This window comes from Rhea americana, unplaced genomic scaffold (assembly GCF_003343005.1).
Source record: "Rhea americana isolate MKP2758 unplaced genomic scaffold, rheAme1 scaffold_131, whole genome shotgun sequence".
Lineage (NCBI taxonomy): Eukaryota > Metazoa > Chordata > Aves > Rheiformes > Rheidae > Rhea > Rhea americana.
Window position 1 is genome coordinate 216,461 of NW_028185384.1, and position 72,089 is coordinate 288,549.

The window sequence follows — 72,089 nt, forward strand, 5'->3', positions numbered from 1 at the left end:
TTGCGTKGTGTTAGAAAGTAATAGTTTTTGGATAGGTAAGTCCTTGTAATCAAGTTATGAGGAAAAATCCTTTCCTGTGTTCCCTTTCTCACTGGGGGCTCAGAGGAACTGGAGCAGTTCCTACCTGGGCTGTGCCACCAACTGGTTCCCTTGTAACACTTCARAAGTCTCCACGATTCGCTGCGAAGCTAAGTGGCATTGGCAGCATTGCCATGCGTCCCTCCGGCTGAACCAGGAGGGCTCGTCCTTACTCAGCAGCCCACGGTCCAGCCTCAGCCCTGAACACTGTTGCCATCTCCTGTCTGGGCTRCTCCAACAATGTCAGATCTGGCCAAGATTTTAAACCATCTGACCAAGGGTTTAAACYTCTCCAGAATGCAGCACGTGTTCTTGGCCTCCAGGTCTACTTCTGAGTGCCTCAGGCCCCCACATTCTTCACAGCTGAGCAGAGACTGTCAGCGAGAGCCAAAGCTCTCCAAAGCTTGCGATCAACACAGAGAGCCTTTTTACTGGAAAAGAAAAAAAAAAGAAAAAGAAAAAGAAAAAGAAGGATCTAGATCTGGTAACTCTGTTCTTAAAATAGCATCAAATGTTTCTCCTTTAGGATAAGCATATCCATGTCAGAGACAGGACTAAGTGTGTAGAATAAACACATCCAGCAAATAAGGACTACTTTGTACTGTCAGCCTTTGCTCAGGTATGTGATTAACATTTTTGACATTCTTTTTCTAAGAATAGGATAGAGCTTATTTTAAAGAAAAGAGCTGTTAAAGTGAAACAAAACATTCTTCTGTAAAATAATTCTTTTGCTAGCGAGAGATGGAAAGATAAACCCTTATGGTATGTTAGCTGTAGTATTTAGCAAACTACTGGAAGATGCTCAGATGCCTGTAAGGAGAACAAAACAGCTCTTCGTGAAGCCCTCTGCTAGACCGTTCATACCACCATACTCAGGATGTTTCAACCGTGACCTGTGTATGTCTACAGCATGGTTCCCACAGGGGTGTATGGAGTTTGCTTGGCTGGCTGGCACAGGYTTGTCTTGGACCGTGATAAGTGAGAATTTTACATGTCCACTGTCATTCACTGAAGTAACAACACTTGCAAGTTAGTCTAAAATTGAATTTACTTTTGAGCATGCAGGCTTTTCCAAAAACTATCATGYCCAATTTTCACTTGATTAAGTGATATCGCTCTTTGCAATTTGTAATGAAGCTGACTGCGAACACTATATAAACGTGCTAGTTGTTCAGAAAAGCCACTTTATCTTTTCAGTACGGAGGCTGGATTGTGACCTAGCATGAACTAGTGTAAATGTATATTAATTTACTTCAAAAGACCTAATCTAATCAATTATAGCATTTACTCTAAYCACTACAGAGTGCAACCCAGAGTATAATCTGAACAAAGTGACTAGGAATGACCTTTCTTGGCAAAAATTCCTTTTTCAAAAAGGGTATTCTTAAATGTGAAAAAATCTTATTGCAGAACTACTCACAACTAAAAATCTAAGTATAAAAATAGCAACTTCAACTGGGAGAGCAGCAATTCTTTTTTTTTAGGCAGTTAAATGTACTGTCTAAGTGAAGTTCTTGTAGCTAATTAAAAAAAAAAAGAAGCAAGTATTTTTGTATAAAGCAGCTTCAGTACTGTGTGACACAAGCAGTCAACAGGGGTTGAGAGTTTCTCCCCTCCCMGCTAAAAAGATCCGTTCAACACTATTTTAATGAAAAAGTGGTTGCCACTCATCCTGCCAGCGAGACAGCTGCCGCTGCCCTTGGGGCACTCCTCGGGGCAGACTTCCACCCCTCGAGCTGAGCACCTGCCAGAAGAGACAAGTCGCACTGGTTTAGAGACATACTTTGATTCCTCCCACCAGACCTTCCTTAAACCAGGGCTTCTTTTCTATTATCAGGCTCCTTTTCTTCATTTGTCCCCTTGTTCCCACCTTAATCTTTAGTACCCTAAATTTGAAGAGGGAGGAAGCCGACAGTATTATGTTTGTCTTGGATATCTGTGAGGCCTGTAGTAATTTTATTCAGTGCAGAGGAGCTCCAAAGCCTAGGACTCTGTGGAAGAAATMCGCCCTTTGCCTTATTCTTGCTGCTTCACAGTCCTGCTGCTGCACTGCCCCAGGGTGCTCGCAAAGGCAGAAGGGACCTTCGAGATCTTACATGCTGCCTACATGGAGCGCTTCCAATTTCAGTCTTGTGGATGTGACCCAAACAAACCTGGTTGCATGAAAGCTCCCTGCTCTGTTCCACCCTGGTCCCACCAAGGACATTGGCCAAGGGTTCTCAACACAGTGTGCTGCAGCAGGGGCAGCCAAGCTGAGCTGCCAGCACAGGGAAGGCCTGGCGTTGAGAGTGGTGCCCCCCAGGTAACACGCCCCAGTGCTGTGAGCCCATAGCTAGGTTGAGGATGCCAGATCTCCCCCAGTTGTGCCTGCTGCGCTGTTACCAGCGATCCACAGACAAAAGCTGGGCCCTGTCCTAGAGGACAGTCTGGTGAGTGGCTGGGAAAGAGCCATTAGGAAGGCATCAAGGTCAAGAGAGACCTGGTGTRCAAGGTCAGAGAGATCTGGTGTGCAAGGTCAGGAGGGACCTGGAGTTCAGAGTCAGAGGGACCGGGTGTGCAAGGACATGGAAATCTTGCCTGAACGAGAGAGCAAGCAGGCACCACCAAAGCAGACCAGTGGGTTGAAGCTGTTGCTGCCGAGGCTCCTGCATCCACAGCATGTGATAYGGGGCGGTTTGGGGATTTACCCTAGACCAGTCTGCTCCTCTGCTGTCTCCACCATGCACGAGGTTTCCAGCTGTCTGACAGGTGAATCATTGCACTGGAGCCCTTCGTCCCTGTTAGGAGCTGCACTAGAAGTGTCACACGCCTGGAARAGAGGTTCTGGTTCAGTTTCCTTTGCAAGGAAGGTAGCTCACGTGCCCCCAGATCCCTCTACGCATCGAACAGCCAGTAAGTGGGGACGCCCCGGCCCAGACACGTGACACGTATTTTACTCAGAAGTCAACAGTTCAGAAGTATCTTCATTCAAAGATAAGAAATACCTTCAGGAGGGTGTTTCTAGCARCTCAGGGTCGTCCCTCCAGGCAGAACAAGCCCAGGCGGTGGGAGGCTGCAGGGAGATGCATTCAGGGCAGGCCACATTTCAAAGTCAGCCTAACTCAGCTTGGAACATCTCAGGCTGTGGCTTACTCTTTCTCACCTCTAATACTGAAATAAAATTAGGTGATTTTCTGAAATGTGTGATTTATCGACAGAAGTCTTTGTTGTTTTCTAATCTGCCTCAGTACCCTCTTCTGACTATACACCACAGAGTTATTACACTAATAAGAGTACCAATAATTATTTACATTTGTTCTGCAAAAAAAAAATTTGGACGATTTGGTTTTCAAATAAAATTTAATTATTTCATTCTTCCTATTTTGACCAATTGACTGATTTTTTTCACTTTATTTAATTATTTTTTCCTTTTAACACTAAAAATGTTGCCTATGAAGGATAAGAAGGAAAAAGGTAAATATATACATAAATAAGTATAAAAATTACAGGAAATACATCTGTGAAAAACTCGTCAGCTGAAATCACTGGCTCTTCATGTGAAAATAAATACTTTCCAGGAAGAGAAAAAAGGATTTATTTACATGTATGTGGTATGTTTACTCAGCAACACTGCTACTTTTTGATTTTTAACATTTCACTCAGACCAGACGCATCTTTCTGTTTGTCAATACAGTTGGCCAGTTCAATTAATATTTAACAAGGCTACCTGCGTGACAAGTGACTTTGGATACAGCAGAGATTTGATTATCTTTGACAATTTAGAGTAACAATTACTACTATTAAAAAGTAWTAATTGCCATAGGTGACAACTGAGCACACAGTCAGGCTGCATACAATTGCACGCTGCAGGTCACATTATGTCAAAAAAGAAATGTGAATCATAAACTTAAAGGCAAGGTCACTTTTCTGTGCTCTGCCTCAGGAATAAAGCATGCCTGCTAAACCCGACAGATTGGAAATAATTGGGTATAGGGAAAATAATTCAATTTCAGTGCCACCAGCAGCGCGTTCGCCCCCGGTCCTCTCGCGCGGTGCGACTGCCACCTCCGCTCCCGGCCCACCGCTGCCCCGCGCCGGCCCCGCTCCAGGCCCCCGCCCGCCAGCCTGCCCCGGGCTCTGCTCGCGCTCGCGCCCCACGTCCAAAGCCTACGCCACGCAGCTGGGGCTGTTCGTTCACGGGGCAGCCTTTACAAGTTATTTCTGAATGACTAAAAGGCTGATATTCTTCCCCAGAGCTAGCGAAACGATCCTCGTACCCGAATCCAGCGCCACACGACTGAGTGAGGGCTCCTGAAGTTCCCTGTCTGAGATGCTCCTTGTGCTCTAAGACCTCGTGAAAACTCATCTCTAGCAGTGGGTGCAATTTTTCAGCTAATGAGAGACGTGTCCTCAAACCATCTACAGAAAACGGAGGCCTGCTGTAATCTGTGTGTGAACTTTTCTTAAGAAAATACCACTTTCATTTTTTTAAAGACAGTCCTATAAGTTATAGATTTTAAAACTTCAATCATTAATCTGTAAATAAAATCTCTAAATAAATCTCTGGAAAACAACTGCATTCTGTACTGAGCCTACAGTCCATCTAGGCTAGTAACTCTGAGAGTGGCCAAAAGTATCTGTTTAGGGAAGAAAATGTAAGAACAGAGGAAACGCAAAGAAATAGTTGCCTGGAATATGCTCCTAGTTATTTATTCCTTAGAGATTTCTTGTGCTAGAGGCAATATTGAGTCTCTAGTAGTTAATACCCTCCAAYGGATTTCTCTTCTGTGAACTCATGCAGGCATTTCTTTCAAACTCTTGTAGACATCTAACATCTACATCTGCATGAAGAAACTCCTCTGCTTGCTTGTTTTGATCCTTCCGCCTTTCAGTTTTTAATTCTGACATGACGTATTTCTGAGGTCACTATTGAACCTTGAGCTGCCTTTTTCATAGACCTGTCAGGTATAACTCTGTCAGGTATAACAGGGGATTTATTATCCCCTGTTCCAGTGAGATAATAAATAGTTTATGGACTTTCATTCAGTTTTTATAATGAGRGTTTCCTCCCCTGCACCAATGCACATCCAAGTAACTTTTACCTGCTTGGATTCTACTCTCTTTTTTATTACCCAGCCCTCCATATCCTCTGGCCCTCTGCAACTCTTACAGCAAGCAGCCCTTGTCTCTGCCACCTTGAGTTACCTACCTTTGCCAACAGATTACGTCAGCTCGCTTTCACTGTCTTATCCTTATCGCTCATGAATGTATCCATCCCTGCAGGTCCCAGCTCCGATCCGCGTGGGGACTCCACTGAGAAACAGGACCTCTCTTGCTGTCTCGCCACTAATGTTCATCTGTGGGAGGACTTGAACTTCGACTCCATGTCAGTTCCTGAAACTGAAAGAAAAAAAAGTTACCATCATTACCCCAAATACTTGTATTCATTTTCTTAGGACTTTCAATTGCCTAAGTCCATTGTGCTAAAAATAACTACGATAAGCTCATTTAATTTTAGCCTATGAGTCTCTGTATGAATATTTATAATATTGCATATTATGAATGCTGAAAAGTTCCAGACTCTCAAAACACTATGGCAAACCCCTGGGGAATAGGAATTGCTTTTTTTTTGTCCTATTTCAAGACAGTTTCACACATCCCAAGTTCTCAATGTGAAGTCTAACACTGAATGTTTAAACAGCTTAAAAGACTTCATAATGTTATGTGCTTGATGAACATAGACTAAATTCACATGCAAAAAAAGAGGAATGTTTCAAGAGGAATGCCCTATGAATTTATGCAAGAAAAACACACTTATTAAAGTTCTTTTCTGTTCACACATGCCTTGCATGCCCTTTTCATTTCCCAATACATTAGAAAATGCATTATCAGAACYAATAGAGCCACCCGCTAAAACCCATTAACTCTTCTTTTGCTGTCAAAATATCTTTGCCCACCAGAGACCCCAGCCAGCTATCTCCATGAGGTCTGTACAGACCTCTCCACGCATGCGAAAATGAGGCTCCCAGCCTTGTGCAAGGCCTTAAACGTGGGCAAGCGCAGACAATGTCTCCAAAATGGAGCTGAAACGTGGGTTGGAGAGGGCTGGACATGACTGCTCTGGTCCAGCAGGGCCCTTCAGCAGGAAGGTCCTTGCAGATGCCTCCTCCCTTGTGGCTGCTCTGCCATGGCCATGCCAGAACACCCTGCTGGCAAGAATTTCTGCTGTCTGCAAGTCTGCTCTGGGGTTCACGCCCTGCATTGGGTCACAGGCCTCCCCTCGTGCTCCTCTAAACCCCATTGTGGCCAGGGCCTCGGCGAGCACAGAGGAGGGTCTGGTGGCATGGACTAGGAGGCGTGTTTTAAGGGTTTATCCCCACAAATGATTGAGCACAGGATGATAGGGAGCAGCTACCCACTATGTTTCTACCTGGAAAAGAGGTTTAATTGTAGCAGAAATGCCCAAGTAAATCCTGTTAAAGACATAGGAATAGATAGATAAGTCTGTAGAGGGAGATGTTTTGCTCTCTATCTTTCCTGTACCAGAGGACTGGACAAATACAGCAAAGGAAGATGCATAAAATGTTTAGGACTCAGCTGCRAAAATCCTTGTCTCCAGGGGAAATCTCTCATTACTCCTTCTAGTGGTAGGTTAGCACGAAGCAGTGCCCAAAGAACGAAGTTTCCTCAGGGATCACTGTCTTAAGAGAACATGCCTGGGTTGCATAATTAACACCAGCTCAGCCCATCTCAGCATTTCATAGCTCCTTTGTTTTCCTCTCAAAAATGATCTCAACAGAGAGAAAAGACATGTACACTCTTCTCTTTGGCTCAATAACATTTTATTCAGTTTACTGCACAGTGCATTTATGGTGGATCAGCCAATCGGAGAGCTGCTTTTAGTACTTGAGTATAACAGCCGGGATATGAAAAACTCTTGAATTAAAGCGTTTTTCTTTATAGGTCACTTGGAAGGAATAAGCTTTAAAAAAATAAAAAAGGAAGAGAGGGGCTGCCTGGCTCTGCCACTCTGGTACGAGAAATGCAAAGAAACACGTGACCAATTTTCAAAGCAGTATATGCAAGTAGTTATGTTCACAAATCCTGTTATCAAATAACAGGATTTGTGCACAGAACGCTATGTATTTCTCACAGAAAAAATTACAAAGCACAGCATGCTCTGACACAACTCATTTCATAATCTAAGTTTGTGTGGTAGGCTCTACTTTTTTGTAATACTTTACACTATTGTAATGTTGGCAATTTTGCTAAAAATGCTCTAGAAAAAAAAAGTATATTGCTTTAGGAAATATGTTAGCTTTTATGATATTTAAAACTCTTATATTAAGAGAACTTTATTAATGGGAATCAAGTTCCAAAAGTGCTAATATTAGGGTTCTCCATTAGGGTGGAATGATTTCTGCATATGTTCCTGTACCTTGCTTGTTTTCCCAGGTGACTCATCCTGTCTTCTATTAGACTAAGTGCTCAGAAGGGCCCACCTGACTCCCTACAGTGTGACCTCTTGATATCCCTTGAGAAGCCAAGGAGAAAGTTTTCTTTTTTACTGTTACGCTAGAGATCCTCTCCATAGTAGAGATGGCACCATGTAAAGCCGTTGTGGATTGTGCTCACACATAACACTACAGAAAATCCATGACATATGTTTGCCAATTAATAACATGAATCCAACATCTCAGATTCATTGGCTCCCTAGTAGTGAGGCAGAGAAAGCGAAGCCCTTGTAATGTGTCCTGCAGAAGGATCCAGAACCGACCCTTGCATTCTGCAGAGGACACGCAGGGGGTTTCAGGAACAGACCTGGTGTTACCTTCTGCGCCCTGACAGGCTATGTGAGAAGAATAGTGGGAGGAAGATGCTGAGATGTGATGTTGTTCTTCCCTGTCTCCTCTCTTCTGCCCCAGATCTAAAGCAGTCCAGGACAGTGGCTGTGAAGTGGAAACAGAAAAGAACTGAAATGGGTTAACCTCAGATGTTCAGAAGGAAGGCAGAGAGTAAGACAGCTCTGAACAACGYACTGGCTGTTTCCCTTCATGCCTCCTTCTGCTCTGCTGGAAAGGGCAGAAGAGATCTGGAAAGTAACAGCTTCCCTTCTCCTCGAGCTTCTTCCTCCTTCACCACCTATGCCTGCCTGAACTTTCCACTGCCTTTCATCAGAGAGCCAGCCCTGCATGACCCTTTTAAACTACTGCTTTAGACCCTGGGTGCACTTGTAGTGCCATTATTGTTGCTCTCAAGAATTCAAGGCTTCAGTACAATAAAGCTAATCAMTATAAGCGTTGCAACAGATGACGAACTCTCTTTAGCTATAGTCACTTTATTTCCTTCTCTCTTCTCTGCTTTTCATTATGTCTAATTGCTTGATCTATAGTTCCAAATAAGTATCAATAGGACTATATTACAACAAATTATTTTTAATTCTCTTTTAAAAAAGGATCAGAAAGTGTTATTGAATATGACACTTCTAATTATATAACGCAAATTAGCTTTCTATTGGAGCTCGAGCTGGTAGCCAATCCTTTACTGCTGTTTCAGACTCATTTTCTGCTAAGGATATAATCTTATTATTCTCTGAAAATGTTAGGAAGGTATTTTTCCTACCTTCACAGTTGGGCTGTTTATCCTCAATGCTATCCCTTGACACCATTTTTGGTAACGTTTTGCTCTGGTTCGATAGTATGTTAGATATATATGGGGAGATGTACTCCATGAGAGTTGTTCTACCCAGTGTGTTGTTGCTTTGGTTTGYAGTATGTTCTATCATATTAGCAGTATATTAATATATTAAATATATTTTTTCCAGTAGCACTTAGGATTTTTGTAATCTAATGAAGAGGTTTGTGTTTCCCTGAGGCACGCTGAGGCCTGTAGTTTGCTTGCTATCAGTCTCTCTGCTGGGGGACGTTTCTTTCCAAACTCAGCATAGGGCCATCACAACCAACACGCCTTCTCCCCTCTGAAAAATCCCTGGCTTGTCCAGTGCTTCTCCTTCCCCGTCTCCATGCACCACACTGTCCTCTCTTGAGTTCTGGAGTTTCGTTTCAGTTGCCTAAACTCAGGTGTTCAGTGCCTGTGGTATACAGCGCACACCAGGAGGACAACACCAAAGGGACATCTGTGTGCTTCTGAAGGGACAGCAGGGMGCCAGGAAAGGTTTCCTAGGTCATCCCAAAAGGCACTACATGCCTTACATGTTGGCAGCTGAAACTACCTTAGTCTTTCTTCTCTGTTCACCTAGTCCAGGATYTTCCATTTTATGTTTCAACAATCGTGTCATCTTTCCCAGCAGGTGGAATAAGACTGCAATCACCACTGTTTGTCTATGGAGAATGCTGCTGGCGAGCTCCTCCTCTTCCTAGTCCTGGACTCTGGATTTGTAGTGACTGCCTGATCTCTACCACTGCCACTATATAAGCAAAACATGCAAGTCTCCAGTTTTAAAATCTCCCCGTCGTGTTGCCCAAAACCCTGGCTGGTGTAGTTTGCTAGTATTCCAAGATCACCTTCCCGACACTGAGAGATATATTATTCTTTCTCCTACACACCTTTCCTGTCAGCCTCACCCTGACGAAAAAGTAAAGACTATGAAAAGTAAGAATAAGTTATGAATTATGAAACATCAAAAATAAGTTAGTTTTAGATATTAKGTACTGTGGTCATTTTGTATTCTGTGCTACATGAACTAAAATGAACTATAAAAAACTATAAAAATATGGCATAAGTGCCAACAGCCACAATCTATGGAATTCCAGAATTAAATCCRCTTTGCACAGATTATTCAAGTATACTAGAGTCATTCCCTCTGACCCTCATCACTTTCTAGTAACAGAGTAAAATCTACTGTGCAGTTGGGTATCTGACTCATTGTACAGTTATTCAGACAAGAAGGGAAAATCTCAGAGTTAAAACAAAGTCACTTGTGAATAATAAAACTCATGCTTCTGGCTGAAGAACTTCTGTCACTGGAGGTAACTTTTGGCAGAAGTGAGAGAGGATGGCCTAGACCACAGAGAGACTTATGGAAACTGGGTACATCAGTAGCAAGGAGGAGCTTGTGGGGCCCGGGTCACTCCAAATAGTTTCACCGATGGCTTCTATTTCTAAGCTAAGGTTTGTGTATGYCTCCTTCCTGCCAGTGAAAGGTGTGCCTCTGCCTGTGGGAACAGGTTCTGCGCTAGCCTGCATACCTCCCGAGCTGCCAGAAGGACATAAAGGACAACACCTCTGTCCTTCCATGTTTATGAGTCCCCCTGGAAAGGCAGAGGAACCCTCTATTCCTCCTTCTCCAAGCACATGAGAAAGAAGACCCTAAACAAAGGATGATGGAGACATCGACTGCAAAACAGCAACCTATCTTAGGAAAGATGGAAAAGACAGACTGATGTGACCTGTACCTCATTATCTAGATGACACAAGGTCATGTCCTTTCTTGGTCCAGTCTATAAATGGGGAAAACTTGCCCACTATTGCTAAGAGTAGGTGCTAAAGGGAAGCACTGTGCAGGACCTCTATATTGCAGACTCCTTCTTAGTCCTTTAGAGGACTTATTCAGATGAGCAACATGTGTGTATTTGCGGTATTTGGACTAAAAGCACAATGTGTCTTCAGCAGCATGCAGGTGCCTAAAGTTGTGGGGAGACATTAATGGGTTTTTAAAAGCTGTGGGCTGCTGAAGTGAATAGATTCCACTTCCCTCCATCTGCACAAGGCTCACCTAACACAAGTAGGCACATTTGAAAGTGCCATTAGTCACTCCGTAAGCCCTTACACCATTCTGCAGTTTTGAAAATCTGGCCTGAATATCTAATTACTATGGTGGTCCTGGATTTCATCTCAAGTGTATTATTTTAACTAAGACAATTTCRTAAATATTACTGTTTCTATTAGATTGTCCTTGCCTCATTTTGTCTTGTTTTGTCAGTTGTGCTTGCAGAGCTGACATTGCTGGAACTCAGCTAAAGGAGAAATTCTGGTATATGAGCATCCTCTAATCACCAGCAAACTGTAGCAAGAGGGGACAGGACAATAACAGAGAAAAGGAATCTCAAAAATAACTGTGCTTTTAATGTTTCTATGGAGAGGAGGTACAACACACAGACATACTGCTTCATTTAGTATGTATAAGGCACAGCATGCTGAGCTAATGAGCTAGCAATTTGGATGTTTTGGAAGTGCTGGCTATGCTTCATGCCTGCAAGAATCAATGAAAACTGATGAGTRAAGTTTTCCAAAATTTCAGTGTAAGAATTATAGAAGCTGTTGTGCCCAGATTAAATGGTTAGATCCTGTAGCTGAGGCTCATTTTGAAATGCACATACAACATCTACGCAGTACTGAAAAATGAATAGTTTACAACAGATATTTGGGGCAATTCACGTATTCTATATTTACTTGACTTGATATGTGTAGCACCAGGAAAGAATGAGAAATTGTGATTGATGGGGAAAAAACAGAAGCAGAAAAATATAAGGGGATACAAGCAAAAAATATTTTATACAGTCCTTGAGTAACTTCCTTGTGAAAGAAGACTGAATGCATTTTGATACAGAGGCAATGAGAAATAGTTTCTCTGGCTGCTCATACCCAACTCAAGTTTTTCTTACAGGTATGGCAAAAAGGCAGACCCATTTTTCCTATCTAAGTTTGAACTTCATAAATATTTTAATTTGCCATGTTCTTACTGTTTAATATTTGCATTCTAAGATCATTTGAGTGGACATCTCTCGTGAAATTCTCTGAAAACAAATGTTGGCATGTTTGATTGCTTGCTCCCCTGTGGAATAAAGTTATTGTTATCTGACTTGTCCTGTCTCTCACAAGTAAGCAATGCTTTCAATTTATTTGTTTGAAAAAACTGAAATGAGTACTTCTGAAGAATGGAAGTTTTGCTTTTGGCTATTGAGGAAGCAGAATAAAATAAATCACATATGCTGAATAAATCATTGATTATGAGTTACACATGAGTGCTCCTTAGTATTGGCTCCCAGGTGAGAGAAATAGGAGCRCTTTACGTGACTCCACTGTTTAATTTGCAACCTGAATCTGTCCAAGACCTTCCAAAAAATAAGGGTAAATTACTGGGCTAATGCTGGAAAAAGAAGGTGGGTAGGGACCAAATCCACAATATACAGCATTACAGCCTGTGCCAGTTAAGTCTTCGTGATGAAGTGAAGCGGAAGTGCCACAGGCACAGTGATCGCAAAACGTGGGTGGACCTTTCTTCCGCTCTTCAAGGTGCAAGAGTCAGACGAATGCCTCCGGGAGGAGTGCTGCCCTGCTGCCTTTGCCTTCCAGCATTGGACTGTGTGGCTTTGTGGCAAAAGGAAAAGCACAGAAAAGAAGGTCAAGGCGGCTTAAAGTGACCTTCGCACCCTCAGCGTGCTCGTATTAGTCAACTACTGCCGCAAGACAGTTCAGTATGTGAAACAGATAATATGCATTGACTTTGGCCTCGGATCAAGTAAGCGCATACATAAAACTGAGGTCCTTATAGCTTCTGGATTGATGATGCAATCTCAAAGATGGAGTCTGTTTCTGGCAAGGGAGAGCAAAAAACTGCTGGCAAAAATGTATTAACTTGACTATGTTGCATTTTATGAGGTAACAAAGAGTGTCTTGGTTCTGTGCCTTGAAAGTAAATAGAACAATATTTCAGTCCTCCTTATTCAGTTGTCCAAATGCACATAACCAATTTTTGCAGATAGGGATTTATGTTCACTTGTCAGCATCTAATAAACTAGAGCAATTGAGTCTGCCATTTATTTCAGTGCTTTGCCTTTATTTCAGTATCCTTGTGTATCCTGCATGGTGTCTGCCTTCACGTTTTACTTACCAATATGCTCCCATTGGTGGTTCTGGCAGCACACAGGACTGCCCTGGAGCACAAGCCTGAACTGCCAGAATTTGGCGGTGTTTGAAGARGGTATTTGGCTCCCAGCAGAGCCGCCCACGGGTGTCCTCCAGGCAAGGTGCAACCTCAGAACGAGCCAGTCTGCAGCAGTTCTTCACACATATGGCAAGAAATGTGTTTCCACCTCCCTAAACTGACCTATACCCATCTGTGAGACTATCTGAGCAGAGACATCATGATGTACCTGACTATTTGTTAGTCTTTTCCCCTAAGCATCTGTTGCCACACATTATTATAGGCTACAAAGACTCCTGATCTGAAACAACTTTAAGTTCATTCCTGTAACTCTTTTTGCATCTTTTTCAGTCTAAAAGCTTGTTCTGCTCAGGGCATTTGCTATTGCTCTGCAGCTGGATCTCAGTTTAAAACCTCAGAGACAGAGAGCCCCGTTTCTGAAAGGGTCATCAATAATCTCAGCCCAAACCTGAATTCCTGTGCATTTCCTTTTTTTTTTTTTTGTTTGATTTTTTTTTTGTTTTCTAATTGCATTTTGTTTTTAATTGATGCACATTCTCAGACGTTGGTCACTGAGACCCCCCTTTTCGCTTTAAGGTTCTCGTGTTCATAACCCTATTGTGGACTCCGTTTAGCACACTCCTGGGTCCATATGCTAGAGGATAAGAAATACTGAATGMACCATGCTCTTACAGATATCAATCCCTACCGCGTTAGTTCTGTCAACCCTCTATGAAGAGAAACACAATTATCACGCTGCCAAAGGGATGCCTGCATTAGCTAGCGCTCTCTGCACGTGCTCCCTGCCGGCTGTACGGCCGTTGGATGACCTGAGTCTCCCTGACTTGCWGTGATTCAGGGGCAGTGGTTATTCATGTAAAAAAAGGCATTTAGCAAATAGATCCAAGCTGCTGRCCCACGTCCCCTGCAGCAGTGCTCTTCTGCCCGCACGGCCGCCGGCGAGCGATGGGCTTTGCTCTGCAGCAGCTCGCGCAGTGCTGGTCGGGGCACACGTGTCCCTGSCAGGGCGGCGCGAGCAGGGCTTGCCCGTGCAATAAGCCCGTGCTGGCAAGCTGGGAGCCAGTACRTAATTCTCGACTGGCCAGCATCATTCGGGAAGAAGACAGGTTTCTATCCTTCAGTGGCACAGTTTTTAAGATTATTTTTTCAYGTTTTATTCAGCTAAAAATTGTATTTTGGCTAGTAGGTTCTTGAGAGGAGGTATAAATCGATCCAGACTAGCACTGGCCGCTTCATTCTCACGACTGTCTTTATAAAGAATGGCTCTGCTGAGACAGTGCACAGCCAAGTTAGCAGAAGAGCTGCTGAAAAACCCCAGGGTCTTCGTAGCCTTTAGCTCTCCATCTGGTTATGGCCACTTTGCTCCCATCTAATGCTAATGGAACTGCACTAATTTCTGCAGATCAACCTCAAAAGGCAAGAAAGAGCAATGCCACTGGGACCCTGCTCCTTTGTCACTGGTCACAGAGGATGAGCTGGCCAGAAAAGGCACAGTCATGCCTACTCAGTTCGGGAAAGAAGGATTTTAACAATGGTTTTATTTCTGCCTTTTTTTTTTTTCATGAAAATTTTCAAAGGAAATAAAGAATGTTAATTTACCTGATGGCTTTCTTGAAATATTTCAATTTTATCTATTAAACTCTTTTTTTAGAAAATCCTTATTTTTTACCCTTCCTATTGTTCCTGGGGTCTCATCTCACTTTCCTGATAGAAAAATTTTGGACTTTCACTTTTATACTTGCAAAATGAAAACAGTGTTGAAATACTAAAACACTTCTTCATGAATATATTTATTTACTTTCTTGTCTTTTTTTTTTAAATTGTAGCTAACTCCAATAGAAGCATAAAACTTAAGTGTTTTAGAGTTGGATTAATATCTCTCAGAGGAACAAGATGAAACAAGGTATCTTTTGCATATCCCTGCATAGGGAAGGAGTCTGAAACACATATCATAAGTAAAAGAACAAAACACTGCTTTTGAATAACAAGTGATAAAGAAAGTAAAACTGAAGTCTAAAAGAAACCTTAGTAATTCCTATGTTTTAGTTGTTCCGATAAAATGAAATCCTGATTTTTTTTCCATTTTATTGACTTTTTGGGGATGTGCTATAAATAAAATTGCATGCTGGAGGAGAACCCAGGGGGTTCAGTGTTTATACAAACTCAGGAAGATTCTTTTGTGTGTGGAATCGACTGAATTTAAATGAAATGCTGAAGGTCTGTGTCATTCACAGCTAAAGGATTACTCACATGATGCCGCCAACATTTTGAGCCAAAGCGTGTTCTTGCATTCAGGACTGTGGTCACACAACTTCTGTGCAGGAAAACACCTGGCACAAAAAAAAAAAAAAAAAAAAAAAAAAAAAAAAAAAAAAAAAAAAAAAAAAAAAAAAAAAAAGGACAATGAAGCATATTTATTGTGATAATTTGACACTGTTGAATGTATCACTGTATTTTTTGGTTTGTAGTTCATCTATTTGTTTTTATTCTTCATTTTACAAATCACAGTTTAATTTTTGCAAGTATAACATGCAGAATTATAAATCTTGTTTTTATGGGTCTAAATATCAAAGAGAACACACATTGACAAGAACGTGGCAAAGTTAGGATTTTTCTGTGGAAGGCCATAAGCAGCGTGTAAACGGATTTTAGCCCAGATTCCACATAAAAGAACCAATTCAGGCAGAGAATCTTTAAGCACACTCTTCTGTTAAGCATATGCCTAGATTCAGTGTAAGACAATAGAACTTAATCTGCAGCTGTTTTCAAAGTTATGCAAGACTAAGCAGTCTTGCATAACTTCAGTCAGTCTTCAGTCAGGCCTTCTGAAGTGGGTAAATAGTGCCTGCCAGATGGGTATTGCTAGACTACTCCCTTTCCACCATGAGTAACTGTGAGATTTCTGACCTACATGAGAGCRCTTGCAGCTATAAACAGGACTGCAAGGAGCACTCGGTCCATCCCCTAACGTTGCGAAGAGCTGTATTAAAAGCTACCTTTCCTGAGCGTGCTTAGGTCTATCTGAAAGCAGTCAGCTTTTCTTCATGTCACTCCTGGACCTCCTGGATGGATGTCCATTAGCAAGTGGTGCAGACTGGTAGTCGTTGATCTAGACTGGAGCAGCTGGTGCCCCACACCCGGCTTCACGTGAGATGTGTTTCAAGGCGTTTTAAATCGTATTGGTTCTAGCTTGGTCTCGTGGGCTGACTACTCATCGGCAGACAGAGCTCATTATCTTCTGGCTTTGTTTCTTCCAAGAGGAGCCTAGTTCATGTGATCTAGGAGCAGAAAACGATGTGAAACAAAACACATAGGAGAAACTGCCAGAAGGATTATGCCTGATACTAACTGCAGCACTGGACCCACTGACAGTTAAAAAATTCAAACTTCTATGGAATTACGATAGTAATGCTTGCCTTTAACCCTTCATTTTTTCTCCTAGTTGTCCTTTTAGTTTTTTTTCCTTCCGCTCATGATTATTCCTGATGCATTCACAGGTATCCTTTTTCAACCTTTTTTGCTGTGCTAAACAAATCAAAAACTATTTGTTGCCCCTTCTAAGACACATAGTCCATTTCCCTTGTCAGCTTGTACCCTCAACATCCATTTCTTTGAGTTTCTTCCTTGCACAGGTTTATACATTATTTCAAGATCAATTTTCTACAATGTTTTGTGCAGCAGAATTACAGTAGAATATTTCCTGGCTGCCAGTTATTACCTTTCTAGAAAATGCCTTTTCTATTTGCAAATGGCTCAGGTTAATCTTCTCTCAAACTACTAAGGAACCCTACAGTGCTACCTGGTGAATAGTAGTTGATATAAATATATCTTAAATCAACAGATTTTGAAATACTCACAATGTAAAATCAGTATTTCTGCAGAAGCAGCCCTCTGTGAAACGTGTGTTACATTTTAGTGCCCTTCCACCCCCTCCCCAATTTTTGGCATCCTACGACACAYTCGGTATGCCGAGTAGCACCCGCATGCAGGCAGTTGCTGTGTGCAGCCAGGCAGTGACTCTGCGGGATCTGCCTTCGCCTGTTGGCCATGCTCTGCGTCTTTCATGCTAGGCAGCTGTGATGTATTTAACAACGGCACAAGATTGTTTTGGAGCTCAGGGGATGTGACAGCGCTGCAGGCTTCCTACTTAATTAATTTCTACTGAGATCCACTGAGTATTTCTTGTCCTGAGGTCTGTTCAGCAGGGGACACTGAGGTAGGTCGAGGAGGAGCTCTGACGGTGCTCGGCAGCTGCTTCCTTCAGGTGGCACTTGGGACAACCTGCCTAAACGGGGAGACGCTGCGGACAGCCTTCTTACCACATAACTTTAGACATTGCAGAGTTAGATGTCTAAGGCTAAGCAAATTGTCCAGGCTCCTTCTCTAGTCACCAAGACAGATCCATCCCAGTTGTCTTAAATGCTTATTTTCCACTGTGATAAACTGCCTGCAGGGAACTGCTGTCTCCCTCCATTGACTGCAACTGGAGTGCAGATGAGAAATTTAGACTTCTACAACTAACTTTGAAATGCTTAAAATGGAATGAGATTAATGTTCCTTCTTCTCCTCACACCCCCCAAAAACCCTGGGAAATCTGCAAAGTGGCAAAATTGGCTAGTGGTTGGGCTTCAGCATGGAATCGGTCGATATATCACAGTAAGAGACTCATAAATCTGGGTTAAAACAATTGATTATTCTGAAAGTCAATTTTTCATTTCCTTAATTCTTTCTTAATTTCTGGCTCATCTATGTAGCTCTTCAGAGCACAACTCTTCAGATATATGTCCATTTCTTTACTTCTTCTTAAAATAAATTTCTTTTTTTTAGGTCTAGAGAACCTAAGAGCTCATTGGAATCTCTCTTCCTAGACAAAYAGAGGTCTACTCACTAACAAAGGTTTGTTTCTGTTTTTATAGCAACTAAGAAAAAAAAATACAGCCCCAGTTTTGGGACTTAAAAGCTCATTAATAACATATAATATTTTGCAAATAATATTTTTTTTCCYCACACTGTGGGAAACTTGTTGGCTACACGGTAGACTGAAGATGAACTTCTATTCAACTGGTATCTCCTTTAGGATGAAGGAAATAAAACTTCTAAGATAGAATTATTTGAAAATGAGTTGGTAATATGCATATCATGAAACGGCTGAGGTTGCGAGGAACTTCTGGAGATTGTCTCATCCAGCCTTCCTGCTCAATGCAGCTCCAACTTCAAAGTTAAATCTGGTTGCTCAGGACCATATCTGATGAGGTTTTGAGTGTCCCTAAGGATGGAGACTCCACAACCCTCCTGGGCATCTTTTTCCAGTGTTCAACCATCTCCACAGTAGGAAAAAACAAACAAACAAAAAMCTTCTGTTCGGATGGAACTCCCTGTGTTTCAGTYTGTGCCTGTTGCCTCTTGTCCTGTCACTGGGCACCACTGAAAAGAGTCTGGCTCCATCCTCTCTACAACCTCCCTTCAGATACTTACACACATTGATAAGACCCCCTCAGTCTGCCCTTCTCCGGGCTGAACAGGCCCAGCGCTCTCAGCCTTTCCTCATGAGAGATGCTCTGGTCTCTTCAACATCTTTGTAGCCCTTCACTGAACTCACTCCAGGAGCTCCATATCTCTTGGACTGGGGAGTTCAGAACAGGACACAGTACTCCAGATGAGGCCTCACCAGGGCTGAGTAGAGGGGCAGGGTCACCTCCCTCGACCTGCTGGCAATGCTCTTCCTAATGYAGCTGAGGATGCCATTGGCCATCTTGACCACAAGAGCACATTGCTGGCTCATGGTCAACTTAGTGTTCACACTGAATGGTATGAAGTTTGAGTTTTTCTCAGGAAAAATCTAGTATCGCCAAAGAAATATAGAATTAAAAWAAAGATTTATCTAGGTGGCAAACCAGTACTGGTTTCAGTCAGAATTTCCTTACAATGCTATTTGTATCTTGAAAATAATTAATTTGGACAGAAGCTAAAAGGAAAATAAAATTGAGAGTTTTGAAGGCTGGTTTCCAGTTCTCATTCTCCTGTCTTTATCTCACAAGTAAAGACTGCACACAGGTGTCAAATGAGAAGGCTGCTCATAATTACACTCCTTAAACACTTAATAACATTTTCTTAAATTAATATATTCCCCATCTGTGTAGCATTTAAGATATTCAGCTCATAATATTGCCTAGTTTATCAGTGTCAAATGACACATACTYAATCCATTGGAGAATATTATCAACAGATAGAGGTTTAACATGCGTTATTGCTCATTCAGCTAATGAGCATGATTTGAGCTAGTACTTATAATTAATAACAGAACTAAAATACCAGTATAATGGTGATGCTAATTTAGCTTTGCATAGAAAAGCTCTGTGGATATAAAAAGAAACCAAAAAACCAAAAAGTCCAAAGCAGGGAAGCTTCATTGCAGTAGGGCCCAGCACTGTGCACCACTTGGTAGCTTTGCAGTCAGGTGGGACTGGGCAGGCTGGAAGGGCAGAAAGATGTGGCACAGCTTTGAGGGAGGACAAGAGACTGAAGAATTCAGCAGYTGAAGAATTTTTATTACCAGTGTTGAAAGAACATGGGAAAATGAGTGCTGAGAAGCTGGGGTGCACTTACTGGCTCCATTCCTGGTTGGTCTTGTGGAGAGACCTGCCACTCCTTCCTCCATCTTTGAGGTCAAAGAGACACCAGGACTCTTCTGACCATGTGTTGTAAGCAATGGCAGTAACACACAGACTTGGACAATGCAGTGGCATGCTGAGAYGGACTTCATGGAGGAGAGCCAGCTGGCCAGGGCCTGGCATGGGGAGAGCAGGGAATAGGCAGGCCCCAGCAGAAGAGCATCATTAGTGCTGTGGCAGTCCCAGACACCTGAATACTGTGTAGATTGGTGCTCTACATAAATACAAAGTCATGCTACTGCTGTTAACCACCTGATCTCAAGCAGCGTGGTGAGGACTCAGCCAGCATTGGAGAAGGGACTGTGATGTCCTTAAGAATGAAAGAACCCGAACGTGGACTTTCACTCAGAGACTGCCAAAGGCTTGGAGCTGTCTAGTTGTGTTATGATAAGTGAGCATAGCTGGGTACAGAATAATCAGAGTTTGTTTTAACATCTCTCTCTGTTGATTTACTTTGGATCCTCAGTATAATGGTATCTAAAAGCATTTGTATCTTAATTATTTACATCATTCTTTGTAATTAAAATGCATGCTCATTCTGTTGCAGAATTTCTACTCTAAGTAGCTCAGAGCCTTGCAAAATAAAAGCACATCACTAAAATACTGCCTTTTCTTTTCTGCATGTTCTGGCCTCATTGGCATTGGTACAGTATTACAGGAGATAAAAATGTCAAGAGCTCATTTGGTCGTGACCCTTTGCTAGGATGTTGGACCATGCTTCAAGTCTCCAGTCCTTCAGCTAAGATTAATTTGTTTCTGAGAAGATGCTGTGCTTGCATGTTCAAGCCAGCTGGGAATCAACTTTTTCTTTTTTTTTTTTTTTCAAATCAGATGTGAAGTTCTTGCAGCTAAAAGAGATCAAGCGGAAGTGCCCTGCACAGCAGCAGCCCTGGATTAGCTTGCTTGCTCCCCTTGGACAGAAAGGCAATATGGCTCCCTAGTTCCTAGCTTTGCTCTTGTAAAATATCCTCTTGTTCTTCCCCCAAAATGTTAACATTTCATGGGATCTATATCTCAGTGTATGAGACATAAATAATCAATTTAACCAAACTTTTAAAATTAAGAAGTAGAGGCTAGAAGCCTGTGTGACATTGACCAACCAGTTTCATGGTTTCTGTGTAATGCCTAAAACACTGGAGAAAGAGAGGTTGATGGGAGATTAAAAAAGAAATAAGCAGCCCAGAATATTTCGAGCTTAAAAAAGACCTTTAGTTATTGGTGAGGCAAAGGGACAGCTCTGGTCAGCTAATGTTCTCGGCAGAGAAATCAATTAGGTCCTGCTTTCCTGAATGATTGAGCAACCAGATCTTCCATGTCAGGGTATGGGCTGTGGTTGCTTTTCTGTGAAAATACAGAGAAAGGGGATTTGCCCCGATAGAAAGGAATGCATGGATATTCAGCCAAGATACACACGTGAGACAAGCTTTTGAGGAGGACCTATGGCATGGACCTCTCGGCCATGGTGGTGTTGGTCATGTCACTCTCTGAGGGATGCTGAGAAATTCATAGTCTTCCACAAAAAACAACTTATGGTCAAAAGTACCTGAAAGGGCTGTTTTAGAAACCTCTCAGAGAACTGGCAGAGGAACAGGGATTTTCTGAGGGATGCTCTTGTACAACATGCTGTTGAAGACAAGCAAAATGCATCATGTTCAGAACATGGCAGCCCTCATTCTTCATGGGTTAAATATCTGCCTCAGAAATTTTGCAGACTTTGCACATAAAACTTATGAMTTTCTTTCAAGAGGCTTGTGGAAGCAGAAGCAATTAAGTGGGAATACCTGAGGTACTGCTGATCCTGCTGTGAAATCAGGGTATATTCTAAATTATATTAAGGTCCCTCCTACATTAGTTCCCGTGATTCCATAAACACACTGCAACCACCCTGAGTCACATGAAAACTGTGGCCTGTTTACTACTTACGCATTTGTATCTGACGAAAACACATTCCCTACAGTTTCTCTGGCACCGTATTAGCTTACAGTCCTTCTAGGGCGGGCAATTATTTCTCAGTGGCGGTAAGAAACGAGGAATGCAGCAAGCTGCCTTTCCCAAGACAATTCACAACATCTATTCAAAAATCCTGGAGCTATTGATGAGAGAGACCCAAAGCAGGAGAAACAAAACATACACTTCACAGTACAAGCGGGGAACCAGTGCTGCCATTTTTGGTTGTTTAGCAGAGTGCACTATCCTGTAGGCGAATATTACGCCACTCCACTTCCTGCAGCAGCAGCTGCCTTTGCTTTATTTTCAGAAGTGATGTTCCAGGAAACGCACATGGATATTTCTGTTTAGGAGACTGGTTGTGCTTAATGGTCCATGCTGACGAAGCACGTTGTGTTAACCTCAACACAGGTTGCAAAATGTAATGCCACAAAGTGAGTTGTTATTGCAGTGTTGAAACAAAAGTACGTGTTTCCCAGGCAGCCTCTGCAGATGATTTAGTCACAGACATCGTTAGGAGGTTCAGAGCTTGCCAAGCACAGGATATTGTTAGAATCCAACTATTTCAAACAGTTCTTCTAATCACCTGGGAAAGCCCAGGTTGCTTTTCATTTACGATTTCACGTTGAACTAGCCTGACAGCTTCAAGCTGGAGAACAACAGACAACTTCAGGACTCAATTCCAAATTAGAGCTAGTCTCCCTCAAAGCACTTTTGTGCGCAACGGACACTGCTGCCTCTCTGCARTCATGCTGTAACAGTAGATGTTCTGGCACGCAAAATACAATTCAGAATGTTTTATTTTGTTTATTTATGTTTTTTAATCACTCTCTATTCTGAGGTCTGTCTTTCCAWGTTAAATTGCTTACCCCTGTGCGAAAAAAAAGTAACTACAAGGCAGAATTTAACAGACATAGAAGCAGTTTTTTTGTTTTGTTTTTTGTTCACGGTGATTTGGGGAGGGGGCACTGTAACTGCAGACTCTTCTACCGCCGAGCACAGGCTGTGCGCCAGGCACTGTTCCTTTCTTCAAGCTGATAGAAATTTTTTGTAACAGTATTCTGCTCCAAGGGGAAAAGTTAAACACAGGCAGGATCAGGGAAATTATCATGTGGCATGATGGATAAAGTGCTGACTTGAGTCTGTGCCTAAGTGAGAAAAGAAATAATTTCATGAGGCACGAGTGCTCACCAACTCAGGAACAAATCCACCGAGGCAGGGGTTTGCTGCTGTGGCTTTAAGCACATCTGGGAGGGTAGTTTTAGACTGTTTTCTCTCCTCCACCCCATGGAGGCTTGGTGCTGTTAACAATTATTAGATGATCTGCAGGTCACTGTAGGTGCTCAAGAAGCAGGTGCGAGAGTGAGATGGTTCCTCCTTTTCTTGGAGCTTGCTGGAAACGCTTCCCTCGCCAAAACCAAGCGCTGCTCTAAGGTGGCCATGCACATCTCCATCACACAGCCATCTTTCAACTCAGGGTGACTCTGGAAACTTATCCCCAATTTGCCACATGCAGGTGTTGAATTCCATGAGGCGAATGGAGTCTGTATATGCTTTAATCCCGTATCAGTGAYTGCTGTAGGGGAGCCAGCTTCCTGACTGCACTGATCCTTGCCTGCATATTGCCCTTGAAAATAACATTGATTATTAAAGGTATATTTTTTGTAACTTTTTTAATTCAGAAAAAATTAACTGAGTAAAAACATCTAAGCAACGATATATCAAATAACATTTTCCCCCTCAGCAGCATCTCTGTCCTCTTTTCCCACTGGGAGCTTGCATGGAGGGTGTTGAGGAACAGAGCAACGGGATGATGCAGATGGAAGCAAGGGGGAGGCACAAGGGCTAGTTCGGAAGGACAGTTCAGGTGTCCCTTTGAGAATTCTTGTTGTAGACTACAAGCAAACTCAGAACATGGCTACATGTTTGTATGAGCCATGGTTATAYCAACCTCTCCGGCTGTGGCAGGTGCTGCTCCCAGCTTATGCCACTGCTTCTTCTTCTCCTCTTACTCTCTTCCATTGACTGCTTGTAAAAATTAATTTCTTGAATATGGCAATTTGTACCCTACTGAGGATGTCATGGCCCTGAGGAGTCACTGTCCTTTGATTTCTTCTTCTCTTCCTCCTCTTCCATTGACTGCTTGTAAAAATGGCCTGACAAGACCCTCAGGGGCTCCAGAGAAGGTAAATGAGGAGTCTTATATCTGAGATGGAATAACCCTATGCAACAGGACAGGCTGGGGCTGACTGTCAAGAAATTAGCTTTGCAGAAAAGAGGCTTGGGGTCTTGGTGGAGAAGTTAAACAGTAGTCATCAGTATACCTCGTGGCAAAGCAACACTTAAGCTGAGCAACCCGTAAGGTGACAACAGTTTGGGCAGGAGGTTGGACCAGAGACCTCCAAAGGTCCCTTCTCATCTGCATTATTCTGTGATCCTGTGATTCTATGGCAACAACAGCTACAAGCAGTGGCCACCCAAATACTAGAACCCTGCTGTGAGACTCCACTTCATAAGTCCACACTAAGCACAATGATAAATTCAAGATAATCCTTTCCTCCCTCTCTGAGGAAACAATTATCATGAAGCAACTGAATAAAACTGCTTTCCATTAAGAGCTGTTTCAATACAATACTTAGAAATTCCCAGCTCTTTGACATGTCTATTTGTTTGAACTGTCACGAGATTTAAGAAACTTGCCGACCTAGCTGTAGGGAAAAAGCAAAGGAAAAACAGAAAAAACAGCAAAGAAAAAGATTAAGTAGACAGACAGCCTTAAGTCCCTTAAGTCATATGGCAAACTAAATTGGATAAAAGAGGCAGCATAGGAAGCAGGGGTCTTGTGAGATCTTGGTTTCAGCCTTTCCCCTCCTGTTGCATATGACCTGAGGCAACTTCACTTCCTCGCTTTGTGGTAGGATATTTAGAGTGGTGTGGTATTGGCTGAGATTGTAAAATTACAAAATTCAGGTAATTCAGGTACWGTTTTTAGAAAAAAGTACACAACTATCAATTTGTTAAGCAATTTTCAATAGTCTGAAACACAACAGAAATACTTTCAAAGGAAGAAATAAAAAATAGAGGTGACTGGAAGAAAATACAGCAATATTTTAGAAAAGATAGACTATGGCAGTATAACCCAGTAGATTTCTTTACAAAACAACTGATTTTCTAGACAAAAGCCCACGAACTTCAGTAAAGCATATTATTAATGTTGGATAAAAATGGGATCTAGGTGAGTTTGCCTCGGCTGGAGCAGACAGAACCAGAACTGGAGCAGGTGCTAACCAGGACGACCCAGGAAGGACAGCTCTCACAAGGAGGCCAAACAGCTTGGCTGGCTTCGCCTGTTAGGGCAGAGTCTGGCAGGGGACGTATTTGCTTTCAGGGTATTAGTGGGGAGGAAAAAGAGCCACTTAAAATGAACAAATGTCCAAAGAATAAAGTTTTCTTTAAAAAGGAACAACAACAACAAAAAAAGATAGGTGTCAATTTAGACTGGAATGACAAAGGTCAGGTTCTTAAACAGTTTTCCTGTAGGAACAATGGGAGMAAACCTGTCTTTTTTGAAGATAGAATTTTAAGCATTTATAAATGAGGACTATAAATGTGGCTAGGGAGGTTACAAGCCAAGAAATAACGCTCACTTCCAATCTTGCTCTGTTTGGTTATGTGGATTTGCGTAAATCTGCTGCAGAATGCCTCCACTATCTTTTTCTTTATTTGAAATTCAAAGAGTACTTGCAATATCTTTCTTCCTTAGTACGGCATTTAGGGCATAATAAATAGCATAGTCTGTGATTACCGTTTGAACTCAGTGAACTGCTAGTGTAACATGGCTTACAAATTTAATTAAAATGAAGGCTTCATGCGGGAATTAATAGAGACTTGTCAAGAATATGCACAGTGTCAGTTACTTTAAGCTAATGTTTTGCATGCAAGATACAGTAGATGGTTCACTGTATTGTTTACTGACAGTGCAAGATAGTAAGAAGTGCTTCTGTTTTATGCATTAACAGGACTAAGACAGTAAATTCTCAGAGGGGCAATGATCTAGATGTATGACTCCCATTTATTGAAACTGATTATACTGTCTTTTCTTCCCATGTTTTGAAAGCATACGTACAGAATACCTTCTGCACCAAACAAGTAGCCAAACGGCCTAATTTTCTTCTCTCCTCAAAATCTGACTCTTCTACCAGGATGTTCCTGACAACAGGAGCATAGAGATGCCTCCCTCAACTTGCTGACTGCACTTTCCTGCCCCACCAAAACATCCAACCTTTCTCTTTCCATGCAAAAGGCCTTCCATCCTTCTGCCAGATAAACATAAATACAGTCTGTTTGCTGTTCATGACTGCTTGTACAGCGCGTGACTGCAGGTCTTGAAAGACACATGGGAACTTGGCAGAACATGGACATAGCTCATGATAGTAAGGTAGAACTTCAAAAACAGTAGTAAAATTAAAACAAAGAGCAACAACAAAAAATTTTTCCTACGAGAAGAGACTGAAAAAGACATATAGTTTTAAGGGAGAAGACAAGGAGAATATGATAAAAGCTGATTAAAACATGAAGCATTTGAGAGATGTATCAGAGACAAAAAAAAAATCTTGAAATTCAAATCATATTTTGCACAATCTACAGTTAGCTGGTCGGACTTGCTGATACATTAAACTGTTTGGGCCAAGAGCTCAGTACAATATTAGGGCAAACAACAGTTTCTGTAGTTGCTGTTACACATTTCTGAAGAACGACATTTCATTTATCAGGAATTAAGACAGCCAACAGCAAAAAGCATYTTGAGTGAAACCAGAAGTCAGGTGACAGACCAACACTGACCTTACTTCTGAGTACATTGCACTTTTCTCTGGAGCAGCTCTTTGCTTTTTTTCCCTGCCTTTTTTTCACCTTCAAAGATACATTCTCTCTTCTCTGGATGTCTTCCCAGACTAGGCAGTGGAGCTTGTGAGAAAAGATCTAAAAAGAGAGAAAAATGGCAAGATCAGTATCTTCACCCTGGTTGCGCAGCCCCTAGAATGAAACTTCACATAACTTGATTTATCCAGTGGCACTTGATGTGTATGATTTCCGTGGAGACTAGTAAAAAAATAGGCCACTAGAATGACCTTATTGGATGTTTGCAGCATTTTTATCTTGTTGACAAGGAGCTGGCAGATAAACTTACAGCATGGATATGGCAATCTCTGGCTGCACTGTGCCTGAGAAGGCTGAGATACAAGTTGTCTGAGGTCACCAACAGGAGACTTCAAAGGGAACCATCTCAGCGATGAGAGAGGCAAAGAGACACGAGAGACCACTGTCCTCTTGCCTCAGAGATGCAGTTGCAACACAGCAAGCTGTTACTGCTGGGATCTGACACTGTCTTCAGGTTAAGCTGTGACTGCTGTGGATCAGACCTCCCCTTGTCACCTGAGTTCCTATGGCAAAGTGAGGGTCTGCAACTAAAGCGGGTTTGGACTGAGCCTCCCCTCAAACATCTGAAGGATCACTGTGGCAGTCAGGACTCAGTACTGGAGGAGAAGCTTGCGTCCAGCAGAACAGTGGTGCTTTGCTACCTACAAACTGAATGAAATTGCTGAGTGCTAGCTGGCAAAGTTTGCTCCTACCTATGCAAAAACATGGTATTAATACAGTTCAGGTGAGCTAGATACAAGGTTTCCCCAATCAAGATATTTACAGATAGGTGTAYCTGCTCTTAACCCTCCCTTTATAAATCTGAACTTCATCCTCATACACACCAGATGCTTTATATCGCTACACATTATTGATGTGCATTGTATTTTATTTTAGTAATACATGCACCTACAAATGCTAAATACATCTTGTACCTCTCCCTCCATATTCCTAAATGAGATATAGGGTAGATATTCCACAAAGAAAAAATGAGGTTAATAAATAACTCATACAGCTTTGCAACAGCAGATAAATAGCTTTTCAGGCCAGGGAGTTCGGGAGACTTGTAAGCCTACTAACGCCTGTGCCCTCTTTTTCATTTTACCTTTTTATGGCTTACTTGAAAAGAACAAACATGTGAGGGGTACAGCTCTGTGTAATACTAAACAAAGGGTTTTTTTCCATTAGTATTTAGAGGAGGTTAAAACACTTGACATGTTTAAGAGGAACCATCTAGGGACTTCCATTAATTCATTTGACATGAGGTTGTTTGATGAATGTTGCAGCTGTACTTCTGAACTGTGTTGTTTTAAGAAGGCATGTAAGAAAACAAATCAATAGATTTTCCCATTTTTCTACTCTGTGCTGTAAACTGCCTTTGCTGTGAGAAATTCTTGAGCCTCTGAAAACCACACTGACAGCACCCCATCTGTCTCTTTTCTGTCCAGTCTTCTGCAGCCTCCTTATGTATAGGACCTGCCAGCTGGTATTTCAGTCCTGCATTGATTTTTCTCTTCAAACTTGAGTAACTGTGATGGAATATACAGTGTACTTTGTTTTAGCCAATCCTACCTAATTAGCTATAGCTAACACACACCTATGGCACAGGAATCACTTGGGTCAAAGCCCTCGGTTTACTATGCACTAAACTGCAATGCTCTTATTCAGGCAGAATAGTTCTTATAGACTTCAGTTGCTCTCTTTGCAGAGATACAGAGACTATATTTATATTCTTAAAATTGGAGACCACTAATGTGGCTGGYGAGGTTACTAGCTCAGTAACAAAGTAAGTATTTATCTATTTATATATAGAGACTATATACTCTATATGGAGTAGATTATTTCAGAATGAGGAAAAATATCAGTCACCAATCATCATCACACCCCAAAGTATTCTAACCGGAGTATGTCCAGTGCCTGGCTCTTTTTAACTGATGCAGCTCCTTGAATTTGCAGCTTTCACTGCAGAGAGCCAAGTCTGTAGGCAGCTGTCATGAAGTCACCTTCTATTCCAGSTTTGGGGCTCTCACCAGGCCCTGCCCTTGAGTCTGCATGGGAACACGGTTCTCTTAAAGCCATAGACAGCATATGGATTCACCTAGGAAACCTTTAAATCTTAAAGCACRCCCTCCATTTTTTGTTTCCAGTGTCCCATCTCTTTCCTAGGGATTGGAGGCTTCTCAGTCTTGCCCATTGTTTTGTCTTTGCTCAGTATTCCAGCTGCACGATGTTTTCATTTACACCTCAAGTCTTCAACAGCAGGAGCTAGCAGTAAATAGATACATCACTGTTTTTTAAATGATTATTTTTGACCCTGAACTGCCCTAGTGGAAATATACAGCTTGGTAAAGTTAATAATAATAATAATAATAATAATAATAATAATAATAAAAAGCCACTATGTTATTTCACACCTTAATTGCTTGCTCGAAAGCAAAACTGCTCTTCAGTGTTCCTCAGAACTGGATTTCAATTGTGTCCACTAGGATCCTCTATCTTCAAATCATTCCCTCCCTCCCTCCTTCTCCTCGTTTAAAAACTGTTACCTAAAAAAAMCAGAAAGACAGGTTAGCAGAACTTTCAGGCCCCTTTGCCAGGTAAACACTCACACTGTCCATAGCAAGTGATGGGTAATTCACCTTGGAGGTAGGTAAGTCTTTGCCCAAAGGGGGCTTTGAATTCAGATTCAACAAGGAAAATGATTGTGCACTGTATTTTGCTATTGTCAGTTCAAAGTGAAGATAAAATGCTAGCTAGAAAGGCTGGAAACCCAAGAAATCACATAGAGGAACTCAGAGCTCAAAGTAGAGAATATATATATATACACACACATATATATATATACACATATATATACACACACATATAAAACTATGCAGTGCATACAGTTACACTTCCGTACTATTCAAAGCCTAGACAACACCATCTCCATTAACATATTGAGTGTTGGTCTGTGTTATGGCATATATATTTATACACACACACACACACACATATATATCATCAATTTTTAAGAGCATCCTTTCAATAAAGCTAACTCTGTGCCTGAACCTTCATCACATGGGTTACAAAAAGTTGGCTGGCTCTGGATGCACATAATCTTGATTGAGAGCCCCGTTTTTCATGTTCAGAAGTACACCCCTCTTCTGTAATCAGTGATCAGAATRGGAATGGTCTCAGCTTACGTGGCCAACAGCTTACAGGAGGGTCTAACGAAAGTACCAACACGTGACTGGCTGTGAGTTCTTGCAGCCCAGCACCTAGGAACAAGTCTACAGAACTGCTGGTTGGAGAAGCATCTGGCAGCACTGCAGACAAAGAACTGAAGCTGTATTTCTCATTTCCCAGCACTCTCCAATTAACAGCTCTGCTGCTGTGACAATTCAATGCCCTTTGCCTATGGGTTACATGTCTCTAATCTGTGCATAGTCTCAGCCACACTGTCGGAAGCCACTTAATCATAAGAGAGGAGCGTTATGAATTTGTTGAGCCCACAGAGCAATCTCTGTCTGTGTGCTCTTCAAAGCTGAAAGGAGTTTTGTGGCCCCTCTCTGTCATGAGTCCAATATCCTAGCAAAGAGCACTGATGGGAATGTCCCCTGAGTGGCTAGGAGTATTTAATTTCATACACTATTTACCATGTACTGTCAGCAGGATAAAGAAAGTTAATGAGACAGAAGACTGCATGGGGTTAAAAACAGAGTGGTGCACAGTCAGGCACACAAGTGTGATTAACATTTTGTGATTCAGTATAATGTGCACTGTCATGGTCCTCCCTCTTCCTGCCTGCATCATATGGCTGACAATCACCTCGAAAGAAGGGAAAAAAGAGATGTGCCAAAACACCTGTGATCTGAGCACTGGTAATTTTTAAGGTTCTCTCCACTGCATTATTCTAACATCACCCTTCCCCCTATGTCTCAAAATAGCAAGTTAAAGAGACAAACAATATGAATTTGCAGTGTTATTTCTCTCAATTTTTTGCTTGTTTCTCTCCTATCCTAACAAATAGAAGATGGGATACTCCCAGACATAATGCAGTATTAAATTTTGGAGTATATGGTTGCCTTTGGCCAGAAAGAAAGAAATGACATTACTCATACCAGTCCCACTGGAAACTCTGGGGGGGCACGGGGTTCTATTTTTCTCAGCAGAATAGTGCCCTTTTCAGTAGACTTTCAAATAATAAATTAAAAAAGCCTAAAAAAGTCACTATTCCATGCAGCCATTTCAAAAACAAGCTCTATACATCACTAATAAATAAAAAAGTTGGAATTCCAGTACCCAATGCAGTCTCAAATGCAAGCATTTTATGTGCACAAAGACAATTTTTATAGATGAAAATTCATACCTTAGAGTTTTAAAATTAAAACATAATATTCACCAGCAAGTAAAAAGGGACTGAATGCTGAATGAAATGTGTCTGATGTGGGTTTTCCAGTTATAACAAGATGTTAGTATTCCAGGCACTTCTACAAATGTTTCATCAGTAATTTTCAAACTTGCTTCCTTGTCTCGTATTCCTATATCTTAGGTGTAATCAGCATTTGTTAGTGGGACACATTGAGTTCAGTAATAGAGCTGGACTCCTGCAGCGCGGACTGTTGGGGTGTAGGATGCTCATCTCAGACCCAGGTCAGCATGGAGGCTCCCTCAAGCAACGATGCTCCAAAGAAACGTCACCAAATAGGAAGATACAAGGGATGTACTTGGTAAGTTGCCTTGTGCCGTGAAGTAAGCAGAGAAGTTCTTCAACTGTCCTAAGACATTCCAGGCTTAGAAGAATGGATAAATTATCCAATAGGAAAATACATACAGGCATAACAGAGAAGCATACTATGTAGCTGAGAACTAGGYGAACTTACGAAATCATCATTTGGACTTCATGTGGTCAGGATACCCCATTAGTGAGCAGGACAGCATTGCACAGAACTAAAAAAAAATTACAGAAGCCTGAAAATTTAATGAAAAGGAGACAGAGAGAAATAGGGGAAAGAGTCACTGTTAGCCTAGAATTAATCTGAAAGTTTAGTTCATGGACAATCGGATAATACCCTATCAGAAGGCTGAATTTTACAGGTAAAGCATAGAATACTTCATAGACTGAGATGGCCAGGTGCATACTAGCTGGAATAGTCAGGAAAGCATTAATAGCAAAGCTGTTCTATAGTCACCTGTGTTTTTTTTTTTTTTTTTTTCTTTGAGGGGTGGGCAGGGAGTATGACATAAAACCTAAGAGTTCAAATCAGCAAAAATACCAAGAACTAAGAAGTTTTTAAACTTACAGGAAAAGATACTTTAARAACTAGTGGCAGGAGTGTTTATTCAACAACTACAGATTACTTGGAGTTAGGAGAGTGGGCCACAAAAAGAACTCTTTGTCTGGGAAGAAAATGCAAAGACATACGGGAGAAAAGTTGGCTTATCCCAGTGCATACTGAAAACCTTCCATCGTGCTCAGCTTTGTCTGTTTTACTCACATTTCACTACACCTGCACTATTATGGCCTTGGCAACAGGAGTCATTCATTAGCTCTGACTCTCAGCGCTCGTTCTTGTTGTGCAGGCAGATCTCACATGTAAGAACAGGTGAAACACTACTGCTTGCAAGTTTTCACTTTGTGTGTTTATATCCTTAACTCATTAAAATGTAATCATATTTCAAAAACATTTTCTTGTTGTGAAATCAAATGAGCATGATTGTAATAGTAAAATTCTCTCTTTTGGATTACACACAGCAGCTAATTAGCCTGCTAATGGGATTCTTGGGTTCAGAATCAGTGCCACAATATGTTACACTTCCTGAGCACCTACACAAGCATTTTTAAATTCTCAAAGGCAGCCCAAGTTCTGCTTGCATGTAAGAGGGCTCTCTCCAGCACTCCCCGCAGCAGAGCGTTGGGCGGCGGCTGCCGAGACACGTGCGGGTGTACGGGGCAGAGCTGCAGCCCCACGTTGCCCGCGGGGCAGCCAGCCTCACCCCGGCAGAACCACGAGCAAGCAGATGCCGGTGGCATGCTGTCCTGCAGAGCACGGGCAGCAAGCCAGGCGTCTCACCGCACAGGAGCGGAGCTGCAGCACCGGCCCTACCACCGCTAATTGAGAACTGGCGTTAAATAAAGTTAATTGGCATGTGCCCCTCCTTGCTTTATTATTTTGGTATAATTAGGCAATCTAAGCTGTTGCTTTCTGAAAACATACGTGTGCATAGCAACAATCAAAAAAGGTTGTATTTTCTTTCTCACACGAAAATAACTCATTAATGCAAATTTGTTTGGCATCTGTGGTTTAGCTTGCCACAGGCAAAAGAAAGGAGTCAGGTTCAACCCAAGTTTAATTGCTACAAACACTATTCTGGGACCCCAGGAAAACAAGGTGATTCTTGCATGCTTTGAGCTTTCCAAGTGATCACAAGCCTAAATATATGAAATAGACATAAAAAAGAGAAAGTTTTAAAGAAAATATTTATAAGCCTTACTTATAACTCAACAAATCCAAAGTAATTCCATTTATTTTATAAGGCAAACGAGACTAGAATTTAGCCCTACGTCATTGACAGCAGAGACCCCTCAGAGTCGCGAGCGCTCTGCGTTCCCCTCGTCCAGGTTTGGGATTTCTGCCGCTGGTGCCCACCTCAGCCCCAAGACGAGCGCGCTGCTAGGGCTGCCACCAGCCTGCCCAGGGAAGCAGCGCTCGCTTCCCAAGGGCAAAGGGTATGACTCCGCTTGGAAAGGTCTGAAGGCAGGGGGGAGAGAAGCAGCAGGAAGGGAGAATAAAAAGAATGGATGAGAGAGAGAAAGACAGAGACACGGAGGGAGGAAGAAAGGAAAAGAGAGGAAAAAGAAAGAAAGAGAAAGGTAAGAAAAAAATAAGAGAAAGGAAGGAAGGAGGCAGGAGGAGGAAAGCAAGGAAGAAATGAAAGGAGGAAGAAAAGGGAGGAAGGAATAAGGGAAAGCAAGCAAAAAAGTAAAGCATCCAATCATGTTAGAACGAGATGTAAAACACACAAAACCCATATAATGATTATCAATTTTTAAGCAAAACTCATCGTTGACTTCAAATAACAAGAAATAATTCAACCCAAATAATGGAAAATCAATGGGGGTGAAAATAATCCAGGAGCTAGTCCACATTAAGTGTTCCTTGACATAAAAAATGGACTTAAGTGCTGAAGTCACCTTTACTTAGAAAGGCATGTAAAAAATTGAAAGAAATGATACTTTTTCTTGACATGTAATTTGAGATAAATGTGAAATTTTTTCCCTGTAGCAGTAAAAAGAGAAATTTTTCCTTTCTTAGACGTGAGAGTTGCTATAAAACTTCTACTCTCCATTATTTATGTAATGTGTACATACTGGTTCAAAAGAATATTAAAAAAAGGTTAAAAGTTGATTGAACAAATAAAGATAGTAAAGGATATAGTTCGGACTAGCAAGAGGTGTTCTTAAAAATAGAAGTCTTAAAAATGAAAGTTTTATTGCACAAGTGATTCACACATCTCAAATTTGGCCTTTTTTCAATTGATAATAAAACTTGGAGAATAAAATTAAATTCTCCACAGAAAAAAAAGAACTTGCTATTAAAAATAGCTTTCTTACTCAAAAATATAAAGTTATTTTGAGTTATTGAGTTTTTACTGCATTGTATATTCTACAGTATTTTTAAATGAAACAAAAAGTAATGTGAAAACAAAGATTGAAACTCTTGTATCCAAAATCCCAGCAGAGAATGTTTCAACACTATGTTTGCATTGTTCTTTGGTTTTTTAGAAACCAAAACTTGGTCAATGGACATTATTTCACTAAGACTTTGTATTTCATTTGTGTTTTTATTTCAATTGTATTTTTCAAAGGGTTTATGTGGATGCTGGGAAAAACGGCATAAAAGAATATTTCTCCAACAGAAGGCTCAGAAATGACTTTTTACAGCCTTTATCGTCAAAAAAGTTGATTATTCTCTCTATAAACAGAATGTTTGGTCATTGGGGATTTTTTTTTCAGAATAAAAAAGTTAAGCTTTTGCTTCAGTTCTTGAATACTGTATCTTAAATTGTAAGAGACAGCAAGGACAAGAACTATCTCAGTTGTTTTTCTCTTTTTTATGTTGTTATAGAGGCTCTCTCTAAAGCACAGGGTAGCACAGAAATACAACCGAAAACAGATCCCAAGGAGACGATGAAAAAGCACCCCAAGGAATTATCTTGCCTACCATGGTAATAGTGCCAGGATCTGTGTCAGGACTTTTTTTAACTGAGAATTATATATTGGAAAACAAAAACTTGATCATAAAAAATACAGGGAACACAATGGTACAGAACCCTGGACTTTGCAAACAACACACTGCAAAGGGCACAGGCTTTGCAATGCAAGTGGAAACCACTCTAAGCATATGAGGATTATACAGGACTGATCTATGCAGTATTTGATCCCTTACCTGCAGAGTAAGAACGTCTGTTTTCACTGGGTACATCTGCAACATCGAGGAGAAAAAACACYTTGTATATATAAAGTCCTACCATCCAGAAGAGAGAAATATATTGGAAAACATGACATACATTATCAAAGGGATGGCTGCTTTCTACGGATACTGCATAATTTCACCTTGCCAAGTGCTGAAGAATTACTCAAGACACCATGGTGTAGAGAAGGATGAAATTGGGATCAAAAGCCACCTAAGTGATTACAGTCCATTACAATGGTAAAGCTGGAGCAAGAGGTACTTGAAAAGGATGCTGGCTTTCCATTAGRCAAGCACATTAGCTAGCAATGGAAGGAGCTGCACCCAGAAGCACTTGCAGGAACGTGAGATTTCAGGGAATTTTTGGGCTGGGAAGGTGGCCAAGTGCTAACACCAGACACCACAAGGTCCAACACCAGGAGGAACGTGGGAATGGAAAGCTGAGCACATCTGGGGTTTCAGAGCAGTACAAGAAAGCACAAGCAAAAGGGCAGTGAGAAGGTGCGGAGAAGCTGCTGTGCCGTGACATGCTGACAGATGCTTGATAGAGTAGTCCAGGCCCATGTTTTCCACGTGGGCCAGCTCCCCAAGAGCCCCGCTCCACCCTGACAGCAGTGCTGCTGTCACCTGCCACACTGCTGACTTGGGCTCAGTGGAGATTGTCCCCCACCTCTTGGGACCGCTCCAGTGGGCCTTACCTGTGCCTGGAAGTTCTTCACCTCTCTCTGTCCTGTGTTACATAGGCAGTGTTGTGGGCCTCACACACTCCATCCTGAAAGACTGGGAAGTGCTTAGATCCCCTTCCTGCCCTTTTCCTTACCATGTCAGGAGCTTCCATTCCCACCACCACCACCACCCATGGTACTGTGGACAATCACAGCCTGAGAAAGTGTAGGCTGCAAGGAAAAGTGCCTGGTTGTGATCAGCTTGCATCATAAAATGCATGCTAGCAGCATCCTGATGAGTCCTGACAACAGCTGATTTGAGTCTCCAACACCTGGATCCTTTTAAACTCACAAGCTACTGAACTGCCATGAATTAAGCAAGCAAGCAAACAAAACAGAAGAAACTCCACAATGGGAGTAAGCGATTCTGTTTTCAAATGAGAATTAAAACAAGTTGGGCTACCAGAAGAGTGAGTTTGCTCAGGTTCATGAAGAGCTCAGTAGAAAGCAGATTTCCATTTCAGAGGAGCTTTTCAGTTTTCTGCAGGACTCTGCCTACTTCAGCAGGCAGTGTGGTACCAAAGGACAAGCTCTCCTCTTGCAAAATATTTGGTGTTGAGGAGCAGACATTGACATTTGTGGGGTTTTCAGATTTAGCATATGAAAGGGAAGGAATGAGTTCTGGGTGCAGGCTGCTTTACCTGTAGAGAGTGACGTAAGGCAAGAGGTACACTGCGAGACAGACAAAAAACCTGCTGCTCGCCTGTCTGGCATCAGAGCAGCCTGGCTGCACGGGAGGTCATGCTGAGCCACATACCTCCTGCCTCCTGCACAGTGGGTGCTCGAGATATGCTAGGGCAGTGTTTCTGCCTGCAGAGCTGGAAGAGGGAATTCTCCACAGGTGTGCTGCAAAAAATATTCAAGGTACCAATTGAGCAAAGGTAGGAGAAAAATAAACACCTGGAAGAATACACACACACACACAGAGAAAAAGTGAGCAGAATTATCCAGTAAATCACGCACGTTATGATGTGTATATTCATTGTTTTGGTATGTCTAGTCTTAAAAATGCACAAATGTTATCTCTGTTATAGAAGGAAGGAAACTTGGATGCAATGTTACTGGGCATATTTGATGGCACTAGGGACACAGAGCAAAGGCTGAAAGATTGTCTTGTTGTCTGCATCAACATAAGGACAGCAGTGTGACACTGTGAGAAAAGCTATGATGAAAAAGGTAGGTTTGAAGACAAGAATAAGCATCTTACAAATAGCAACAGAGTTGCAAATCAAGATGCCCCTATCTTCACGTTCTTGAAGAGGCTGAATTAATATTTGCAACTGGAAAGTTCCTAAATTCTTAATTAAATTAGTAATGGGTTTATCTAGTCTTTCACTTACGAACATTACTATGTATCCTTTTAACATAATCTTTCATTATAAAGACTTTTACATAATTGTCTTAAGAATGAACAAAACTTTACGAACAGGTTTGGCTTATTTTAAGAAGTTGTTGTTCAACACTGTTTTCTACTGGACAAGCATCAATATTGTTGATTTAACTCAGGCTTTTTATTAATATAAATCACATCAGATTTTTGAGAAGCTTTGTGTTTCATACAATAAACATGGAACTTAAAAAGGAATTATGTTTTCTCTAAACATAACCTCCGTATCAGGAGTTTATTTTGAATCTGTTTGAGAGACAAATGGCTGCGGGATCCATCAGGAAGCTCACTAAAGGATGTATCACATCACACTTGATCCGCAGATTTGCCTGAAGAACAGCATGAATCATCCTGAACAGCATTACAAGAGGTGCCTGCTGTCGTCCTTGCCACATGTGCATGCTCCTGCTGTGTGGAAGGAAGAAAGAGAAGGGCTAATAGCAATGAAATGGTAGCAGCAGCAGAGGACATTAAAACAGCTTTGAAAGATTAACCCTGGGCTTGTTGTGGTCCCTGGAAAAATCAGACTATCTGAAAGTGTCAAGGTTTAGCTCCAGAAACACAATTAGCAGGGAAAATAGRACTTTCAACAAATGGCATTATGATGGATTAAGGAGAGATTACTGCTTTGTATGTAACAGCTTTCAAGAAAATAACTTAAAAAAAATAAAAAAGCTAAGGAATTAACTTGCTTTTCACTGGAAGTAGATTTGTTTGCCTTCACTGCCATCTGCCAACTGTTGCCTATTTTATAAGCAAGAAAACTAAAACAATAATACAAATCACATTACTTGAGGAAAACTTCATTGCAAAACTTATCATTCAGGTCTGCTTACGAAATAGCCTGATGGTCAAAGAGCTGTCAGCCCTTGTTACTCTACATTGGTCTTGATAAACCTCCACTTTGCCATTTTATTTGGTTGTCTTCTCATATTTCTAAAGGACAGAGTAGTGACCACAGGATCACATACGTTGGTAGGGAGTTACTCATCATGGATGTGAATACTGAACTAGATGTGTCAGGTGGCTGGAGTTAGAAACTGAAATCACAAGCAGCACAAAACAGTTGCTACATTCTGCAACAGCTTGCACTGCAATCTTCTCTTGGTCTTAGGAAAGAAATTCTTCCCATTAATATCTGTTCTGTATTCATGTAGTACTATCTCTTTAAAAGCTAGGATTGGGGAAAGGGGAAATCGTTATCTCAGTAATCTTGGTAAACGATTCTTGGTCTATGCACTATTCATTTGTTGACCCTTTAGGCTGCTGAACATTGGAAATTCAGCCCTGACCTGGCTGCGGCTGTGTTTAAACTGCAGTCTTGTGTTCCTGGCTTTGCAACCCTCCTTCTCTTCTAAAGGATGCCTTTAAAGAGTACTAAGCTGTGATCTGGATTATCTGTGCATTTGAGCTGAACACAACTGCAGAAAGGTAGTGCAGAAAATTTTAGTTTTTCCCATCCCTCTACTCTAATTCCTTATGTGGCCAGTGTTATTGAAATAAAGTAGTGATAGAACTTTGTTCGCACTGTGTATTCTAGTATCCATGAAAGGAATTAAAAAAAATGAGTTATTAAAATCATATTTAGTATAAAAATTGTATTTCAGATTCAGGATCTACCTTCAAGGGTCTGTAAAGTTTTTAACAAGGGAACCAAACCTTTTCTTTTCTCAATAGGCCACAAAAAAGTACTGCTAAGGTTATTAATTTTCTCAAAATATGACTTTCAAATGCTGGATAAGAAAGAATTTATATTCCAGGCAGTGCATTCTTTTTAATTATGTTTACCTTCCTAGTCTTTCTAAATCAGACTTGATTGCATTTAATAAGAGTTTTAAATGTGTCTTAATAATGTTTGGAATTAATACTGGTGTTTGAGTATCTGAGGATGGTAGGTCCCCAGGAGACCCTCTGAAATCTTGTTGGGATAAATAATTCAAAGTAACCACCTGTGATAAGAAATATTTTGCATCTTTCCCATTGATTTCTATGTTGATAGTTTTTTTTTTTTTGTCCACACAGCAGAATAGCCCTGGCAGATACAAAAAGCAGTCAATAAATTATAACTCTTTAGCTAAAAATTTTTTCTTTTCTTCTGATACCATTCACATACCTTATCAATTCTATGATATGTCTTTCCTACTAACACCATCTGTGAAAGTATGCCTCAATGCATGAAGCATCCAGTAAGTGCATGTCTCATAGAGCTTGACTGCAAAAAGCACTCACATTATTTGTTTTCCTCATCTTCCATCACGACACAACCCTATGCCTACTGAAGATATTTGGGATGGGCTTGTATGAGCAGAAGTCCAACTTGGACACCAGGGCTCAAAGCTAGTGAGGTTTTTCTAATGGGAACAACAGGAAAAAGGTTTGAGGTAGCAGTATGTCGTGAGCCCTAATTGGGTTTTGTCATTGCTCTGGTATGCAAGCTGGTCGGGCTTAATTAGGAGTAGGTAGGTGTATCAAGGCTAAAGTAACATAATTCTGTCCAAAAAGCACATAATGGAAACAAAATATAATCAGCATGAACTGCTGGGTGAAACAATAGTCTTGGGATGCAAGGCCATCCTCACCAAATACCTGCATCACTAATACCACATTAGCTTAAAATTGCCTAGATAACAATGTGGGAAATTAGCTACAGATGTAACTGAATTACAACCCAGGAAAATAAGTAATTAGGGATGGGTTATTTATTTGAGAAAAGCTTGATCAGGCAAGGAGATACAAGGGTTGCAAAAAGGTGGATTCACGAAAATAGAAAAAATAGGGAATAATGTATCAGATCAGGGAGAGAACAAAGAGCAAGAGTATCTTACTGGGGCAGGAGTGTGGGTTCCAACAGCAGATGGTTAGGCTGGCCTTCAGACCCAAATCCCCAGGATACAGGATGGAGGATACCCCCTTGCACAACCTGCTGGATTCTCTGCTGTCAGGATCTGACAAGGATTCAGCATCTGAATGCCTTGCTGTGGGAAAGTCAAGTAAGAAAGGATAGATTTTTGTAAGCATATGTAGACTCCTACCTTATTATTAGGTGCAGGAGAAGTGGCAGCAGAATTGCAATTTAATAGCATTTATGTTTGTCTTCTCTTTGTAGTAATATAACCATGTATCAATACTAATACACAATAGAATTGTAACTCAATGTTACTTGCAGTGATAAAATTGTGTAATAATATAACCAATAATAGTGGTGTTTTTATAAGTATTAAGGTATGATTAGTATCTTTAACAGTGCTTTGCTTATTAAGTAAAAACATTGTAACTATCTCTAGGCCAGCTCACTCTAGGCTCCTTTTATAGTCAACTGAGGAAAGAAATGTACGATTTGGCTACTCTGCAAGCGAATAAATGAGGTCAGATGAATTGAGCTCTGAAAGTGACTGTTTCTGTTGAGTGATGTCTGAGCAAGTAGCTAAAACTTAACAGTGAAACTGGATAGGCTGATGGAGACTCATTAACTGCAAAAACACAAAGTTGTCCAAGAAATCTTCCAATTTTCTAATAATGGTTTTTAAGCTTAAATGCCTGTACCAGTTAGAGTTATCATCTGGAGTACATTGCTTCTAATGTTGTGCTCTGTAACCACGACCTACCCAAGGAGCTTGCACAATCATTTTAGGTTACAAAATGCACTGCCATAACTTGAGGCTGCCTAGAGGAACAGCTTCATGTAGCAGATCAAATATTAAGATTGTAACGGGACAAATCATGGGAGTAAATACTGTTTCTTGTTGTACCTGAGCTATAGTCTTCTGTGCACTATAAGTGCAACTTGTTTTTGTTTACATGTTGTAGCTCATTTATCTCTCTGTCTTGCTATTTTTATGTGTAATACAGTATCAGGGTTAAATTCCTGAGGAATAAACCACAACAGGAAGTTTACGAGAAAAAAAAAGCCGTAATTAGGATTCCTGCCATCTAGTCACATGTAGTTCTTGGCTCATGTAAGGGCTCTCCATGAAAAATTGGTCAAGTCACACAGGATTTTTTAAAGAGAAAACTAGAAACTTTGTGCTTTTGCACACAAGTCAGGTGTGTGTGTGTGTGTGTGTGTGTGTGTGATCTCTGCTCCCTCTAGGTTCTGAAGAAAGTCTATTTAGAGATATGTCCAAGAGCCATCCCTGGGCACCACAAAAAACAAACAAACAAAACCTATCTGTTAAGTATCCACTGTGCTGGCTTCTTCAGCAAGGCTGACCCTAAGGTTGGGGCATCTGACAAATCCTTTTTGAAACAATTCAATATTCACTCTTACCTACTTCTGCACTTCAGCTATTAACCAGGGAAGGTGGTTTATACTTGTGGAGGCAGTGAGGAGAACTTTGGCTGTGACTGCAAGGTGTCAATACTATGAAGACATTCAGGTCTTGCAGCAGTAAGTTTTGAAATGTACAGTGACAATTTTCTCAGCCTGGTCAGCTTCAGACAGGCAGTTCAACTCGCCAGCTTTAGCTGCTTGAAGTCTAGGGTACATATCACATGCTAGCCCCAGTTTGCTGAGGAGCACAGGCAAGCTAGGCTAACAAGCTAGGCTAGCCAGCAGCTATCTGGCATGCAATCCTTCAGGTTAAGCAGTCTGCACCTGTCCAACCTGAAAAGCAGTCTACACACAGCTGTACATACTCCCCATCATCTCACCAGACTGCTAGAAAATGTTGCCACAGTCAGGATCACACCATGCTTTCTATGTTAAGAGATGTCTCCAGCTTTACTTAGCTGCTTGTCCGTGTTAGGTAACTTACCACTGTATCTTGAAGTGCCTTTACATATGAATAAGCTGCTTTGTTCAGACTCACAGATGTATCTCAACTTTTTGCCAGATATGAAAACTTAAGTCTGAATGTCTCTTGCAGGGTAGGGGTGGATTGAAGAAAAAAAACACACTGTTGATTAGTTTCAGATTTCTTATTAAGCTTTCATACAATAGATGCGATTAAAATACATAATTCTACTGTGAAACAAAATGAACTTTGGAATATCCAGCAGCTTTTGAGCAATGACAGAAATTCAGTAATACAGATCAATGTTGTGTTTTACTGTTGCACTTCCTAGTTAAGTGCAAAAACAAAGCATTTGTTGGACTAGTAACACTTGATCCATACATTTATTCTTTCCCAGATGTATTTCAGGCTACCTATGCACACAAAACCCTCACTTAGCACTTAAGGCAAGTTTGTCAGGAGGTAAATTGCACAACGTTTCTTGGGATCCAGGTGATCTTTGCAGGAAGCAGTATCCCCCTGAGGAAGTAAGTGCACCCAGTGCAGTGCCTCTATCATGGCCCAGAAACAGATGCCTAGCCAGGAAAGACTACAGAGAATTGTAATATCCCCCTCTGATGTCAAAGGTATTTTAGAAATAGTGTTATTGATGACCATTAACCATCTACTTCTGCAATCCTTTAAGAAATAAAAGAAAAAGATGTTTGTATCTTCGATATTATGTGCGTAGGCAAACCACTTCAAAGAGAGATTGAACAACATCAGTAAACTTAAGTGATCCTCAGCTGAAAGAACAGCAGTTCTAGATCACACTATCATTTAACTGTACCTGACTATTAGTTCTTTTCTGTTTCTCACAGATCTCACTGAACTCTAATTACCTTCTTCTGACCTATACAAAAAAGCCTGTGCCAAGTTATTTACAGCTAGTTTCTGGTAAATACAAATCCTGTTGTTCTTCCTGTTGTCTAGAGGCAAATAGGTCATTTGTCCTATCCTCTACAGTGGTCAGACCTAGTAACCTCTAAACAATGGAAACTGCAGAAACTTATGTGAAATTGATGGATAAATCAGCAGTTCTGATTGCAGGAACCCAGCCCAATTTACACAGTCTTCATTTTGACAAAGTCAAACAGTTCACTATTTATTTTCACACAAGCTGGAGATGCTGGATTAAATGATAATCTAGGAATTCAAAGGGGAATTTTTATAATCTTCAGATGCATACAAATAACTAAAAATACATCAAAAACATCCTTTAGCCTGAATCCTTGTTTCTTTCCATTTCACAGTTCAAGTTTTCAAAAGTAATTAAGAAAAATCCTTACTTCATTCACTTCCAACATTGTCATCACATTAATATAGGTAAGAGATGGCTGAATAGAAAAAAGATGATTTTAAAAAAATATGTCTAGATAACTGAAATTGAGAAATGCAATTTGCCTATGGAGTTTTAGTGAGAATTTAGAATCATAAAATTGCAGAGTGACTTAGTTTGGAAGGGTCCACTGAAGGTCCAACCCTCCTTCAGAGCAGGACCAGCCAAGATCAGATTACTCAGGGCCTTGTCCAGCTTTAAATTAACTGCTCCAAAACCAAAAAGGAACAACGTGCTGCACATTATTTATTCTGTCTCTTTATATAAACAGAACCATGTACTTTTAGTTAGCCACTCAGTGAGCAGCAACAAAAACCACCTATGAGTCCAGGTGTATAATTACCTATTATTAGTCATTAATTACTTAGTGACTTAAATAACTGAAAAGCTGTATTTTTTTTAATAAAAAAATCAAAAATATGCAGCAGGTTTCAGTAATTAAAAAGATTTGTTTGTGGTTATTGACATTATCTACTAATCAGAGAACAGGCCTAGCTCTGTTCCCACTTGCCCTTCAGCTCACAGTGGTGGATGTCCTTGCTGCAGTGCAAGGCCACGTTTTTAGTGGATTGCTCAAACGACCATACGCTCCTTGGACTGTGTAAGTGTTCCACAACTCCTACTTCTATATGGGCCTACAGAGAATGTGTTAGAAGCCATAAAGTAATTCTTAAATACTTAACAAATGTTTACTAAAAAGCTTGTATTTGCTTTTTATTTCTGTAGGCAAGCAGAGACTACAAAGCACATCTAATGCATGCTTTAATCTAGTACTTTTACAACACCTCAGTATTTTATCACCCTTCAGAGGCAAGTGTAGTTCCACAGAAGAGGGATGACCTGTTTCTTTGGAGGCTTCCATTTACGAGTACCTCCTGCCATGGCCTTAACAAGTATCACACTACATAACTATTTTGGCACTGTTTATCACTATCTGATCTGTTGGCCAGCACATCAGTGTACAAGGTTTAGCTGAAAGATAACATCAACTGGGAACACTCCATCTTCCTGACATGTCCTGTCTTGCATCATGTGGCCCCTGGTGCAAAGTTTGGAAATGCTATTCTATCCTGAGATGGATAATAATAGTCTAGTTTTGTTTTTGTTCTTCCACAAGATTCGACAAATGCTTGTTAAGTATTTTTCTCAAGAATATCTCTGTACAGTACAAAATTCTGAACACACAGCTGTCCAAGCCTGTCAAAATAGGAGACATTTGGCTTATTTAGTCACACTGTCAGTACTCAGACTCGCTCTAACCTAAAGGCAGTAAAAACAACTTTTTTCCAGATACACTTATGACTACATACTCTATTTATTATTTTTAAATCTTTGTGACAATCACTACTGCAAAGACATTACCAACCACAGGGCCCTGAAACAGAGAAACTTATTTCTAATACTCTAAAAACTTCAAGACTTATTTTTCAGTACATTTTTATACAAAAAATGTCATCTGCTCTTATTATCAAGGTGGGACAAAATAAGACAGTAAGTTTTTTTTAAACAGGACTGATTTTCTATTGCATTACTCTACTTCTAAGCTCCTCTCGTGTGCCTGACTGTAATGACACTGCTATAAATGTTGAATCTTGCAGTGAAACACGTCTTTCATTTGTACACTGTGTGCTCTGGCAGTGTTACTGCTGGTCTAAGTGTGTTTGTGATCTGGTACCACTGCAGAACAATGTCCCTGCCGTGAGAACCCAAGCAGGAGAGCAGGAACCTCCTGCTAAAACAGCAGCTATGTCACTGTGTTGTTCAGGACCTTAAACAGTATGTAGCTTTAGAAGAGAGATTAGAAACAGAAAGAAACCTGATGTAAAATAGAAGTAGGGGGAACTCTTTGGAGATCACTTAGCTGACTGTTGATATAGCAACTGGATGTTCTCCAAAAGCTGAAAATCTGCCACAGCAGGCACCAGATATCCATAAAACTCAAAGACATCGAGGGAGGGAACAGATAAGACAAATAGTCAATGTAAAGACGAATTTGCTCCTGAAAAAATGCCTTTTGAACTGTCTGGTCTTGCCTCTCACCAGCCCTGCTCAGGCCAGCCTTGGGAGGASAGCAGATGCCTCAGCCACTGCTGCWGTGATGCCTGAAGCATCCTCCCCAGTTCCCCACTCTGCTCCCAGTTTGTTCCCTTTAGGTGTACACTATTAACCAGGCCACACAGAGGCTAAGTTGCGCAGTTTTAATAATAAAGGGCAAATAGCTGATGAAGCACATCCAGACAGGTCAGCACCATGTCCCATACTGCACCCCCTGTGGGACAGCTGTGCCAGCTCCATAGCCTGGCCCCGAGCCTCTGAGCACCCCAGCAGCATTTGCAGCAACTCAGGTGGGTCATTGTCAAAGCTTAATTCTTGTCACACCAGCAAATTTTGGAGTATATTTGTCCTCTTCCCACTAGAGACTTATTAGATTTTCTTTAATTAGATGAAAGTCTCCTCTGAATCTTTTCAAAGGAGAAAAAAACTATTATTCACGCTCATAATGTAAATATTGCCAAGTAAAATGTGCAATATTAGCCTGTATTTTCATTATATTGTTAGCCAATTTCTATCCCCAGATAGAAGAATCTATCATTTTGTTTTCACAGACAAATTAATTTGCAATTTATTAAAATGTGTAGGAAGATAATCTTAATGGTAACATTTAGAGATAGAAAATAGTAGGTGTTATAAAAACCTAAGATTGTGTCTGTAGAATACAACTTTTGGAAACTCATTATTTATTCTATAGAAATCTGTAGAATAAAATTATTTCTTATTCAGAACTAAAATATTTTTAAAAGTTCCATTAAATTCATAAATGAACTGATATGTATGTCTGCAGACAAAATACACAATTCTATTTTGACTAATCAAAAGCATCATACTGATAGATCAGTTTTGATGCTATTTCTAGATTTTGGCTATTAATTCTGTGCAGTATTCATAAATTTAAAATTAGATTTTGCATCACTTTTCTCATAAAAAGTACTATTTTTCACATATTTTTCCCTGAACAGTTTTGTCCATATTGACATATTCCCAGCACATACTGTTTTGATGAAACAGCATTTTCCAAAAGGCTAAGATAGATTCTATTGGAAAATTTTCAGCAAGCACTTCTGATGAATCAAGAATAGCAATGTGAAATATTTTCAGGCATGCCAGAAGACTTTGTAGTAGCTTTTCATCTTTTGGGAGGCATATTTCTGAGTAGTTTTTCTTCTCCCCCCACAACCCCTTCCCAGTGTTTTTGAGATTTTTTTTTGGATGTGTCCCAGGACTGCTGAAATTGAAATGGTTTGTAACAGACTCAGCATAACAGTCCTCCAGACAACTTCCTCCAATATTAAGTCTAAATAATATTTCCTACTACTGCACATATAGTCCCTCTGTTTCTCATATCTATGTTATATATTTTACAATATAAACTTCTAAGCGGGAAATTTAATAAGAATAGTACAATTCAGATTATGAAGGTATTTGAAAAAAAAATCAAATACTAAGCCTGCCTTTTAAGTAGGTATCTCCAGAAACAGTCCTATTTTCTGCTGTGCTTAGTTCTCACAATTTCAGGTTTTTAGGGGCAGTGTGAGGGGAAGGCAAACTTCTTGTTCCAAATGATGCCTCCCTTCACATTTGTAGTGCCAAATACTGCCTTCTGCTGTTGCTTCCAACTGGATTGAGCCCTATTATTTTTAGGCAAGTCCTCCTCAACAAAGGAGGACACATAGACACTAACATACTCTTGCTATTTCTGTGTCTAATGGCAAATCTATTTTGGAGACTCCCTAGTGGTAGCCTGTTTTTCATCCTGCATATAGTAATTATGGTCATTAAGAAATGAAGCTGAAGATGCGCTGGAGTCCCTGCATGCACCCTGGACCTGACTGCTACCTCACCTTACTGGGGACTGCGGGAACCACTTGTGCCATGGTCACACCCACCTGCCAGCTCATCCTCCCTTGTGGAGGAGCCCTGCTTTTGTTGCTCCCTGACAAAAGAAAGTTCAACAATGCAATTCCATTAATGGTCATGAACTGTAAGGTGGCATAGAATTAAACCTGAGGTGTTTGGGGATAGGTGGGAACAAAATAAAAATCCTAGATCTCATTCTTTGGTTGGAGACTGAGAAAGGATTACAACGTTCCAAAATATAATTCCAACAAATATAGAAGACAGAATTGAAGAATATTAAGCACAGGCTGTCACAGGAGTAAGCTCAATTAAGTCAAAAGTGTTTTAATATTCCTGCAATTATTGCCTTTAATGAAACAGACAGAAAGTGGTCCAGTGACCTTGTAACCACATCCACACGTTCTCACCTCCAACCCTGTTACTATGCAACTGAGAAACCTCCCTTAGGGGATGTTACTGCTTTGCCCTTTAACCTGCAGTGTATAATCATGTATGCAGAAGCCAGAAGGAATGGATGCATTTCCCAAGAAAATACTAACAGACATTTCATAGAAGAGCTCCTCCTTTTAGAAGCTGCCTAACCTTCAGATTCAATGACAGCAGGGAGATGGAAGAGAAGCACAGCTTTTGATACACCCCAGGAATGCTTACTCCTCAGCCATCAACTGTAGAGCTCCCTGAAGCTGTCCACTCAGATTAAATGATACATGAGACCTGTAAGAGCTCAGGAGCTTGGGACATCATACAATAACTTTCTGTGCAGTGTTATTCATCATGTATCACTTTTTACTGACGCCATGGTTCTGCACATACCTGTGCAGGAGTATGGCTGCCTATGCTGGAGGTCAGAGATGATGCAGTGCAACTGGATAATCCTGGGTCAGTCTGCTATGAAGAGCATTGAGAAGTGGGCCATCCTTTTCTCTAGCACAGGAGCCACGCTCTGGCTTAAACCCTCATCTTGCTCCTTACCTGAGCTACATCACAGCCTTGACAACACCTGGATTTATCTCCCAACTGACCCAACTTGCTCAGCTTCAGACCTGCCTCCTCCCAAAGGGCCTAACACTTGAAACCACAGCTGACCTCAGTTCCCTCTCCACCAGCTCTGATGGCCCCACACAGGTCCCTAGGGCTGCACCTAGCCAATGAAAGCAGTGAAAGCACAGCCTTGCCCAGCACCATCAAGTTTACATCCTCACTCTTAAAAGACAGAGCTTCATCCACTCTGGGCTCCCTATTACTACCTGTTTGGGGAATAATTTGGAAGTAGAGGGAAAAGTTTGACTTATGACTTTCAGTAGCTACAAAACTTTTGTCTGTTTTCCTCAACTACCTTAGTGTGTACTGTTTTGAAAGATCTTTTTTCCTTAGCTGTAAGAACAAGTTTTTGTTGTTTTCAAGTAAAATTACTGGTCCTCACAGAAAGCCCATCTCCAAAATGGAAGACTTAGGAGAAACTAATAATTTCCATTTCACAAATATCCACATACAAAGAATGTCAACTTCCAGAAAAGGTGAAATACCACTGAAAGAGCAGTTTTTACAGTGCAAGAGCTGGTAGAAATTCAACCTCTTTCACAAGGATTATTTTGCTACAAGCTAATACTTGATATTTTACATTTCACCTTTCTCTGTTCTCTGAAGAAAAAAGTCCTTTCTCATTTAAAGAAAATAACATTTTATCAATGAAAAAATTGTTCAGTATCATTTCCTTGGTCCTCTATCCTGATAGAAGTTTTCCTACATCTTTCCCAACAAGCGGAAGATTTTTTTCCCCCCCATAGAAATGTGCCCAGACAACTGTAAGTGGAGCTAGGGGGAGCAGGTGACACTCCTGCTGAGCAGCCGGCAGCCTTTCAGGGAGCAATGACCCTGAGCACTGCCACCATCCTTGTAACGCACTAGTGGAGACTGATTGCTTTGTGGATTTGGATTCAAGCTGTAGTGCTGCTGCAGACTCCCCAGGTGACCTTCATTTGAACCTAATCAGTCTGTCAAAAGACACCATATTTCTCTCAACCAATTTTTTTATTTCTAGTGGCCCTCTCTCTCATTAGGTTCAGTGGCTAGGAAACAAACCTTCCTTTGGTTTCTCAGGCAGCACTGCAATGGGCACACTGAGAGGTGGTGTGCTTGGGGGGGGCGGGGGGGAGAGCGGGGGAAGGCAGGGGCTGCAGCCACAGCAGGCTGCACACTGGGAAGCAGGAACAGAGCCTGAACAGCACTGAGTGCCCCAGCACACATCACAGCAAACACTGGTAGCTGCAAAACACTTCAAATAAATACATGAACAGTAACATCATTGGGCTGCAGTAACTTCACTGTCATTCCACATAGAAGTTAAATGAAAATTCTTAATAAAAACAATACAGCTACTAACAAGGCCATGATTTCCAGACCAGTTCTGTATTCTACAAAGACTCTCTACTAGAGATGCCTTTTGTTCATGAGCAAAGACAGTTCAAGGTCTGAGGAAGGGCAGCCAACTGTGGATGAAGGAGCTGCTTTACTCCAGTAGAGATGGCTATAAGGCCATACTGCTCTGGCTATGTATTTATTACATCTGCTGAAACCAGTTTGATCAGAAGATAAGTAGTGATAAAGGAAAAAAAAACAAAACAAAACATTCTCATCCATTTTGCCTGGCCATAGATTGCCAAGGGGCAAGTCTACTGAAATAGAAGGGAAGAGAGGTGACTGACTTTTTCAGGTAAAGATGAACATGCTTTTATTTACTGTTCTTGTAACAGTGACTGCTTGAAGTATGCCAATCACAAATCCTCCTAAGTTCCCTTTTCCTCCCAACAGAGTCTCAGTAACATTAAACAGGCTATGCTATCAAGCCCCAAGAACAGTTGATACAGGAAGGCAGGAAATCTCTGGCTGAAGAGCCTTTAAGTGGAGGGAGCTCAGTTTTCTTCAAGGAGCTAGTCAAGCAATGCAGAAACTCTTCCACATTCTAGATGCAGCATTCAGTGTGGCCATCCTCCTCCTGGTTACAAGTGGTTAACAAGAACTGCAGCAAAGAATATTTATGGACTATAACTAAGCCTGCAGCTATCAGGTAGGTGGACATGTAATGCTTCATTGTGCTATACACAATAACTTATTTTTCTTAGGTTAGAGGAGTTGAARGATGGGAGGCCATGATGGCTCTGTTACTAAAACCCTGTAGAAACTTTCCTTCACAGCTAAACACAAGTTGCTCTTGGAAGACAAATGGGTTTTTCTGTTGCTTTTTTTCTACCCAAATCCTTTTCTATAGGAGTAGCTTCTCTTTTGTATTTAATGCATGTCTCTGGATTAATCTTCCCTACCATAATGACAAAGCAATGGGTGTGTGCATTAGAGTCAAGCCAAACAGAAATAAAATTTCTGGAAGAAACCAGGTACTTCACCATAAATGCTTCTCCCATGAGGATGCACTGAAAGAACAGACAGCACATAGCAGATGCTTAAGTTGTGTTATGCAGCAGTAAGGTGCTTAGATTCCATAATGATAAAGTAAAAACATGTACAGAATTCTGTACTATTCTAGTCTATGTACGTACAGTGAGTGACCTTGCTCTCTCCAATAGTTTGGAGAAAAGTTTTCTTTAGCAGAAGAAAACAGCTGAGTACTGAAATCAAACTGCTGAAAAGTGAAAGAATAAAGATATTGGTCAAGAGTTTATAAATAATCTGTGACATATGAAAGATAAAAGGGATTATTTTTTTCATACACACTTTCACAGACAGCTGTCATTCTTGACGACAAGTATTTTGAAATGAAAAAGACATATCATTTCTCAGTACTTATGGAGTGATATCCAGTCAATACAGAATGTAATACTATTATAATTACTCAAATTTTCTAATAATGCCCAGCACTGAAAACTATCACTCTACTGAAATGTAAAATTAAAATGCTGCAAATAATGGGAGTTGTAGTCACTGAGGTTTGTAACAAATACTACTTTTACCATTCATTACTCTTCATTAGTTCAAATCGACAGCCTTCAGTTTTATTTCTCACTGCTAACACTTGGTATTTCTCTTTCTGGAGCACTAAGCACACCACTGGAAATGTGACCTTTTATGTCCCTCTTATTTAAAAGGTAATTCAGCATGTATATCCTTAACATTTATCAGATTTTTAGCATGCACGCAAAAGGAAAGATTATCAGTATTTTGTTACCATGTTAGTACAAAGCGAAAAAAACCAATCTTTTAAAACCATGGAAAATCAAAGATGAACTTAAAGGCAGAAACATTACTCCAATACTTGGGAAAAATAGCAAGATCATGTTTGTCAATTAGAAAATTGAGAGCTTTACTAATTTGTATCTACAGATTAGTTACTCAGACTGCGCTGAGTATACAACTTGTACATCCAAGAACAGAGGGACAGCTTCATACATAAGCAATGAAACCTGTCACTAGCTTTATTTTTTCCCCGCTTCTTCGGGTTGCTGCAAATGATATGCAGTTGTTGCCAGTTCAATACATGACTGACCAACCACRCATCCATATAACAGGAAGCAGGCATTGCAGATTCTGTGCATTTTCCTATGTTTATTACAGCTGGAGAGAGTAGGTTCATGCAGCAACAAATTTTGTAATACATATACACAATCCAAGTTACATGAAATATTCAAGTAACTTGAAGCCTACCTATTCCAACTTACGTTCACAAAAATGGCTTCATATCTGTTAAAATGCTGCTTTACAGCAAATCTATTCAGTGAATTACCCAAGCAAGATTTACTGTGCTACAGAAGTGATTTTGCCCCTTGCCTTCTTCAAGTGCAATCCACACATACTCCTTGGTATTCTTCCTTATCTTTTCCCCTGCACTACCTCCAGCTTCTCCCCTGTCTCTACTACATCATCACTCATTGCCTCAGATTTCACTAAATAAGCCAGACTTTCCTCCTTGGGCTTTGCCTGCACCCCATGGTGCCCAAATAAACATGCAGATCAGCCCCAGTCTGCAGGATGCTGCACATGCAGGGGCTGTTTTGTTCCCCACTCCCAGTGCCTCCACTCCCTACTACAGTCAGCTGTCAGGGTCCAATGCATTTCAAACACCAAAAAGCACAGTATCCCATCTGACTGGAAGAGGAAAACACCATCTCAAGACACTTTGAGGCTGACTTTTGTCTTCATGTCACATTGACAAAAATAGTTTTGCATCCCCCTCTGCCTCCTTTTCACAGATAGGTTTCTAATGCTTAGCATGGAATAGCTTTTCTCATGGAAATTCACAGAATTGCTACATATTGCCAAACATTCAAGCTCAGTTCCATTTCTTCTGGATGAGCAAGGTCTCAGGAAAAAAAAAAAAAAAACGGATTTCAGATCAGGCCAAGAACTTGAATGATTTTTCAAGCCACCACTGTAGTAGCACACTGCTATCCTGCTACAGAAAAACATGCTACACTTGAATGACCATGCCCGAGACATTCAAAGGTGGTTCTCAAGAGTATTTATGAATATCAGTACCTTGTGGTCCAGGTTTTGATGATGTCTTAACGACTAAGTATCAGAGTAGACCATRACCTGGAAAGCAGAGCAAAATGGAAGAGAATTAAGGGTTTGATAGATCACTGACACTTTAGAACATTCTAAGACTATTTTTAAAAGGTATCAACATGTTAAGCCTAGTACCACTCGAGTCAAATACAAGATGCTGGGTTCAGCAGAGAGAAGTTAAACACAGGCATTTGTGATTCCCAGGCAGAACACTAGCACTTGTAGGTTTCACTCAGCAACTATGAATACCAGTAAGGCTAAATTATACTCAGTACTAATTTGAATTCAAACAAACTGTATTCAGGACCATAGAGAGTAAAATTGTGTACTTCTTATACATCTATGGTAAATCTTAGGACATGTATAAAACTAAGAGTCAGTATCTGGACCTAGTAGTCCTCCTTTTAAAAGGAGCACGCATAGGTGGGAGATAAATGGATTCTCAGTCCCCAATGACTGCATTATCATTAATAAGAAATGTATCTATGAGATCCAATTTCTGACTCAGTTCAATACAAAAGTGCATTAGGCCATGAGGTTCTGAGGATGCATGTAGCCATGACTTGTATGCTAAGTACAAACCATAGCACAACATATTTATCATACAGAATATTAGTATCTTTAGACAGTAGTCTTGGTTTTTTTCCATTGAATGTTCTTCCTGTATGGACAACTGAAAACCAGAGCTTTTTACATCTAATGAATGGTTTCCTTTCAGGTATTTTCTTTAAAACTAGCTTCAGACTGCTGATGTGTACGATCAATATTGATGTCTTTCTAAAAAGACTTGTCTTTAGAGGYTTCCTAGAAATACATGCCATACAGTTATAAAATGGCTTACTATAAATGTCAGTAAGTGAGCTGCAGTATAACAAAATAATTAAACAAAAGGATAGTCATAGTACTAGATGAAATTTTATTACTCAGTCATTTTATAACATCCATTGAGGAGCTGAAAACTCTCATACAATAGACTGCCCTGTTGATCCATCCATTTGCAGTCCCACAGGAATATTCTCCATGCTGACAGTCCTGTTCTGCACATAGGAAGCTTCAACACATTTTAGGATACCAGCAGGTATCTCAGGTGCGATACAGAGCATGCCAAAAACTGACCATGAGGAATGAAGTGCAACTTGCTAGAAGTTAGGTTAATTCTTTTAGGGGTAAAGAAGTATCTTCAAAATTTACACAGCAGAATGCATGACACACTCTTGCCAGTAGTTTTATCAACACTGCTACACACTAAACTGCTCAAGAATCTCAACTCAGATGATTTTGATTAAGGATGAATTCAGTTTTAGTTAAAGATGCATTTAAGTTTCTTTATATAAACACAGCTCATCTTCCTAAATCTTTTTCATATGAATTATTTTCTCAGAATTTGCAAGTAATCTGTTAACTAGCAGGAAAGCCAATGACATCTGTACATGATTTGTTTGCCCCTACTGATTACCTAGGCATGCTAAACCTTTCTACACAGATAAAATTGAAGCAATTCACATACGTTCTATTTGAAAAACAGAGGTGGTGATTAAGCAAAGTTGGTAACAGGACAGGTCACGGATTACATCAACTGTTTTTGACAATATTCATTTCTTGACAAAAAGAACTGCATGTGGAAAGTGTATGTTCCTACAGAAGTGCAGAGCTTAGCAGAAAAAAGTTATATTGAAGTTACAGCCAAGAAGTGTATTAATACTGATTCAAAACAAATTCTTCTCAATAACTGAATCTTCCCAAGAAAGAAGGATTTCATGTTCCAGAACCAAGTTCAGGGTTGGATCCCCCACCCCCTTTATTTTATTCATTTATTTTTAAGTTCCTCACCTTGCCTACTTTGAGCTGTACATCTTTGGAATTAATCATGTAAGAATTCCCTTAAGATGAAGGGCACCTTGATATTTAGAGCTTTAGAACAAATGATCAGGCAAACACAGTAAACACTTTTACAAGTATATTTAAGAATAATATTTGTCATGCCCCTCCAGGTATATTTCTGTTAGTGTACGTACTTGGTATACTTCTATAGGTTTTTAAACTGTTTGCTTCTCATGTATTAAGATAGATGTCATTTTTTGGTAAAACAGTCTAAAACATGAGCTACAATATAAAGAATGCTGAAATTAGGAAAACATCTCTAGTTATTGAGACAACAGGTTTGTTACTCCCAGTAGGTTATCTCCTGTTGGAAAGCAATGAAAAGGTGCATTTTCTGCACTAGAACAGAAAGCTTTGAGGCAGTCATATTACAAATTTACACCAGGGAACAATAGAACTTGAACTATATCACACTGGAATAACTTTAAGAGCTCCTTTTCCAGTGCARCTAGAGAGATTCAAACCGTTATTCTACCTCAAAAGTCTTTAGGAGGCCATCCTTACAACTGCTTAAACAACCAAGAAAACCCTATCTAAGCAATGGCACTTCCATTCAAATCAATAATCCTAAATATGATTAAATACACTAATACCATTACAAGTTTGGCTTTTAGTAGGTTTGTCCCTCAGTTTCCTATCTGGCAGATAACAAAATAAACACAACTTACTCAGACTACATTTACAACAGAATACAGTTATTCCCAAGGTTCTCCAAAATTGCTTATCAGAACACAGTATCATTTAAAAGGAGAAAGGGGAAGGCAAGAGCTCAAGTACAAATTAGCTAACAGGATATGGCAAACACACAGTCAATAACTTCCATAGTCAGTGGAGCCTGCTTGATGCCCAGCTGCTTGCATCAAGACAGCTGAGCTCTTGGAGGAGCTGCCATGGAGCACTGTAGCATCTCTATAGCTGGAGGCCTTAAGTACACCAAAGAAACACCTGTCTGACACAGTGCAAGTACACAAAATCTGATACTGGAACAATAGGCAAGGCAGATACTATGTCTACACCTACACATCACTGAAGAGACCACTGCAGAAAAAATGAAATATAGTTTTACAGCATAAAATTCGACCTAGAGAAAGAAGATACTATTCAGAATTTGTCATCTAAGTGTGATACCAATTTTTATTCTAGGTAAAAGAATAGTGTCATGTGACTAATACACAATGATTTTCCTAGAGTTTGCCTGCAATAAGAGAGAGTTCTATCTACCAATATAAAAAAAAATCTTATTTTAATATCATCTTAGGAAATAAATTGCATCAGCAACTTTCCTATGAACATAGGAATGTTATAAACCATGTTACTTATCCAGAAAGCTAAGGGTAAATCTTCAGCTTTCTATTTTTATGAAAAATTCTTAGATAGTCTTTCACTGAATAATATGATGCCATAAATAAACAGTGCTTGAGGGAATAATATACCTAATATAGTCTCTCAGTTGGATTACTATTAGTTTGCCATTTATAGTACCTGATTTTCAACTATTACTGTAGCATTAGCATAACCTCAGTGCAACCCATGGAGTTACTGATTTTCATCAAATAAAAGTGTGACCCAAAGTGTCCAAAGTTGAAAAAAGTGTATCATTATTTCAATTTTGTATTTTAAACAAAGACATTTATTCATATTCATGTAAAACTGCAACTTCAGAAGGCAGGTGGGATATAGGCACTGCATGGAGACTGAAGGCCTTAAAGAACAAGGCCCAACTAGTGTGTTGCCATAAAATCTGGCTCAAAATAAAACCCTCTAAAACTCAATTGAAAGTTTTAGAAAGTAGGCATTCTTTACTGCAGCGCTGCATACCACATGTCGTGGTAAACAAAGCTTTTGTTATCATAAACACTCATTAAGTTTCCCAGAATTGCTTTACATATTCATACCATTTCCTGGAACTGATTGTAATATTTACATTATAATTTACATTACGTATGCGCTTTGACTGTCTTGGGGTCTTATGTGTGGGTCTTTGGTGGTCTTCGGGGGTCGCTCAAGAGTGCGTCCGGCTTCGCACTCGCGTCCTCTGCTGGGCYGGCCCCCCACGGCGGCCCAGGGTGCGCCGCTCCGGCACGGAGCGCCCCGGCCGTGCGCCCTGCAGCCCGCCCCGGCTCCACTCACCGCCTCCGCGCAGCAGCCACCGGCACCTCCCCTTCCCGCCGTTTCTTAAATACCCTGCGCGGCGGCGCCGCGCGCTCCGCTGATTGGCTGCCGTTCTGGCGCGCGGCGCTGTCCGTTAGGGAGCCGGCTGGAACCGGCTGAGAGCGGCTCGTGAGGGCTCCCGCCGCACTCAGTAAGGGGAGGTGTACTGCCTCTTCCCCTGCCAAGGCAGTCTGCTTGCAGGCGGGGCCGGGTTGCCGGTGGGGGAAGAGAGGAGATGAGACCCCAGAACTTCCCAGTTTCCACCCTGCACTGGGGAAATGTTTGCCCTGTGTTGACAGCAGTTGTTAYGCCTGCTCAAAACCAGAGGTTTGATTGAGCTAGGAGAGTGCAGCCCCTTGGCACAAATCTTGTGTGAAACTTCCTCTTGATGAAGAACATACACCCTGTAACAGGCCAGGGCCTTGCAGTCAGTTGTATGAGGATTTCTAGTGCATTGGAGAGCTGTGCTAGTCTGTGCTGCAACATAGTGAAGAAAACTCTCAAAGAAGACAAAACCAACAGGCATTTTATAATATGCTTTTAACGGGGAAAATTTTTGAATTGTTCCTCACTGTTAAGCTGCCAATCTGAATAGCCCCCAAAGACTGTCTAGACATCAAACCTTAGCTGATAGGGATAAATGTTTCCTCTCATCCATGGAATGAAATATTCACATGATTTCATATTGTATTTCTCTTCATATTAATTGTAGGTGCATGGAGAATTGCAGATTGAAGGTGTCTAATTTTCATGCAGAGCAATTTGCTCTTCTGTAAAAGAAAATGCCTATGTTGGAGCAAAATGAGTTGGCAGAATTTGTGGAGTTCCTACATTAAAGTAAATAGACTGTTTAATCCTGAGTGTGGTTAAGGCCTTTTCCTAGTGAGCAGAATAGCTTGGGATAAGTTACTAAAATCATGATTCCCTAATCTAAAAGATTGTTTGACATGAACTAAACTCAGATAAAATGTTTCATAATTCAAGTTGTTTAAAAAGTTGTTTCAGGGAACTGTAAAGTTGGCATTATGAAAAAAGTACATGATTCTGCCTGAGTTACAGATCGCTGTGTGGAGGCACTCCTTCATTTTCCTGGTCATATTGCTATTATTTAGAGTCAGGAATGGGGGATTTACTTGGTCTGTGTGGGTGAGCAACTTCAAGCAGGGAACAGAAGTTTGGATGATTCCTATGTATGCTAGAATATTTGATATTTCTGCAAAAGTTTTGTCTAGAGATTGACAGTAAAATATTAACAATCTGGCCATAAGCAAATTAAAGATCATGCACTTTTGGGAAGGAAATAGTGGTATTGGCACAACACTATTGTACTGTATGGATGGTTGTGCAAATGGTATCCGTTGCTGATGTAACCAGCCATCCTTAGGTTTAAACTTAGATTTAGGTTTTAATGAAAGAATAAAAAAAAATAAGCTGGACAAAACTACTCTTACGTTAATGTATTTCACCTTATCTGCAAAGATTTACACTGATGGAAAATTTGAGGCTGTATACTTTGTTTTGGATAGCGCATTCAGGAAGGACATTCATTTAAACAATTGCATTGTTAAGTACTTGTTGATATTCTGTGTTCATGGTGACCTCCCGTTAGTGTTTGCAGGACCTAAAGTCAAAAGGCAGGACGGGAACTGAGGTCTTGCAGAGTAAGTCCTGGAGACTCACCTGAATTTATCCCCACCTGTGTCACAACTTTTGTGATCCTCTGCGAAAGCTGGTGGTCTGATCTGAATCCTGGTCACAGCAGCACCAGTCCAGCATAGTGCCCAGACAGGTCTCTTTAATATTATTCAGGCAACTTGCCCATGATTCAAATATGGCAGGTCAGTGAGGGTGATTAGGTTGAGTATAAAGCGTGAGGAGAGTTTCTTAGCAAACACGTTCTGCACAGTTAGTTCAGAAGATAACTGGACAAGCTTCAGAGAGGAGTGGTCTAGGCACAGCTGCTTAAGGCTTAGGCAAGTAATGGACTCTTGTAGTTACTCTCAACCCCGTTTTTCTGTGATTCATATGGTTTCAAAACTTAGAGAAGTTTTTCTGCCCCTAGAGTCTGTAAACTCTAAGCTTGTCTAGGTCTATCATGGGGCTGACTAAGGCTTCATTCTTTTCAGCTAGAAGACCAACTGCTAGCCAGAGGAGGTCACCAGAATGCCAGATGCAATTCATTCCTTGTGCATGGTAGCAGCTCAAGAGAAGAATATGCTAGCTTTGTTCCATTTTAATATCTTAGCTCCTGGCCTGTCTTGATGATGGTTGCTGATTTGCCAGTTGTGCAAAATGGATACAAAGATATCAGGCATAACAAGTTAAAATAAGGTAACAGCATTCACATCATCTCATATTGCCTCATCTCAGCAGTACCAAAGTGAGCTTGAGCAACTGGCAACTGAGCTGCTAAAATTGCTGTACTCAGAGCCGTTGTCACCCACTTAAGTAATTTCTTACAGAACAGCAAACAGTTTATTCCGTCTTCTTAGGAGAAAAATAAAAAGCTAAAGGTATAAATGACCAATTAGGCTGCCTGATTTCAGATCTAAAAGCAGGGCCAGCAACAGGTGATGAAAAAGCAAAATGTCCAGGGACTCCTTTAAAGAAAATGCCCTTCTTTTTCTGGCTGCACTTCTACTAAGGATAAAACCGTTCCTCAGCAAAAGGAATTCTCATCTCCCCAGCTGAGAATGGAGGAGAGGAGTCAGTAGTAACACACATGCAGAGTCTATAACTGCATCACCAGGCAGTTATTTCTGTTTGAATGCACTTCTCTGGTGCCTCTCAGTTCAAGATATCTGAGTAACAGAACATGCAGAAATCTGTTACATTCCCTCTGCCAAAGGCAAGAAACGCACTTTAGGTAGACAGTCACCTGCTTTTACTACAGCATCTTAAAAGCCAAAGATAAACACATTCTCCTTTTTGTCTGTGCTTACAGGGGAAAGGAGAGTGCATCAGTTTCATCCTTCTCATTTATTCTGATTCTGTGCTCTTCTGTTCCATTCCAGCTGGGTAGCACCTTCTTTACCTTATATGCAGTCATCACTTTCCAATTTGTTTTCCATCTAACTGTGGTTGTGAGGTATTCAAAATTGACCAATTGGTTGCAAGAAGACAGAAATATGTGTTCTGTCTCTTAAGACACTATTATTATGGAAAGTCAGGGAAGTCAGAGACATACACAAAGGAAACTACTTCTGCAGGCTGCTGAGGTTGGCCAGAGGAAGATGCTAAGGCTCACTAAATGGCATGATGTTTTTGCGTACACGAGTAGGATATGAGCTTATGATGATGAAGCTGTTCTCAGCTTCATATTTCTGAACCAGGCTGAAGTACCAGAATCTTGTTATTCAGGAACACTGAAGTGAGCTGAACAGAAAGTGGTTTCTATTACAATCAGGAAATTCCACTGCTACTTTGGTGGTCATATGTTTGAGATCTTGAGATCTCAAAGCTGCTTCCCAGGGTCCTCCATAGCATGACAACAGGGATCTCTTCTCACATCCTGTGCCCCGAAGCATTCCTGATGCTGAAATGGCACAATATTCAAGTGTTTTTGATGACACTCAACTGCACTGTGGATATGTTGTGGTGCCTGCCCATTCGGATGGAAACTCTGYACAGTCTGGTGCTGGAGCCACTTCCCACACCAATTCTCCCAGCTTGCCTGGTCACAAACATCACCTGGATCGCAGGACTGGAACATTTTCTTAGGAAGATGTGGGCAGAAGGAAAATCAGCAAAGAAACTGCCCAGGGTGTTTAAGCCATTTTTAACCTGTTAGGATGAGCTGTCTGCTCACAGAGGATGTCTCTGAGGAGTAAACTTTGTTATTCAAGGGACTGCCTTACCTAGGGTTTGTGAGACAGTCTCACAAAGTTACTTGCACTGTGAGGGACTGAGAGAGTTCAAAGACCTGCTGAGGGTATCCATGAGGTGGTTAAGTGACCAAAGTCAAATGATGAATCATGTCGTTAATCATCCAAAGCTGGGAGAGTGTTATGCATGAGTCAGGGATTACCACAGTTTTATGGGGTAAAATGCCCATCTAGGAAGCTGCAGTTCCTTGTTTCATGTGGAAACACTTCATATCCCATTGATTTCCACTCTGGCTCCCAGGGAGGATTTTCCCTTGCTTGTTAGGACTGCTGAGGTGGAAATCTCCACCCATGCCAGTGTCCTGACAGTGTCCTGCAGCCTGGCACCTTCGGAGACTGAGGGAGGCTGGTGGGCAGCTGTCTGTAGCCTGATGCAGAAGCAGATTGTACTATGTGCTGAGGGAGGTGTGTAACCCTGCACATGGGCTTGCTGAGAGCAGAGGTAAAGGACTCTACCTCCTTTCAAGAACTTCAGGAATTGCTGCTTTCAGTCTTAGTCTTATCCTTAATCAGAGCAAGGGAAAAAGCAGGTATGGTGCAGATATCCCCACATTCACACATGAACACCTATCACATTCTTGGAAGTGCCACTGTGATACAAATAAATAGGCTAACCATGTAAAGAACAGGAGAGGATTTTGGTGGCTGCAGCACACTGAAAACTGAGAGCATGTCACTTGGAATAAAGGCAAATGAGTTCTCAAGTTCTCTTAAATTTGCATCTTAGAGAATCAGTTTTAATGCAAATATCTGTATGAAATGTCTTCTGGTCATGAAAAAGGCTTGTGCTTATGCCATATCTCCAGGGCAACTCTGTAACAGTGTGTCATGTCACTAGAATAGTTCTTCCTTAGCGTATGCATACAAACACATTATTTCAAAATATAGACCATATTGTGTCTCTGGGCTCTTAGGTACCGGAGTTTTAAATCCACATGATCGAAAATGTTACACCTTCATATGCAATGCACTGAGAAAAGCATACCKGGAACAGCATTTGTATGCTATGTACTTCAGCTCTGAAAGCTGAAGAGGGCCACATTGCTGAAATATCTTCTGCCACCTTCATTACTATTCCTGGCATGTAATTTAACAAATAACCTTTGTTTATTTGTGTATTTGTAATAAAGCAGCACATTGCCATTTCTTTTCCTTTCACTTTTCATGAATCCCTTTTTCATCTTTAGAAATACTCTAATGTCTTAATCTGTGGGAAAATGGAGATAGGCATTATAAAATACCTGTGCGGCAGGTTAAGGTCTGGTCCAGGTATTCATTGGTTGCTGGTATACAATCTACCAAGCTAAAATATCATTGCAGGAAGTGTGGCATTTCTGAAAAAAGGGACACACAGGAGGCAGCTTTGTTTTCTAATGAGTTCTGTTAGACAGAAATCTCTAAGCAAATTATCAAGCATGTTCTCCTAGGTATCTCCTTTTCTTCTGGTCCTATATATGGAATACCAGAATGTTTCCTGTGATCTGAGCACTGTTCCTTGCAGCCACTGTTAGCATTTTGAGTCTTGTTTCTCCTACGTACTGTTGTTCCGGAAAAAAGTGGAGACTTACACTACTGCAATAGTGCTAGTAATACGAGCTATTTATATGATTCAGAAAAATGTTCTAATATTATTCTGGGTTGAAATTGGAGGTGAAGCCTGCAATGTGGCATTGGTTCTATGCTTCTCAAGGGGAACTATAAGTCATCTACACTCACTCCACTTTTATGCACAAGCTAGGTATCCTCTGCCAGGGGTGAGTTGTGTTTCTTCTGGCAGAGACTAAACTGGAAGTGAGAGCTCCAGGGCTGACCCTAAGGTGTCACAGCTGCTAGTGGGCTTCCAGTCCCCACAGCCAGACTAGAGTTAGTCAAAGAGAAAACTCTGAAATACCAGTTTCAAAGACATCAGGTCCTGAGAGCCAGCTGTGTCACTCTGCAGGCTATACTATCCTCTTAGGCCCAGCACCTGCCCATGAAGATGTAGGTGCTGTCTGTTGCTATTTACCTGAACAGGCAAATCTGTTCACGTTAGAAGGTACAGTAATTAGCAGCATCATATAAGCCAAGCTTATTTTGCTGCAATTCTATCAGAGCGGAGTTCATCACCAAAAAAAAAAAAAAAAAAAAAACCCAAACCTGAAAGTCCAAAGATGCAGCCATTTATTTCATCGTGACAGAAATGCCTGTGCCTGCAAATATGAAATGTGTTTGATTTACTCTCTGCTCCTGGGCTTCAGACCCTCTTGCTCCAGATTCTATTTTTCTGCGCAATTGTAGTCTTTTCAATGAAAGGCATTCATTAATCCCTTTACAAGCACCATTACAGCTGTGAGACAGAGCCATCAGAAAGCAGCAGCAGCCACTTTGAGCATTTTCGGCTTCACAGCCAGAGGCAGGTGCTCTGAAGATCGCTTATGTAATAACAGGAGAATACAAACACAGTAGACGAGCTCTGAAATAAATTGTGCACCTAGAAAGGACAGAGAGGGAAAGAAAGCATACTGGCTAAGTAACATGGCCACAGCTGTGGCAGGGATACGCTGAGTTGCAGCTGAGTATAACATCTGGTAACTGCTGACCTTTTCAAAATTGTGATTCTCAGCCCTGGCAAACCACCATCTCTCTCTCTTGCCAAAAGAACCATCAATTAAAAATGCATTACCACAGTGTTCTAATGCAAAGCCAAAAATTTCTGCTTGTTTATTCTGCAGATAGTCAAAGCATGTTTACAAAGAGTTTTCCACATCAAATATATTTAAATATTAATTAACCTCACCTGTGAGGAGATGTTAGCAGAAACAGAAAAGATAGATTTAAAAATAATGTCTCTGTCTGCATGTATGGATAATCTATATATAGAACTATCCTGTGTACAACTGTTTACTTTTCTATCATACACCGTGCTTGTTGATCTTACTGCATGCTCTGCATGTAACACGTGTATTGCGCTCACTAGAGCTCACTCCAGAGGCAAATGAGTCATTGTGCTACATGCTGTATGGAATAACGCAGGGCATTTCTGACACAGTGCTTGCCTCCTGTGAGCATAGTGAGTGAACAAAAACATTTTTTAGGGTGTAGAAGAAGGACAAATAATTTACAGCATCTTTTTTTCTGAAACAAAAAAGGCAGATCTCGTTCATTTTCTGTTCGTAACTGTTAGAAAGCAAATCATTTTGTCTTTGGTAGAAAGACCTCATTCGCTCAGATTATGGGGAACAGTGCACGACCCCAGGATTTCCCTTCCATCCTTCATGGAGAACAAGTCCTGTGCACTCGTCAGCTCTGAGGTAGTCTCTGATGCGTGGTTATGCAGAAGCCTTGCTTCCTGAGGACGTGCTGTCTTGTTCACAGCTGCGTGCCCATTATCCTCACAATCGCTGCAACTGGAGGGAGTGCGAGTGCTGTTCTGGGGCCAGGCCCACGGCGAGGAAGTGCAGTGTGAAGCTCAGCTGCCTGTGATGGCTCTTGCCAAGTGGCACATATGGCGCTTGGACATAACCTCATTGTCCCACCTCAGCTTCTTGTTGTGGAGCTGGTCCATGTCCCCTGACAGCAATGGAAATGACTCAGCTGGCAGTGATGGGGCATGGGAAACCCAGCATGTGCCAGATGGCCAGTCATCTCCTTCAAAGAATTTCTGATACACATTTTAAAGGAAAAGAAGCAAATAGCAAAAGCTGATTTACATATAGTCACATGTGCATGATGCAATTCAGGACACTGGTCTTTATCTACAAACTACTTCATTGGTGTTGCATAGTCTTTAGCAGAGAAAGTATGAAATCTTGTAGTTGAAAAACAAAGCTTTCATTAAGATGAGCAATAAAACATGCAGACTGAAGAAAAGGAGCATGTTTTTAATGTAAGCCTAAATTAGAAGTATAACATATTTCCTGGAGATGTTCAATTTTACCATCTCTGTCTGGATACACTTGTAGTAATTATGTAGTGGTTCAGACAGAAGTCATGGTCTAGAGGAATGAATTATGGAGTGAGACTGTCTGGCCTGGATATCATAGATATCATAATACTAAATCAGGATGCTCCTTTACTTAAATATGTGACTGTGGATATACATAAGTGGAGAGCTGGTCTTTAGATGTTTTTTCTAAGCAGATCTGCATTCACTGAAGTAATATAAGATTCAAATAACCCCATACAGTTTCGGGAAGTACCGTCTTTCTTATGATTTAACTTGTTTAATAGAAATTTCTGACCACTGTGTCCTTGAGCTAGAAGAGTTGGTTATGTTCCTTAGGAGATGTGTTTGAAAAGAAACTGTAAGTAGCTTCTTTGGTTTTGTGTGATTCAGGTTCATTCTTTAGGGAGCTGAAGAAAACAAAAGTCTGTGAATACAAACAGAAAAGCATCTGACAAGAGGACCAGTCTTGAGGTACTGATAACCTCAAAAGCCAAAGCTCTGATTAAAGAGAACTCTTGAACTTCTATCCCATGACTTCCTGTTAACTGGAATGTGATGGTGCAGTAGTTTATTCTGAACTGCTTGTTAAGCTATTCTATGTTGCCTTTACTGAAGCCATTTACTCCTTTTCTGATAGCAAAGATAGGCATTTCTTCCAATGCTTGTTCTCTCCTGAGGTCTTATTTTGCTTTTGTTTTTCATGCTGAGGCTTTGAAGGTAGATGAAGCATAGCCACGAAGAGTTTTGCAAAGAGCAGCACTGTCTCCCAAACATTGCAAAAAGTGTTTTTGAGAAATCTGGACATTGGTCCAGATCCTACGGATCCCTACAAATCCGACAGATTACTCCCTCTATGGATGGAAAAAAAAATACATAATCTACTGAGATTCCAAATCTGAAGAGTCTTAGTTCAAGCCCTTCTCTGTATGACATCAAGACTGAAATGCTGTTTTCCATGAATGACTAGTGTATTTTCTTTTTCCAACTCATTCCACATAAAACTGTAAATTATATTTGCTTGGGTCCGTAGATACTATCTCAAACTTAATAAATACCTACCACCTCTCAATTAAACTGTGCTGCTTTGAGAAAGCAGTCCATGGACACTAAAACAATACTATTACTGAGATGTCAAAATGTAAAACACTGGCTCTGTAACTGCTGTCTACTAGGAAATTAAAAATAATGATCAGGTTACAAATGCCACCTTTTGCATTTGAATAGCAGCAAGGAGGCAGGCATTGTAATGCATGCATTATCCCCAAGCAGGTAAATGATACTGGCAGTCCCTTATTTATGTTACTGTCATAAACGTGCCTTTAAAATTTGTTGTTGCAGTATTGTTCTTTTCCTACGAGATATATGATGTGCATAAATTAAGAATATAAGGGCCTGGTTCTTCTTTCGCTAGCACCTGCTTAACTCCATTATCTTTAATGAATTCACTGCAAAATTAAATAGCTGTGTAAACACTGTAGAGTGCTAAAGTAGATCAGGCAGTGCACTTGGTGTCACTTTTGTGCAGTTGAAACACATGAATCTTTTGAATAACTAAAAGTAAGATGAAACAGAGGCTTTATTTTAAACTTAGGCAGTATTCCAAGGCTTATACATTATTCATTTTTCTGTAACCTAAGAAATACAGAATATCAGGGAGCAACACGAAAAAAAAAAGACGACTTGGAAAATTATGAGTATGGGCTCCCTTGTCAGCACAAGAGAAATCCAAAGCCGAACCTTTATCTTCCACAGGTCCTTGCCAAGGAAAATGAAAACATTCATGCTTGTTATAACACACAAAGAGCTTATTCTTCTGACAGAGATGGATTTACACAGGCTGAAGGCAATTCCCTCTGTGATTCTCTCTCTCTGGCACCTGGAAAGGACACTTCTCTTCCCTGGAAGCTTCTGTGGGGGGCAGGGGGCATTCCTGGCTCTTCAGCACTCAGGTACGCTCATTTGTCTCTTGTGGTTATACAGAATCGCTTTCCGCTGTCTGCCAACCTGCAGCAGCACACAGCCAGTATGCCACAGAAATTAATTAGATGGTGCTAGAACGGTCAAAAATGGGATTGATGCACTGGGGGAATGAAAAGTGACAATCACGATGAAGTTAAGGAGTCCTCAATTTCTTTTGCTATCTTTTGTTACCAGGTTAGTGATTGATATGCACAGTGAGGTCTCAGTTTCTGGTGAAGTCTCACAATCCTTCTACGCACCTGCCACTTACCCAGAAGCTTTGCAAGAGAAATCACATGTAACTGAAGATAACAGGACATCTTCAGACTGCCATTTAGGACGCTAATCATCCTAAACTGATTGCAAAACTGCAATTGTCTATCTTGAAGGAAAAGCCCTCAAATGTGGGTGTGCACCCAGGGGGGTGCAGTGCCTCTGAGAGTGTCTGCAATGAGCTGCTGGGCTGATGCTGCTCTTTGTCTCCGCAGGGAGATGCCACTTGTGTCAGCGCGCTTCCCGTGATTAGCGCTGTCAGGCCTGCAGTAGGGCTAATTGCTCTGCTCCTTACGGCCTCCTGGCACTGCACAAATCCCGTATTGACGTGCATGGCTTTATGGATGGGCAGTGTCCACACTCTTCTCAACCTGACCTTTTGTGGAGGAGATGCTGTGGATCCCATAGCCCTGGGAAAGCACACTGAACTTGTTAACAGGACTAGTTACAAGTCACTAGTAATTTCCATCAGCTTAATCATTCAGAAGAGCATAGAAATCCATCAACTTCTTTCTGTAAGCAACAGTACGTCATATTGTGTGACGTGTCAGTGAACTTGGCTGGCAATCAGAATTAGATTGGGCTATAGTATATGCTTTGCAAGGAAGTAGCAAAGGGGCCTAGGTATATCTGAAGCAATGTCCTTCTGTGTATTTATACTGCCAAAATGAAGTGTGCACATCCTCATCCTGTATTCTCTTCCTCATCTCTCACTCCTGTGTCAATAAAGAAAGATACCATTTGCTGCAGATAGGACACTAAGCATGTCAGCACAAGTCAGTATAAATCAAGGATGTGATAGCTGGTGTGGCACTAGTGAATGAAAAGGTGGTGCAGATGCAGAATTTCTCAGGAAAGAAGTTAAAAGCATACAAGCCGATTTGTCTTGGATTCTTCATTAATAAGGAAATTTAAATGTAGTCAGCTGGATGTTAATAACACTACAAAAAGTGAGACCTTATCTCATATGAATCAGTGACAGTGGCTTCCAGAAACTGTCCTTTGCCATTTGATGATTACATCAGACTTAGGCCTAATCTTTTTCCTGGAAGCTCTAGAATTAGCAGGGCAAAGATCTCACCTGGAGATTGCACAGACAAGAGTGTAGTCTTCATAAACTCCCTGACAAAGAGACTATTCAGTTGCTTGGTGGCATTTTTGACATTCTGTATTATGAAGTTCAGCAAAAATTAAAAATGCCTAGATCAGAAAATGAGAAATTACATACCAGTGCAAGTTTAACTCTGCTAAATCAGAAGTTGGTAATACCCCCCTGGAATTTATTAGAAGAGTCTCCAGCAATGCCGACCAAGAAGCAGATGACAGAGACTCACTTTGCCTTATCACAACCGTGGCATCTGCACAGGTATTTCCTGACCACGTGGATATTGCCAGAGTTGTGGTGGGAGCTGGAACTGTGGAGAGACGGTTTTATGGCTGCATGGGTCAGGCAGCACTTTTGAGAACGTTGTACAATCTGGTCTGCAGATACTTAAATGTCGGGTAACTTTACAGATACCAAGCTCAGATGAGTGTGCTGTTTCCCCCCTGGAGAACCCAGCACTCTAAAAAAGGAGCAGAGAAGGGGCTTAGACATCACCTAAAGGTTGTTAATAAACACATAAACTTCACTGGTGTTCCTCTTCCCTCCCACTCTCTCACCTCCTCAGCAATTTCTTCTAGGTGGAGCCCCTTCTACTACTACTATTTCTCACTTGCAGTTGCTCCTCTTCTTGAATTGCTATTTGCTCTCCTGTCAGTCCTAAATTTTCTCCTTTCCATGTATCATTCCTCACTTAACCTTTGTAACAAGCACTTACCTGCATTATTTGTTTTTTTGTGTTCTAAAACAGTCTTCTGAATTACCTGCCATACTCAGATTACATTTGTCCCTGAACAGAAAACCTCATGAGGGACACTGAATATAGAAATATATCTTGAAGCTTTTCTGTGCTTTCTGCCTATGGTACATTTTCAAAATTGGCAATGTCTAGGGAATACTCAGAGTCAGTGACAATATCATGTCATGTAGGGCACACAGGATGGATGGACACTGTCTTCCTGGCATTCTGTACAAATACTTTTGAGACCAGTTTCATAAGTACTAACTTAAACTTTTCTGAACATATTTAATGATACCCTTTGTGCTCTCCAAGAGGTATGTTTTCAAGTTCCAGTTCAGCTACGTTTCACCTTAGCCATGGTTTGAGCTTCGGGGACACAGACAGAAAAGCTTATGGACAGCTCAACAGGAAAATCTTCTTAGGTATGCCGATGCAGAATGGGTGTTCTCTTTTAAGAAGTTACCAAGTTAGTCTTCTGCAGCTTTCTGTGTCGAAAATTATCAGCATTTCTAGATTATAATTGAGAACTAGGTATTGAGTAGATTATTTCCAGAGGAAAAGAACTCTCAGTCCATGTTCATAACTGCCATCAGGCAGCTCTGACAGGCTGCACGCACCTTAACATGAACAGACGCTTGTGCTCATATGATGGGAGCATATGATGTGCAAGCACACTCCTAAAATATGTGTATGTGCTGAGATACGGTATTACACCAAGAAAACCTTTTTGTGCTCTTGTTCTGTATAATAGGAAATTAGGAGTTTTGCAACCACATCAAGATGATCTGGATGTCATATATGGTCCCCCCCCCCCAAAAAAAAAAAAAAAAAAAAAAAAAAAAAAACAAAAGAAAAACAGGTTCTGGGTAAGATGCAATTACTCACTTGAAATTTTTGGTTCTCAGTTTCTGTGTAGGCAATGAGGTTGATGATCTTTTCCTATTTCACTAGTAAGACTACAAGAATAAATCTCTTAGGTTTGTGAATCATTTGGTTACCCTACATCAGAGGCTCCAGCTCAAGACATAGACAGTTGGTGACACAAGAAGAACATAGGACCTCTTATAAATGGTATATTGTAAGGTATAAAATAAAAATAGCTTTTGAGAAAATTAAGCCATTTCAGAGGACCAGCTAGCTGGAAGGTGGTTCTTGATCTGCATTTCCACTGGACCTGTGGCAGGTCTGGCCAAAGAATCAACTGGCCAAAGAATCTCTCTTCTCATAACTGCATACCTTTACAGTAATAAAATGAGAGAAAAATCTCCTTTGGCTTCTGGAAAGAGCTTGTTGGTGAGATGCATGTCTTCCTGCTGGGCTTTGCGTGAGCTTTACTGCTACCAGCAGCAGGCAGTTTTGGCTTGATGCTTTGTATCCTACCGAAGTGCATTTGTTGCTGAGTTGCTACTAGCATCTAATCATCATCACCATGAGCTGCTGCTTGGAAAGACTTACAGCCCTGGCAGAGTGCCAGTGTCTCTGTTCAGGCCTTGCTGTGCCTACGCAAAGCCAGCAGTATTCTGCTGCATTTCATTACAGCTTGTCTAACTGCCCAGTGAAAGGGAGTCGGGAAGAGAGTGTGCTGGGATCTGGACTGTTGACCTCGTCCCGTTTCTTTTTGCATCATCCTGGAATGCATCTGCTTTTTACTGTCTCCCTTTTCTATCAGATTAAACAGAGGTTACTTGTCTTCATTATGCAAGACCCTCACAGACTACGTTCTCTGTAATGGTCACCTTCTGTTCACAACTGAAATGTCAGCCTCACTTCTAGTGGAAACTGGGTTGCCTTAACTTTTCACTCACTACACGTTTCGTAGTTACTTTGTGCTTTGTGTCAGAGAGCTCCTCACACATATGAGGAACTCCCCAAACCTCTGCAAAACAGTCGTCTTCTTTGGATCCTTCCTTTCCCAGGATTTCTAAGAAACACTTGATTTTTGGTGGTACGCTATGAGCACTGCTGTCCAGCTGACCACTACTGTGTTATTTTGTGGTTGCTATTCTCCACATTCGGTCCCTTACTGTGTATCACAGGCTACTTCTAGAGTTACTTGCATTTCTCATTCTGGGTCTGTACGGTGTCCGGCACGTGGGGTCTGGTCCAGCACCTCCAGCTCTAAGAGCTTGGCTGATATACCATGTGTACTTCGTTTCCTGTGGAGATACTGGCAAGTAAATTGATAGAATATGGAGACAGGCAGAGTCAGAAGTTCACACACACACGTATATATATACCAGTTTGTTGAGCATCACATGCATACACAGTACGTTTGTCATGTATAACATTGTATTCTCACTAGTCAAGTATGAATAAAAAGAGTGATAGAATATTTATGGGCATGGCACAAATTCTTAGTGATATTTTTGCATGTTCTATATTTTGAAATCAATAATATTTTCTACTGGCAGAGTTCAGACTTATTAGTCATTTCAGTATCCTTGGGACAGACCAAAGTGATTGAAATTGCTGTGATTTAAATTCAGTTGGAAAAAATTTCCATTAACTCCACCTGCCTCCTGGGCCCTCAGCATTCAGCTGTTGTGCATTTCCTAATATTAATAATAACTGAATTACAGAAGATTGAATCTGACATGTGGGTTTTTTTTTCTTTTTTTTAATGGAGGAAAAAAGAATTAGATGTGTTAAAACACTTTATAGGTATGGAATTGTTCAAGACTTTGAGAAAAGTGTGATAGAAACACTCAGAACAAATAATGAGTGGGGAACAGAGATCAAGCTTGGAATAGGAATAACCTGGAATTTTTATCATTTCAGAATTTTCAGGAAGTTTTATAATTGTGGGATAATTCAGCAGGCTGAAGTTTGTGAATTTTTAAGAGTGAGAAAGGCTGCTTTAGTACAGTCGTATCATTTTGTTTTCTCTTAGTTCATTAATATTGTTCTGTTGGTTGAAAATTTTGTTGAAAATAAAAGTAGAAATATGTAAAAGTCTTCAACAAACCAGAAAATTCTACAAAAGCATCTTCTCTCTCTTCAGCTTCAAGAATAAAAACTTTGCTGCTTTCCCAGAAAATGAAACCTGACATAGAAAATATCTGTATCACAGGGTCACAGTAACTTTGTCAAGGTACTTACATTTCTCCCATGAGATTTAAGGTTGTCAAAATAGACTTCTCTGTTTGCTGAAGAGGATCAGCACCAAACAACTGGCTTAATGATTCTAGTTATTAGTTACTGTAAGCTCAGTTATCAGAGTTTAAAAGGTACAATTTTAAAACATAAAATACGGGGCAGGGGGACTTTGTGGGTAGTGGGATTAATGACCTGCTTGGCCAAAGAGTATTAAGAAATAATAATCAGTCTAAGGAGGATCAACGCCAGACCTGTGGAACAAGCCAGCGATCCTGAGGTTCCTGCAGTGAGCTTCAACCCCAATTTGAGGATGGTAGCCAGGGCAGACTGTTCTCGTGTTAGGCGTCTCTATCCGTAACCAGGAATCCTCTCAGGTCCACTTCCAAGAGGATGAGCTGGGTTTGGTGGGAAGCCTCTCATGATACCTGGTGTTTGCACAGGGCTATGGCAAGGAGCAGCTGCAAAG